Here is a 54,596-nt window from a genome sequence, read left to right on the forward strand (position 1 = left end):
CGCAGGCAGCGAGGCTGGCCCTGCCTGCAGCGGCTCTCCTCGCCCCGGCAGCTCGGCTCTGGTGACGGTGTGTGCTAAAGCGTTCCCTGCCCGGAGAGGGAACGGTGCTTCAGCTCCCTTAATCTGTCAGAAACTTTAATCAGGTGTCCCCAGACATCCTAATTAATTTGTTCTGAGTGGAAATAAATGTCTCTAGACTTCCTTTGTCATTTTCAATCTCTTTTGAACTCCCATCTGTTTGCTTCATGGTCTGTGAACTAAAAAAGAAAGGGGGGAAAAACGGAAAGGAGTTGATTTGAATTTTCCTTATCGAATGCAGTTACCGTAGTTAGGCTCTGGGGATCTTGGAGAAAGGTTGCACATGCCTCTGCTGAAATATAAACAGCTGTGGGAAATGCCCTTTAACTGTAGATGTTGCATGGAAGTCATTAATAATCTGGAGTTTCATTAGGCATTGCCAGATGTTAACTCCGATGTTCTGAGAGAATAACGGGAGGTCACCATCCCGTGTGACGAGCCGTGCAGGGCTGTTCCATCCCCGGCAGTGCCTGGCGTTGGCGAGGGGAGCGTGTCACATGCTGGCTGAGCCCTGCTCCCCTTCCTCCCCCAGCCAAGGGGTCCTGGGGGGCACAAGGACCCCTGTCCCTCGTAGCACAGCGCTCGCCCTCTGGCTCAGAGCTGAGCCCTGAATGCTGCTCTGCCTTGTGCGACGGCATGGCACGAACGGGGTGCCTGGAAGGGTTGGGGATGCTCCCCTCCTCCTCCTCTTCCTCCCATGGAGGAGCACCAGTGCCCTTCATCCATGCCTGGGAGCAGTCGCTGCCCCAAACCTTGTCCGGTGCATGGGGAAGGGTCAGAGCAGGGGGCGGGAGGGGGGGTTGCAGGGCGATCCCTGACATTTCTCACTGTCTGTGAAGTCTGGAGCAGGATCCCCTCTGTTTCCAGGGCAATAGAACAACTCTTTCAGAACGGGTGCAGGACAGTGATTGTTATTTTGAAGACCTTGTTACAGAGAGATTAATTCCTGTTACTGATCTCTGTTGCAAGCCGAGCACTTAAATGCACTGGCAGGAGCTGGGCAGCGATTAATTGTCTCGGAGCTTTGATTCGAAGAAAGCAAAAACTCAACAAAGCTAATTTTAAAGAGTGGAAATACTTTTCTTGTGCAAGACAGGTGATTATTCAGCTAAAACCGGACACTTCAGAGCCAGCCAGGAGGAGCTCTTGGGAGAAACCTTTCCTGGTGCCCAGAGCAAGAAGGGCTGCCAGTGAGGTCCTGGGCTCTGTGCCCAGCTCACCCCCATGCCAGAGCCACCCAGGACACCCTGCTTGGTGCTCCCACCCGGCCCCACACCCCTGCCAGGGCGAACTGTTCCCTGGCCAGGGACCCTGTGAGATAACTCACACCGGTGATGGGCGACGGTTGGTGGGTACTGGGGAGCAGCAAACACTGCTGACGTGTGCTGCCTCTGCTCAAAAGCCTCCCCGGAGGCAGTGGGGCTGCGGGAAGTGCCGGCTGTTGCAGCTGAGATCTGGGGAAAGGCAACATGGTGCTGCAAGGCACTTGAAAAGCCAATTATACACTTTTCCCCAGGAGACTTTGTTAATACCCAGGAAAAATTGAATCTGTTCAGGTCCTGGAAGCTCAAGTTCACCTCTGATGCCATCACCACGAGTGTTTTCTGCAATAGAGATCACACATTAGAGGAGCTCCTCTGGTGACGGACACTGGCCGCCTCCGTCCCCAGCCCGTCTCTCCTGGCAACCGTGGGTGAAAATCCGGAGTCACCCCCCAGCGCCGGCCACACATGGGGCCTGGAGGTGGGGGCAGGGAACAAGGCAGGGTGGGAACAATATCCTGGCTCTGTGGGATGAAGTTCTTTTTCCTCCTCTGCTGAGAATAGAGTCAGTTATAATATGGCCAAGACACTTCAGTTGGGAAATGAGCAGGCATTATATCTAGCAGTTGATTTTCATAGATTTTTTTTGTATGGTGCATTAGCAGAGTAACAAACCCTATTACAGTTTAATAAACCTTATTTCAGAATGAACAGCCTAGTTTCAGGGCTGGCTCATGTTCAAACAAGTGGGACAGGCAGCTCAGCTGCTCACTCAAGAAGGTAGGAAGTGACCTGAAAGCAAAAAGAGAACCATAAATGGAGCAAAAAGCTCTTGCAAAGCAGGGCTGCCAAGGTCTGGGCTTTCTGGACCACTCCTCTTCCCCCAGGGGACAAGCACGGCCCCACAGCCGGAGCTGGGGCTGCCCCGGCAGGGAGCTCAGGCCAGCGGGGACGGGCAGTGTGGGATGCGGGTGTCAGCGCGGGATGCGGGCGCCAGCCCCGCAGCCGTTCCTGGGGCCAGGCAGGATCCCAGCCGGACCGCGCGGTGCCGGCACCCTTTGTGGCGGCAGGACGGGCTGCTCCTCTCTGAGCTGGGGAGATGCCGAGACACCGGGGGAGCGGTGGCCCGCGATTCCTCCGTCTCCGCGCTGCGAGGGCTCGGGCAGCACGCACCAGCTGAGCGCCTTCGCTGGGCGCGCAGGGACGGGCAACGGCTGCGGAGGCAGCTCGTGATGGAGCTGCGGAGCGGGGCTGCCCGGCTCCCTTCTGCTCGCCGTGACCTTCTGTGTCGCTTGTATTCCTGGCAAAACGAATTTACTCTCCACGTAATTATAGAAAGAAAATAGTTTTGACCTCGGTTTCATACTTTTCAGCTTAATGTGTATAATTGCTTTGCCAGCCATTTATTACTGTCAACATTTCCAGTCAGGGGCAGTGGGGAGCAGCAGAGAGAGGGCATGGGGGACGGAGAGGTTGGAGGTGTGCAATAATAAAAAGCTGTTTACAATTGCATATTAATAATATGTACTGGCCTGGACTGAAGAAACATCCCGCTGTCCTCAGGCCCCAAAGGCTCACTGGTGGGGCAGGTGAAAGCGCCGTGGAGATAAATGCGGGCAAGTGCAGGGTGCAGGAGGGCTGCCGGCGGCTGTGGCTGTGCTCCTGCAAGCCCTGGGTCCCTGGCCGCCATCCCCAAATCCCCAGCCTCCGAGAGGCACCGCCTGTGCCGACAGATTGGGCAAACCTGCAGGACAAACTCTGTGACTGGCCTGAAAACACCCCAATTTAGCAGCCAGCGGCAGCGTGCGAGACGTTTGCCGTGCTGGCAGGGACGTGTGCGCTGTCTGCGGGGAAAGGGAGCGCGTGAGAACTTAACAACTATTGCCCGGCAGTGTCCTCCCGTGAGATGTTTCTGCCCACTTGCAGAAGTACCAGGGGGTGAAACAAGCAGCAGAGCGAAGGCTGTGTTTATGCTCACGTGTGGTGGTGAGATGCTGCGTAGCAAAGCCCTTTAAGAGACGCGATGCGATTGCCCTTGGCTCTGCAAACATTATCCTGCGGAAGCGGAGGGGGTCGTGTCCTGGCTGGTGCCGTGAGCATCAGCGAAAGCTGCCCCTGCCCCAGGCAGACGGGTGCTCTGCAGCACCGGAGGCTGTGCCGGGGGGTCCGACGTGGGGCTGCAGCCCCTGCCTGCCCTTGGTCTGCCTGCTGTAGGCTCCTCTCCATACAGAGGTGCTCTAAGGCAGGTATGTCCAAGACTAATGAGTTATCGATCAGCAGATAATAGGAGTAGCTTTATTTCTAATGACTAGATTGCTTATTGATCGCACGCACATGCGGGGAAGTCCCACCCCCACAGGGTGGCAGGACCAAATGTACACCACGCGTTATCGCCAACGTACCCTTGTTTAATTAACACCATTCTGGGTATTGCCAGTGCTCACGCCTGCGAAGGCACGTGATGGGAGAGGAGCGTGTGCCCAGAACGGAGACCTGGGAGTGCCTGTAAATCCGTCTGGGTTTAAGCATCATTAGCAATGAAAGAAAAACCAACTGCTTAAGGTAATCCTGATAACTGGAGAGAAGGGAGAGAGTAAAGGGGGAACTCCCTGTGACAAACAGGCAAAGCTTGAAAATTGCCCAGTACTGCAGCAGTCGGTATCGCTGTGAACCCTGAAGGGCTGAAGTGAGAACCAGCCACGGCTCGGCGCTCTCTGCTCTTGCCAGAGTTTGCAAAGTACAACAGAGTTCTTGGTCCCGGTCCTGGTGGGCCAGGGGATTTACAAAAATCAGCCAGGTGGAAGAAACAAGGGCTAAATGCTGCCTGATAGTACAAAGCGTTATAGGGAAATAGATTTTTTCTTTTATTTTAAGTCGTTACCTCCCCTTTGTCCTTTAACCCTGAGAGACATGCAGATATCTAAGCTGTGTTGGAATTTGCATTTCAAAGTAATATATGCAAAAATAATAATACATTTCAGCCTTCACAATATTAGCAGAGTAAAACAAATTGACTCTGGGTCCTTGGCATCTATATCACACTCATCCTGCCTTTCAGTTCCCCAGCGTGGGAGGAGAAGGGAAGACTATCCTGAGCTAAACTCTGCTCTGGGACAGCCGGGGCATGTGCCCGTTTGGAGAGGTTATTCATGCGAGAGAGGCACCAGAGGCGGCGGCGGCTGGCGTGGGCTGCGGAGCGGGCAGGGGAGCCGGCGGGCTGATGAAGGGGTGCGTCAGGGGGACCCCGGCAAGTACTTGCCAAGAGGCGCCAGCTTTTCCAGCCGGATGCCTTTGCGAAATGGGGCAACGGGGCTGCGGCTGCCCAGCACATCCTGCAAACACCCAGTGGTTTCCTTCCTGCTGCCGTTGCTCTGCAAAGCGCTGGCAGCCCTGGCACGTCGGCGCAGCGGTGCGAGGCAGGGCTTGCCCACTGGTGCCTGGACCTCCCCTCCCTGGTGCCGGGTCCGTGCGTGCTCTCCCAGCCCGAGCTGTCCCTGCAGCTCCTGTCCACCCTGGCATGCCTTATTTTGGCAAATGGTGCTGAGCTGTCTTCCTGCCACCGGCGCTGTGTGTACGTGCCGTTTCCTTATCTCGGCACCCGAGAGAGGCTGCTGAGCCCTTCCTAATGGCAGCTGAATTCAGAAGAGGATATTCCCTGTTTGTCTATGGTTAAGCCTTGAAGCGTGGAGGGGAATGGCAAGAGGTGATTCACTCAGGACTGTCAGCTCAGCTCTTCCCACACCGCTGCGCGTTGCCTTATCGACAGCCTCCTGCTGGGCACAGCCAGTCCTGTACCTGCCTCCTCAGGCAGCTCGGACCCACGCAGCAAGCTCCTTCGCTGGCTTTTGCAGCCTCCTCCTCTTCTAAGCCTGGTCCTTGAAGCTGCTGCCAGCCTGAGCACCCCAAAACGGTCCTGCCTGCTTAGCAAGGACAGCTGTTTGTGTAATAGACTGCAACCTTCTGATACAAGGCAAATTAAAAATACAGAGGGCAGTCTGCAGCTAAGTTACCCTTTATATGTCTGCCTTATTGCTTGCCTCTACCCTGCCTTCTCCAACACAGCAGGGTTGTGCATCCCGGCCTGCATACAAATCCTACAGGAGGCATTTCCCAGTCTACGTGATCACATCCCCTTCAATTAATGTCCGCCCTTAGCCTAACCGGTACGCGCAGAGTAGCCTGCACGCGAGTTTCGGCCAAACGGGGCTCCGTGGCCAGACGTCAGCCTGGGGAAGAGGAGGGAGTAGCACCGACGTGAGCCCTTCCCCGCACAGCCGACTGCCGGAGGGAGCGTTGTGCCAAGCGAACGAAGCGCCCCGTGGTGCCAACTGTGCGTGTCTGGAAGCACTGCTTGGGTTGTGCTAATCACAGCTGGAACTAAGCCTCAGGAACTGGAGAAAAAGCTCTGGCACCCACAGGGCCACACGCTGCTGGTGGTCTAATAGTTCGACACGGATCAGACCCGCCGAGATGCACACAAGCTGCGCAGAGTGCATCGCTGGCAAGCCTTATCAGCGCTGAGTTCATTCAGAAAAAATACAGTTCAGTCACTCACGTTCAGTGTAGAGTAAACCTTACACCCAGTGTTTAATAATTCAAGAGCTGAGAAAAATAATTATAAATATTTAAAGCCTCTGGAGCTGTGATGCTTTTGGAATGGTGGTAGCACTGCGCCCCTTTGCTTTGCCAATGCTTCCTTCCCCTTCGCCAACCCGCCCTCCAAACATGGCTTTTAGCTCTTACGACAACAGGAGGCATTGCTGCAACTGGCCCTGTGGACCTGGGAAGCATTTTCCTTTTGCCTTAAGAAACTGAATTACATCTGGAATGGTTTGAGACCTGAAGGTTTCAGCAAGGATAACGGGGTTTCATTCTGCGGAATGCAAGCTGTACGTAAATGGTGCCTTTCCTCTGTTGTAACTCTTAGGGCCACAGACTGGGACCCTTGGGCTCTGCTCTTTCCTTTCCCATGGATCCGCTGCGCAGTGCACTTCACCAAATCTGCTCTGTCTGCGGCGTGTAGGAATTCCCAGGCACTTGTGAAGAGCCGCCGGCCACAGGCTCCGTCCCTCCTGCCTCCTCGGGGCTTGCCCTGTGTGAGGCTGAGCTGCCCGCGATCAGGAGAGGGCAGGGAGCCGGGACAGCCCCTGCGGGGAGGCAGTGGATCCACACCCCCACCCGTGCTAAACCTCACTACAATCATTTTTTGTCACTGTCTTAACAGTGACATGCAGCGGCAGCATCATGCAGTGGTGGTTTAGGAGAACAATATCATGGCAAACAAGAACACCATGAGCTACTACCAAGAAGATACCAACAAGACAAGAATGTTCAGTTATTTTACATTGTAAAACAGACAAAAAGTTCTCTACCCTTTAAAGGACGCTGAGCTGCTCCTACACTGCCCTTTCCAGCAGGGCCCAGGGGAACCATAACATGGAAAAACTGCTCCTCCAGGTGAAGTTCACTGTGTGGGTGCAGGCCTGCCTTTCCCAGGTCTCAGATATGGTTGTACCAAATGTACACAAGCTTCAGGAAAATAACAGCTTTGGTACAAAGAGTCACCAACACTCAGCTGCACCGGGAGGTGGGAATCTCCTGTCCTTGCCCTTCAGGCTCTGGCCTGAGCAAGCATCAGCGTGGCTGTGAATGCTCCCACTCGTTCTGCTGCCGTCCCCGTGGCTGGCGGCGCGGTCAGACCCCGATGCGCGCACCTCAGGGGTGCAGCAGGGGCTTGGTGAGTACCACTGGGAACAGAGGCGGACCCGGGCAGGGCTATGGAAGGTTGGAGAGAAAGGCAGCGGAACAGGCGGCGCTGCTCAGGACTTCAGCCGTGACTTGACCTTCATCACTTTAACTCCTTCAGCCGTCTTTGACAAGCGGGATTGATTGGGCTCGCGCGGTGAAGCAGGAACTCCCGGGCTGGCATTTCTAAGGAACTCGCGGCTGAACAAGTGCTGACGGCAGCCCGGCTCGGAGGAGCGCCGCCCGCCTCCGCCTGAGCTCCCCGCAGCGATGCGCGACCCGGCCCGCGGCCTCCGCCAGCCCTCCCGCGGCCCCAGCGGGCGCCGGCTGTGCACGGGCAGCAGAGCGGGGCAGCCCGGGCGGGCGCGGGCAGGAGGGGTGAATCCTCTTCTGCGGTGTGGGCTGTGTGAGGATAAACGGGGACAAAATTGCCGCTTAGTCAGAATTCCCCCTGCATCTACATCGAAAGTCTCTCATGTCCTCATTTAATGGATGACTATGGTCACATCAGTGCAAACCCTGAAATGTCAGTGATTCCTGAAAATTTTGCCATCCTCTGGTGAAAGACAAGCCCGAGCTATTGACTGGAAAGCACGGAGAAGAGGACCCAAGGTGAATTTGGACACAGAGGAAATTTACTGGCTTTAAGATGGGAAGATAACTCTGCTAAAAGGGTACGGCACAAAGTGAGATTGTGGGGCCCGAAACCTTTGCTCAAGCAACAACAAATTGCGGTTCGGTAGGAAAAAGTTTCTTCCTCTCACCAGATCTGATTGCATAATCCAATTAAAAGCAGCGTGTTTTCTCCTTTCTGATTAGCACTAGCCAGCCAGCATGCAAATGCCACCAGCCCCACACTTCATCATTTCCCAGTCTAATTACTGGTGAAGAAGGCTGGGGATGAGCAACAAAATTGAGTGTGTTATTGACTGCTGCGCTCTTCGCCTGCTCCACATACAGGACAAAGATTAGACATTAATCCTCCGGGCACTGGAGGTCTCCTCCAGCTTGTCACCAAATCAAATATCGCTCATATAACTTATTTAACTTGACATTTGGTTACAGCAGCCGTGCAAAAGTGTCCAGCTAACGCAGGGGTTTTGTTTTTCTTGCCAACAGAGCTGGTTTTGGTGCAATGAGCTTTCCCAAGGACAAAGGAGTCGAGGAGCCAAGACCAGCGGGAAGCGGGACTCGGGAGGGTGGCAAAGAGGGAGAATACTCCCCAAGCCATGGCATCTTAAGTCCCCGCTGACCGGCATGTCCGGGGCACATCTGCAGCCCCTCTGGCGCGTGTGCGGTCCAGGGTCGTGCCCTGCACCCAGCCCTCACCAGCCCAGCCCTCGGCTGGGTGCGATGCTCAGCCTCGGCTCTTCAGGCTGCCTTAATCCCCGTTCAGAGGCAGGAGCTCTCTGTGCCCCTGCTGCTCTCCGAAATGCCCCCTGCCTCCCTCCTGCCTGCTCCTGCTGGGGCTAAGCGTGGATTAGCAGGGATCTTCCCTCTTGCTTGGGAGGATTAAATGTGTTATCCCCCTGCAGTCATTATGGATTCAGCTTATGCTTTTCATTGTAAAAAGCAGCTTTCATTTTTGAAATGTCTCTTTTTCAGCCCTTCAGAGAGGGGTTCAGTGCATGCCCTGGGGGAAGCCAGAACCTCTGGAAACCACCTTCTCTCCGCCCCAACACCAGCAAGGGTTTGGGGTGAGGATGGCCTGATCCTGCCCGTGAGGCCACCTTCTGCACAGCACCGCTCTGCTGCAGGGCCGTGCCCCAGCCAGAGCCCCACCGTGGCTCGTAGGCACCAGCCAGGCCGACGAGCAGCCGTAGCATCCAGTGCCGCCCACTACCACAAAAAGAAGCCTTTCCCTCCTTTGTAAAGGCTTTGGAGGTGGCAGGTTGCAGAAGGGAGCCGCGAGGTGGTGGAACTCAGTGTCTCCATGAGCTCTGTGTGCCGGGGGTACCCTGACAGGATACCTGGGCACGTACCAAAGGCATTGATTTTTACTCCCCAGGACCAGGCTGGGAGCTGTGCATTAACTGCTGATAAGCGTCTATAAATAGAGGGGAAGTGATTTTCCCTGTGGCTTCTGCTCTGCAGCTGCACGGCCCAGCGGGCAGCGCGCAGCACCGTCCCTGCCTGCCCTGCCTCGGTGCCTGCCTGCTCCTGGCAGGACGGGCCACCAGGGCAGAAGCAATGCACCTTAATGAGCAGGGGAGGGGGAGGGAAGCGGTGGTGGAGCTTGGCAGGCATATTCCTGACTGCACAATTAGCAATGAACAACTCCCTAATGATTGTTATAAAGTTTTAAACCAGCTAATGGGTCCTGGGAAGAAGAAGTTCATTGAAAGTACAAAGCATAAAAGAGCAAACACAAGCTGTGGCATTTGAAATGAGAAGGCAGGAACCAGTCTCTCTGCAAGTGATTATGGAATTATAGCGCTGCCGCAGTTATCCGTTAGCCAGGGATGTGCTGGGAATGCAAAGCCGCGGCAGCGCGTACGGCTTCCCAGCGCGGGGGGCTGCCTCGTGCCGGGGGGTGACAGCGCCGGCGAGGAGGGGGGCTGCCCACGGGGGCAGGTTCCTGCCAGGCAGACCTGACGCCCCAGGGGGCCAAACCTCCCAGACCTACAGGGGTGCCCTGGGGGGTGCTCTGTGCCTGGGGACGGTGACAAGGGGATGCCGTCCCCGCAGGGCTGGTGCTCGCCTCGTTTGGGGCACGGCTGCTCAGAGAGCAGCACGGCGCTGCCTGCCCTACTCCCCGGCACTGAAGCAGCACCTCTCTCCTCAGCCCAGTGCAGAAGCCGGTGTCACTTCGGCCCACAAATGTTCTCTGGAGTCTGCAGTTTCTGCCGCTCCCGTCACAAGCCATCACCTCGCGCACTGCCAAATCACAGCCTGCTATGCCGTGTCCGTATGAGCAGCTTCTTGACCTTTCTTTCCTTCTCAGGCTTCAGGCATGTGTCTTCACCTGCAGACTGGCACCCACACAACCGCACTCCGTCTCCCCACAAGGCTGTAGCCCTGATCTGGTGAGGAAACGTGGCAAAACCCAGTGGTCCGGCAGCCTTGGGGATGGGGGCTGGAGTGGGTTCCTACCTCACCTCCACTTGCCAGACGGCACAAGGAGTGGGGTGAGAGATGCTCAGTGGTACCTGCAGAAGCCTCCCGGACCCTGCCTTGCCCCGTGCCCGCAGCAGCTGGGGGGCTGGGGTCGCTCCATGGGGCAAGGGAGACGTGGCAATAACCCAGCGTGTGCCAAACCTGCTGGAGGGCTGAAGCAGGGAAGAAGGTTTAAGTGCTTTCATTAGATTAATGTGCTGTGGTATTTTAAATTAGGAAATATTAACGTGGAAATAATAGGTATGTGCATGGGTTATTTTTCATTCCCCTCAGCAGGCCGTAAGAAAAGAGTGGGCTGAGGGAGAGCTGCTGTCAGAGGAGTTTCCACTGCCCCGGGTAAATCCTCCCTCGAGGCCTCGGGGCGAGAGCCGGTGGGTGGGCGGCCAGGGGAGCCAGGCAGAGGTGGAGGCACACGCTGGCACTGGCGGGGCTCTGGGTGGGACACTAGAGTTGGGGGCCAGTGCCTAAGCCATCACTCCTGCAGCTTAGGAGCCTTCCTGACAGCCTCTGCCTGCCCACAGAGATTCCCTTGCCCCTTGGCAGAGGGTCTCTGGCTGCCCCGGGATCCCGGGCAGCCCCCCCAACACCCTGCCCACCTGCGGGACCGCTGCCGAAGTTCACACTTTCCTCTTCTATTTATGACTTTCATTCCACTTTCTGCTGACTCTCTGATGGCACCGTTCCAATTTAATTAAGTAAATAAATAAAGTGATTAATTTAGATGCATGGACTCTTCTGTGTGAGCCCTGCCAGCACTCCTGGCTGCAGTCTGGGCAGGAGATGCCCCTCTCCAGCCCACCCCACTGTCTCCCCCAGGTCCCCCCCAGTATCAGGCTGTCTCTCCCATGGGCTCAGCACGGAGCTGGACCCACGGAGACCCATGTGCTCCCATGGCGTGGCCAGGACCAGAGCGGGTTCAGGACATCCCTCACGTGAGTGGCCGTCCAGCATCCCAGGCTCCAACAGCAGGTGGAGAAGCTGGACTGGGAGGACAGGAGCAAATAAAGCCAGTTTGTGTCTTTGCAGATACAAAAAAGACTAAGCAGCATTTTTCCACTTAGCTTTGATGCAGAGCATTTCTTTAATACAATTTAGAGGACAATGTGGAATAACTCTGTTAGTATCTAATTATCTTTGCTATTGACCCAGCACTCCCAAATAGTTCGGCGCAATATGGGATTTTTCCCTTAATGTGTTATTTCCAAGTAGCCATGAAATTGCACAGGATTACAAACTTCCCCACTTTGATGGAAACTCCTCGTACTTGGAAGGTTTCTGTGGGGAATAGAGACAAAATGCTTCAGAGTGTCAGTGAATTAGGAAGAACATTCCTTAGCCCAAAGGGTAAATTCGTTTATTGCCTGCCTGTCATGGGGCTGAAGAGGATGGTCTCTGCAAAGAGCACAAACAGCCCAGGAGTATGGCAAGATATCAGTCTCTGAGGTGCAGGAAAAGAGATAAAGCAGGTATATGGAGATAAAGCTAATTAAATTGAGATTCATGGCTACAAAGACAGACTAAAGAAGGTGCCTTATCTGGTGATTAGGGCAGAGGAGAGGGAATGAGGACACCTGGCTTCTAATCTCAAGCCTCCCCTTAATGCGTTACGCAGCCTAGGGCAAGTCACTTAATTCCCATTTTTGCCATTTAACCCCGCACTAAGATAAACCCATGCTCTGCAGCATTTCTGAAGCTTGGAAATATTTGGAAATGCTTTGAGATCCCACATCATTCTACAAGCAGTGGACAGCCATGACCACTAAGTCCAGCTGTAAGCACATCCCCGTGTGCCCTCGTCCCCCGGCAGCAAACAGGAGCCTCCGCCTCCCGCTCCACCAGTTCTCTGCAGTGAAGAGGTTTGGATGTGATGGCTGAGACATCTTGCGTTTCTGCACATCCTCGTGCTCTTTCGGCAGCAGAACTCTCAGCTGTGATTGGCAGCTGTGATTTCATCCCAGGGAAGGATAGAGAGGGGAATATCCTTTGCAGCTGGGGACAGGCAGCGCGGAGCAAACCCAGACGATGCTCAGTGCAGGCTCAGGCTCATCAGCAGGATTCCAGGGAAAGATGCTGTAATATTTATGATATTAAACAAACCCGGGGCCCACAGCTAGCGGTAAAGGTAGCAAAAAGATCAATACGATGGCTAACGAATACAGAAGGGCAATTTAATTGGGTGTTTTGTTTGATAAATTATTTGTAAAGCTAAACACACAATGAAAGCATTGCAGGCCTGCCTGCTTGGGAGGTAAATGAGTCAGCCGGCACAAATTGAGCCCAGATGATTAATGGTCATAGGCACCATTGTTTGCTAAACTGACAAGTCACTAGGAGTAAAAACAAAGCTGGAATATTTTTAATTGGGTTTTATTTATGGCTTCCTGTTTGGAACTGGTTTGGGAGCAGGTCTTTCTTTGGGCCGGGGACTCGGCGCGCCAGGCCGAGATCAGAGGCGTCGGCGCTGCAGCACATGGCGCGGGGCTCAGCGCCCCGGGGAAGCTGCCTCTCGCATGGGATGCGCCGGGGCACGCGCAGCATCCCCCCGCCCGCGGCACCCCCTCCGCCGCAGCGCCGCGAGGGCAGAGCCCCTTCCCCCGACCCGGCCTGACGGAGGAACAGGACAAGGTCTGCCCCTGCAAAGCTTAAAATGAAAGTATTATGACAGATTAAGTGAACCTATGTCCCAGTGAGCTTTATGCTCATACAGCTGGATTAGTGCATAACGAACAACAATATGGATTTACATTTCAAATTAACTTTGGAAAAAGTATAGTAGTCTGTTGATTGCCTAAAATACGTAACAGTTCTTTGGTCTCACACTTAAGCCCATAAAAATGCTGCAGTTACTAAAAAACAGCTACTTTGGGAATCTGAGCCCCACATAAGCCAATTAAATTTAAATACTGACACCATTTCCTTACAACTTTTCCTATTATTTAAAAATTACTCCCATGCAGTTCACCTGACTGGCATTTGAACGGTGGCCGCAGAGACGCCGGGGTTGGACGGCGTGTGACAGGCAGCCTCATGCTCCCGCACATGGACAGTGCGCGGATAGAGTGATGTTGATTTAGCAAATGATTTTTTAAAAATGCACAAGATTCTTTCTCAGTAAGGGCTAGGCAGAAGACTAGAGATGGCAGCTTTCTCCACCCTGCTTTGCTTATGTCCTGAGCTAGGACAGGCCTCCCTGCTCTGAACCTTAGCCTGTTATTCTAAGCCTTATTTATGTAGATTGATCATGAAAGTGCATGCGATGATGGTGGAGAACTTGTAGGCATAAGCAACACAGCTGCATTTTCTTTCCTCCTCTCTTTCCCGCAGCAGCCACACCTCTGCATCACAAATCCGTTACTTGGAGTTGAATCTCCATCACCTTCGGCTGCTATTTCTTCTTCACCCTCCTCCTTTCTTCCCCACGAGCCTCTCGTCCTCATACACGCCAGCGGGGTGCTCTTCAGACACGACCGCACTTTACCGCTTCCCTGGGCACAGGGTCCAGGCCGTTGTGGTCCCGAGCACATCAAGTTGGGACAGAAAAGCAGTTTTACGTGAGCGCCTGCTGCAGCTACGGGAAGGAGGTCAGCCTGGGACCCGGTAATTGCAGCCAAAGAGTTTGGAACTAATGGAAGAAGTGACGAGGTCTCACAATGACCGAGCCTGAATAGAGTAGTTTCTGGCACACTTTCAAATTGATTTTAAATATGAACTCCCTTTAATCCTCCCTATCTCATTCCCTACATTGCTGATTCTTCATCAAACAGTTTAAATTAATTTGAGCCTGCCGTTCTCTGCCCTGTTATCTTTTCCCCCCTCATTTATGAATTTTAAATCAACTTGTTAACAACCTACTTAGTTGCATAATTTTGCTATAATAATCCATGGCCCTGGCCGATTGCATATTAATTTTGGAGATAACACGCTCTCCAGCTGATGGCACGGCAAGCTCACGGCTGGGCTCTCACTGCCGGTGGCGGCCACAGTGCCAGGAAAATGCCTTTGTACAGACCAGTAGCCCAGTGGCCAACGGGACTTAGGCTAGTGGAGCTTTGCCTCCTGCTCCTGCGGGCTGCTCTCCAGCCCAGCCCATTCCCCACCACGCTGGGGGCTGCAGCTCCCCGCACGGCCGGCGCAGGGGGGGACCGCGGCTTGGCGCTGCGCAGGGACACCAGGGCATGGGATGTCTCCATTGCGGGGCAGGCAGCCGTGCATCCCTTCTCCTCCGAGCTGGCACACATTATCTCTATTCATCCTCACAGCCCAGGGGCTCTAGAGCAAGCTGTGATGCAGACAAATACTGTTTCCAAGATGGAAATGGAAGATACAATGTATAAATCATTTCCTAAGGGTTATGATAATGGCTTATTGACTAATAGGAGAGGGTAGAGAAAACATGGGAAGCACTGGAGGTCATAAATCCTGTAAATTAGGTAACCCTGTGTGTGCCAAATGATGCGAGCTGTGTGCTCAGGTCTCGCGTGGCAGTGGCAGGATTTCCTGCCTTGCTGAAATTTTAATTCTCACCAGCATCAGGGCCGGGCACAGCACAGCCATCCCCGTCCTGCGGTACGGGGCTCTCGCCCCGAGCTCCCGAGGAACAGCAATGTCAAGTGCCGTGAGTTCTTCCCTCGGTTCTGCAGGTGAAGGTCACTTCAATGAGATGCTCAGAGGAGCCCTCGCTCTCAGCTCCTCTGCTTTCTGTCCCGGTGAGGTTTAATTCCCCTCCACTCCCACGCTTTGCTTTCATTCCTCCTTTCTTGTCCCTCTTAAGTCATTGAAAGCAGCACTTCTTTATTTGACCATGCTGTGCATTAATCCTACTTGTTCTACTTCCATGGAGACACGCTGAGAGTGCTGGTACTTATTTTTCCTGCTTTTTGTTGTTTGGGGTTTTTTTTAAATTTCATGGCTAAAGAAAAGCTGTCCATCACCTCTAACAACAACAAATTAGCCAGAGGACTGCAATAAGTAGTGTGCTCCAGCGGGCAAGTGTTTTACCTTACTATAGCATGTACCCTCCCTTTTTGAAGACCCGGAGGCTCTCGGCTGCCTGTGACAGCGCGCGACCAGCATCGCCGGCCCCAGCCCTCGCCCCGGGGGCTGCCCCGGCCCACCCTGCCCCGCCGGAGCTGCTGCTCAGCGCCAGGGCCTCGGTGGTTCCCGGCTCTGCGGCCCCCGGGGCCACCAGCGCGGCCGGGGAAGCGGCGCCCGGTGCGGGGCGTCCCGCAGCCTGCGCCAGCCGCACAGTGCCCTCTTGCGACTCCGCCGGGCAGGGCTGCGGGCAGCGGCGAGGGAGAGGAGCGGGGGTCGCCTTGGCCCGGCCCCCGCTGCCGGGGGCTCCCCCGGCCAGCCCCCCCGGGGAGAAGGGGAGGCTGAGACAGGAGTTAGAGCAAAGTGGGGACGAAGGGACCGAGGCAGGGGCTGAGCTCCCGCGTGCCCCGGCCGGCCCCCGCCCGGCCCCCGGCTCCATCCATCCAGCAGCACCCACCTGGACAGTCGACACAGCCAACGACACCTTTTCCTTTCCCCCGCCGAGCTGAAAAGCAGGTGGCCAATGCAGGAACTGTTCGCTTTGCCATTAACGTGGCGATGACATCAAGGAGCAGTTTCGGGGGGAGCGTGTCTTGTGTCCTTGTTACCTCTTACCCCGGCGCTGCGGAGATGCTCCTCTGCCCACCCGCGCAGTGCCCTGCCCGTCAGGGGCACCAACCAGCCCCAGGCACCGTCCTCGGGCTCCCTCGATAATTAGCACTAACAGGCTTCCCGGGGTGCGGAGCGACGGGCAGGAGATACGCCGGTGACGAAGGGAGCAGAGATGCAGGGCGGTAGGTCGAGCGTTGGGGCAGGGTGACGGCCGCGATGGGCTCTGCACCCACAGCCGTGGCGGGAACATCCGCGGGCTGGCAGCCGGGGTGCGCAGCTGTCCCAAACTGCTGCTGGTCTCCCACGCAGCCGCCTCATAAATGCACGAGCACGTGTTTCCCACGAATGAGCAGCTCTTCAGCCCCTGGCGCAAGTGCCCAGAGGGGACAGGTCTGCCGCTGCTTCCAGGCGATACCCCCAGCCCGCTCGGTCCATCCCGCTGCTTTCCCTGGTCATGGGATGGGGGAATGGGGCCCTTCACCCCGCTGCACCCTTCGGGCTGCACTCGGGGAAGCTGTGGGTGCACGGCCAGCACCCCGGCGTACCACAGGGAGAAAAGCAAGCCAGAGCCGTTCCTGCTATGGCGGTGTCCTTGCAAAACAGGGGCTTCTGACCCTGCTGGGTCATAAAATGAGGCACCATTAATGCCTGGGAGAAATGGTGCCTGGCCGCAGGGAAGGGAAGCACTATGGGCTGCAGCCACCCGCGGTGACTGTCAGTGCCTTGTCCAGGAGATTATAATGTGCATTCATAAACCATTATAAATAATTAGTAAGCTGGTATTCCAGGGTGATATCCCATAATTAAACATAATGATTTCATAGTGTTTGGCTGAGCAAGAACCAGACATTTTAAGATAATGGCTTGCTTTGCCTTTTATTTGGTGTGTAGTAGATCCCCATATGGTCTCAAAAGCAGTTATTAGCACAAGTGTATTTCATAATTGGGTTTGCTCTGACTTGTATGCTATTCATTACATACTTAAAGTCAAACCTGATAAGATCTCATTTTTAGGCCAGGACAAAACTGTAGCTTCAACTAATGGGAGCACTTACCGGTTTTGACACAAGATGTGTCACGGAGCAATGACGGCTGCCCCAGTATCTGCCGCCTGCCTCCAAAGGCTGGGGCCAAGTCGCAGCGCCCGGCGCGGGACAGCACAGACCCAGGGCTGCTGCAGGGAAGGCTTCAAAGGCCGCACCGCACCTTCGAAAGCAGCGACGGCCAAGGCTGAGCCCTGGGAAACGCGGCCACTGAGCAGCACCTCGTGCCAGTGGTGACGCCGAGTGGTCCCAGGCGCCCCGAGTGGCGGGCGGTGCCGATGGGGACCCTGGTTCCCAGCGAGGCATCGCTCCCACCTGTGTGGGCTGGGACCAGCTCTAGGTCCTGGCTGGGGCTGAGCAAATCGCCCCATTTTACTGTTCCTTCTCTTTGTGTGGGAATAAACTTGGACGAGAAGTTCCTAAATTGTTTTATAGACATTTTCAGCTGTTCCCTGAGCATCTCCGTGCAATCAGGCCAGCGCAGGCTGTTCAGAGCTGCTGGTTTCGGAGCCACAGGGCTGCGCATTTGGTGAGGATGCACTTTGGGGCGGGGACTGATGCAGTGTAAATGTGTCTGTACATCACAGTTGGGCTCAGAGCTGGGGCTGCCTGAGTGCCTTTGCTGGACTCTGGGACTGCGGCCACATGTGACTTTTCCCCCTTCAGGGTTCCAGAGGGATAGAAATGGTTTGGGACGGTGCCTGGTGTCAGGCCAGGGTTTGTGCCAGGACTTGGTGTCCTGACTGGCTTCTCAGCTGGTTCCTAAGCTTGGGGCTGATCTGATGTAGTAGAAGTTGTTCTGGGTGAAACCAAGTGTTTTATTTTAAAACGTTACTAAGGTATTAGTCCCTTACTGCTCTGCTCCCTACTCCTGCTCTGGCCCCAGCACCAGCACCAGCTGTGAAGTCCTGCACAGCCCCACAAGGGATTCCCAGCCTTGCTGGGAGCCCAGCACTGCTCTCGGCTCTGCCCAGGCTACACTCTGGCTGGCAAACAGCTCCAAGGCCTGCTGGGTGCCCCTCGGGCTGCTCCAACCACCCCGCTGCCCTGCCACGGGCACCGGTGCCAGGCTGCACGTATGTGCTGGGCAGAGCTGCGGCCCCGCAGGTGGGGATGCCTGGCGATGCTCCTGCAGCGCCCGCTGACGGTGCAGGACCAAGCTCTCCGCCAGCAGCTTTCCCTCCTGCTCCGGTGAGCTGGGGTGGATCAAGGGATTAACCTCTGGGACATCTCTGGGAAGGGGATAATCACCAGCCCGTTTGCTGCAGTCTCAGTTGAAAGCCAGGTAAATCTGCTCCCTCCATGCAGATAAAAGCAATGAAGATATCAGAGATGTGACACAACGCAGTGTGGGACTTGACTCTTCATTACTGAGTCATCCAACTGCAGAATTGATTCCATTTTCACATGGTTTATTGCAGTTCAAAGCCTGGTTAGCTTTACCGTTTCATTGTCTGCAGGCTGTGGGTGCTCCTAAGCCAGACATCAAAGGAAGGGGAGCACCCGAGGGGTCAGCGGGCGGCTTGGGCTCAGCACCCGCACGGCAGGAGCAGCTTGGGCTCTTGGCTGAGGAGCCGCTGCAACACCGCTCTGCATCCCCGCACCTCGGCCACGCCGGCAGCCGGGGATGGGGCGCGGGGGAGGTGGAGACCAGCACCGCTGGAGGAGGGATGCAGCTCACTGCCTGATGCGGAGGAGATGAAACCGAGACACTGATCTGTAATTGCAAACAATTACATTCACAAAAACAGGCTCATTCTTATGCACAACATGCAGCCTCTAATTAAATTTTAAACATGTTTCATTTTCTGTCTTTTCCCCCCTAATTTTCCATAGAAGGTAATTAGCTAGCTTTTTTCTGTGGGTATGTAGTTAATTAATACTTTGTTAATCGTGGCCAGGATCATACTGTTTTGATTTACTCAGTGTTAATCTTTTCCTAGTGCAATTACTCCCAGCTCTCGTGCCCGGGGTCGCAGGTGCGGGCAGGCTGGGTGACCGCGGCACAGCCCTGCCCGCCCCCCCAGCCCGCAGCCCCCCGCTCCCACCCGGACCCCCTGAGCGCACCGGCCTCCCCGCGCTGGGTCCCCGCCGCTGGCAGAAGCCGCCCCGTCCGCCCGCTGCGGGGGCAGGCGCCAGCACGGACCTCGGAGCCGCGGGGGCCGCCCGGGGGCGGCTCCGGCCCCCGCGGCGCGCTGGCGGGCTGCGGGGCTCGCGGGGCGCGGTGGGCGCGCTGCTGGCGGGGCGGGCCGGGGCCGCCCGGCAGCCTCCCGCCGACGGGCAGCACCCCCTGCGCTGATTTGGGCCGTGGGTTCGCCCCTTCCTTGGGCTGGCTCCCACCCACCCGGGACCGTTGCAGTGCGGTGCAGGAGCCTGGCCGGCCCCTGCCTTCAGCACCGGGTGCCTGATGCCTCCGCGAGCCCAGAGGGGCCCCCTGGCAAAGTCACCCCTCCGCTCGGGGGCTGATGGACCCCCCCACCGCCCACACGTGGGGATGGCCCCTGCTCGCTGCAGCACTGACACTTCGCCGGGTCTCGCACAAGAATTGTTTCTCCCAGTCTCCAGGGCCGTGACTGGAAATGGGTGTTTTGGCACCAAGCAACATCCATCATATGGAAAGCAGGGCCAGCAACAGGCCGTGCTCAGAGCTCCTGGAGGAGCAGGGATTTGTGCTGCACCGTGCTGGGACCAAGCCTTTGCCCTTGCTGTGGCAGACGGTGTCCTAAGGTAGCCGAGCCTGGAGCCATCCCTTGTGCGGGTCACGATGCTCTGCCCCAGCCCTAATTCTACCAGCAACCAGCTGCTCTGGCTGTAAATCGTGGTAGCTGGCTCTGCAAGCCACCAGCACAGCCCCTTCTCATGATTAATAGTAATAATTAAATTCATATCAAGGCACAGAGAAACGTCACAGTGCAGCATGGCAATAAAAGCCACTGTTGAGATGCTGACAGCCCAAGAGGGATCAGCAGGCGATGCACAGCAGCCCCAGGAGGCTCTGCTGATTTACAGCGGAGTAAATCAGCTCATCCCTGTGCACCCAGGGAAGCCAGCCTTGTGGCTCCCTCCTGCTGGGCCCAGCAGGGTCCAGGATGACCACAAGTATCTCCTCCTCCCTCTATCACACACCGGGCCACAGCTCCGGGCACAGATGGGCATTTGGCCAAAGCGCCGGTCCCAGCGGCTGCGGGCACCTCCTGGCTGCCAGTGCAGCAGCCATCAGCCAGCACCACTGAAAGCCTGCAGTGCTCAGGATGTGTCTGGGCCCATCATGAGGCTGGTGCAACCTCTTCCCACTGTGCACAGTCATGGCACACAGCACAGACAGGACCAGCCTACCCGCCATATGCCTCCAGCCAGCTTTTCGCACAAACACCTCTTCTGCCTCGCTGGCCCGGAGCCACCCCAAGCACTGTGCGGGCACCCCGGCTGCAGCGTCCCAGCTCCTGGCTGGGCAGCACCACGTGCCTCTGGACCTTGGGGCTGTTCTCCAGGCTGCACCTGAGTAACTCAAGGACACCACAATTTGCATGAAGCAGAGCAAAGGTCTCAGGTCCATCCAGAGAAAAACCCCGGCCAAAGTGCAGCAGAGATTGTCCTTGGCAGTGTTTGCAGTGAACGCAGCCCATCTGCCCCGTGGGAACCACCCCGGGGCATGCACTGCACCCTGCAGTCACCTCTCACTGCTGTGCAGCAGCCGAGCATCACTCACCTCCCCCATAATGGCTCCATGACACCAGCAAAGGGCTCTCATTAACAGAATATAAAGTGCTGTGAAAATAATTGATGATCATCTTGTAGCAATTGATTATCTGTCTCCTGTAATACTGCTTTGCTCATACATTAAGGGGCTGTTGCTTTTCCCCACAGGGGCTGGAGCAGGACGCGAAGGCTGAGCACAGCCCTCTGCCCGCTCCTGCCCACCTCCCCCACGCAGGGCTGTGGGGTCCGCGCCAACCTTGGGGCTGAACCGGGGCACGCACTGCGTGAGGGCGGGCAGAGCACACTCAGCCTGTGCTTGCGCCAGGGCCCAAGCCCAGAACCAGCCCTGTCCCGTGGGTGGCCTGAGGAGGAAGAGGAGGAGGAAGGCTTCCCCAAGGGGCATGAGTTGTTCCTGCGGGCTCCTCCTGCTCCTCAGCTACAAGCTGGGGTGTTTGGGTGATGCTGAAGGAAGCGTCTGCATCCACAGTTCATCTCAAAGCCCCTGTGGGAGCCGAGGTGGGTGCTGCGGGGCTGCGGTCATTCCCACGCACCCACCTGCAGCGAGAAGGTGGCAGCTGGCAGCGGCCACTGCGCCGCTTCTCCTTGCCCCTCTCCCAGCCAGGGTGGGCACCCGCTGCCTCCTTCACAGCTGAGCCCAGGCTCTGCACACCCAGCCAGGCAGCCCGGGCATCTTTCCCCGCTGCTCCCCTCCCTTCCCTGGCACAGCCCTCGCCTCGGCATCGCCCAGGCCAGCACCTTTGCAGGCGGCTGGGAACGGCAGCAGTTGTTTGCAGAGCACCAGCCCCGACCGCTCAGCCGGAGCTGCACACTCAGCAGAACCCAAATCTCCCAAAAAAACTGAATAAACTCCCCGGCAGAGCAGGAGCCAGGCAGGGACCCAGATCCCCTGCTCATGCTTGTCACATGAATGAGCTCTGTGGCCGGGCTCCCCCCTCGAGGGAAGGGGATTGTGCCGCATTGTGGGGAGGATTAGGCCATTTCAGGAGGCCAGGAGCATCTGTGCACGCAGGACTGCCCTTTCCCCTGCCTGCCCTGGCCCTTCACGGTACCACAGGCATCACAGCAGGAGTTTCCTGCCCCACAGAAAGGGGCAATGGGCCCAGGGCACCAGCAGGGCTGGGGTGCACTTGGGCAGCCCCCAGCGAGGTGGTGGGCAGGTGCTGGATGCTTCAAAGCCAGGGCAGAGGTGACAGCAGCTCCCCAGCTCCTGCATCCACGGAGGAGTCACCCAGTGACCTCCCCCCAAATTCCCTAAAACAGGGAAGAAAAGGAAGGAGGGCAGCCCACAGCCAGGGTCTGCCTGGCTTGCCCCCACAGCGGCGCCACACCATCGGCCAGCCGGGGCTGCTGCCAGCGGTCAGCAGCTGGCAGCGTTTCCCGGAGGGCGGCTGGAGCGACTGCCCGCTCCTCCGGGAACCCCTGAGCACCTCCCAGCCACTGCTGAGCGTTTCTGGCCAGCAACCTTAGATGCTTGGGAAAACAAACTGCACGGGAATTAACTCCCAAGTATTTCCTCAATTCTGCCTGCTATGAAGAGAATTTTATTTTGCTCCCCCCCAGGAGGAAGGAAGGCAGCCTGGCGGAGTGCGCAAAGGAAATCTGTGCAATACCTCAGGGGGGGCTGACTCCACAGCGCTGCAATCAGCGGGGGCTGGCGGCCAACGCCCGCACTGCTCGCCCGCTGCCGCCAGGACCTCTCCGCCTAGGGAGTGGGGAAGCACCGCGTCCCCACAGGCTTTCCCAGGCCCTTTGCAGAAGTATTGTCTCAGCAGCTCTTTAAGTGGTCCCCTGGGTTCAGCCCAGAGGGACGGCCCTGCAACACAAGCTCTCACAGCAGCATGTCCCTGAAGGCACCAAGGGCTGGTTTGAGCATCCCTCATCCATCACTATGGCAGAAGCCAGGGCTCCCACCAGTTGCACCATGCCCCATGGCTTATTTTAGCCTCTGTTCGACAGGTAGGTAACAGTGAGGGGCTCTGGGAGCTGAGCCCCGCTCTGGTACTTTGCAGAGCTGCAGCTACCTTTGCTCACAGAAACATGACTAAATATAGCCCTGCTCCCTCTGCGAGCTGAGCCATGAGGGAGGATCGGGGCAGAGACAGCCCCTGCCCAGCCAGGCTGCCATGGGAGGAGAGGCTTGCTGCAGGGCAGAGTCCGCACCCTGCTGCGTGCCAGCCCCGCCACGGCACGCAGCGAGGGGCCCTGTGCTCTGCCCTTACAAGCAGGGCAATTAAACGACTTACAGCCTGAGTCACTTTATAGCCTAATAAAGAGCAAGAGCAAGTTTCTCCTCCTGACCCCCACCCCCCCCACACACACACACCCTTCCTCCTTCCTCCTTCACCTGCACTTCCACAGTGGCAGACCCTAGGAGCAGCCCCACAGGAGGTCCTGCACAGGACACGGAGCCAAGACAGGACTGACGGCCAGCTCCAGACAGCACGGCACAGAGGCAAAAGGGGCACAGAGGCCAGCCTTAGAAAACAACAGGGAATTTACTACTGAAATGTTCCCAGCCAGCCAAGTCCAAGCAACAGGAAGTGATTTAAACTTTTTTTTTTTTCCTTAGAAGGGGCTGACGTCCCTTCCCAGCTGCGACAGCCTCTCCCAAGCAGTGCTGGTTACGGTAACACCTGCGTCAGCACCACGGCCCCGGGCAGGCAGGAGAGCCCCTGCCCCAGGGGAGGCTGGGGCTGAGGATTTCTCACTGCAGAGGACGGAGGCTCCTCTCAGCACAGCCACGGGCAGTGCTTGGTGGCCCCCACCACCACGGCCCCCTGCCCAGAGCAGCCCAGTGACCTGCCTGCAGGGAGACCCGGCCCCAGGGGAGCAGAGCTGGGCTGGCAGCTTGTCCATACCTACAAGAACAGGGATGCTGGGGGCAGCTCCTCAGGGCTGATTTATCGCGATGTGAGCCCATTACTGCAGCTACAACAGACACGCCATTCATGAAAACAGTTACTTGGCTTTGCAGTATCACAGCTCAGCACTGTACAACAAAATCCTTTTGTACAAAATACTCCGTTGGCTTTATCAAGTTACTCTACAGCACGAAAACACCCTGGCCTGCTTTCTCTGAGATTTGGGCCAAAATGAAGCCCAAAGCAGCCCTGCAGCTGAGGGAGCACGAGGAGAGCGGCCGCAGCACAGGGCCTGCCCCTGCCAGGGGCTCTGGGGACCCCAGGGCAGCTCAGGCACGAGGACCTTCATTCACCCCCTCGTTCGGTTTCAGCCCCGCAGGCACAAGGCCCCTTGGCTGCGCACCACGGTGGCCCCGCTTGGCTCAGAGGGAGGCAGTGGGGACAGACAGACAGCAGGAAAGTCTGCCTATCACTCATGAAACAGATGTCTAAGTGCACATCCACCCCCCTTGCAATAAAGGGGGATCTTAGGGCTTTCACAGGCATCCTGCAAAGATAGGCAGGGGAACAGAAACATTTCCAAAACCTGAGTGCATGGGGGGACTTGGCTGTGGCCAGCCCAAACCCCAACCAAAGCCTCCTCTGGCAGCTGAGGAGGTGAGGGGAGGCAGGGAAGGGGCATCTCAATGGGAGCAGCTTCCACAGTCGGTGGGACCCGCTCAGCGGCAGCCTTGGGGTGCTGGAGCAGCAGGTAGAGAGCCAGGCTCTGCCACAGCCCCACTGTCATGATCTGCTGCTGGGTTGAACAATTTGGCAGAGGTTAAACCCCCTTGCTTTCCAACCACCTCACCTCAGGTAGCTCTGGGTGGTTGGGGGCAGCTGGGCTTAACTTCTGATTGACTCAAGTGTTTTATCATGCCTAGGCTTCTTTTACATTCTCAGAAGCAGAATTAAGACCCAAAACGGAGTCAAGTGCCAAGTCACTTTATCTGGCCAAAAACAGGTATGCAAGAGAACCGGAGAGAGAAAAAGTGAGAGAGTTGTGATAGCTACCACCACAGATCTGTGGCATCCCTTCGGTCCGATGTATCTGAATCCAGTGGGAGAATGTTCCTTTCTTTCTTCCTTCCCTTCCTGCGGGTCTCTGCCAGTTTCACCCTTTATAGCGTTGTTCTCAGAACTGTTTTGCATACCCATGCCCCCCATTCGGCAATGGGGACGCAGGCCCAGTACCATCACTATAGGGTCCGAGCCCCCCATGTGTGGTCAGTCAACCCTGGGCCCAGGCACATGCGCAGAGGCCCAGGGCTATGAGGCCACAGGATTCATATGTGTTCCTGTCCAGTCAAAGTGTCCTGGTTGCCATCGTGATGAGGTTTTGGTGGTTAAATTGTCCTGCTCTGTTGCTGTGGGGGTTAAACTGTCCTGCCAATGTTGAGACAAGTGTCTAGTCCCTTACACCCACTCACCCCCCCCCAATGCTGACCCAAAATACATGTCGCCTGGCACACAGAAGTGTGATTCTAGGAAAGAAGTTCAACATTTGATGGGTAAATTGTAAAAAAAACCCCAAGTTTATTTGAAAAACAAACACATGAACAAACAAACCAACCCCTCAGCTTCTTACATTATTTCTGATCAACATTTACCAGAACTTGAGAGCCATTAACGTGCTCCACGTATGTTGAGATATTTTCCAGCACTAAAAAATAAAAAATAAATACGTACAAATTCTTTCCTCCCCCCACATGTCCTAGATGTGAGTGGTTAGGCATCCACCACCTTAAGATCTCAGTTGAACAGAAGCAAGTAGAAGAGGTTTCTCTAAGAGATAAGAGCGAAAGCAGAAGGCCTGTCTCAGGGATGTACCATCTCCACTGGCCCCACCACTCTGTCCAGGGTCAGGCGCCCGGAACACCCGTCTGGGTGGGACTGATCAGCGCAGGGATGCTCTGGTGGAAACCCGCCCTGCGAGGGCACCGAGCACCCTGACCCAGCACCGCCAGCCAAGCCCCGCATGCGCGTCCGTTTCACATCACCCAGCGTCCGTCTGAGAAGAGGCGCCACTAGGGCAGAGTTGGGGGGCAGGGGGGACCCCAACCCTCCCCACGGAGGGCTCAGCTGCAGGGGCCGGGCGCACGGGGGCTGCCACAGCCCCAGAGCGGGCAACGTTGCCCAACCTGAACCACAGCCATCTTTCTCCAACCCAAATATCCCATGAGAACACAACTACAAAAGAGGGATTTTAAAGAACTACAGTAGCTAAAGTGTTTTCAAAACATACCTAAAGACCACCTACAGAGCCAGGAGGCACCCGGCACAGGAGCCAAAGACCACCCTGCCCCGTGCCCGGATCTCCCCTCTGTGGAGGGCCTGCGGTAAGAAGCATGTGAAGCAGTATTCATCCGGGGCGAGCCCTGAAGCCCATCGTGCTTCAACAAATCCAGTATCCTGCTTTTTATGGCTTTTTAACAACAAAACTCCCCAAAACACACACAAACACTCCCCCTCCCCACCCCGAGCAGAATACAGAGCTAAAGCACGGCTTAGAGTTAAGGCTTGTCCAGATTCAGCTAGATATGAAGACTGTAAGGCACATATTAGTACATTCATGTTACTGTTAAAAAGCCAGAGTATAAAAAGCCCCCCTGCCCCCGACACACGAGGATACTGCGTGTGTAGCCCTGTTACCTTTGTTGAACACAGAAAGGCAACTCAGAGCCCAGTTAAAAATGAACACCTGGTTTAAACACTTCTCACGGCCGCCCAGCGCCAGCGGAGCACTGTCCCAGCCGCCGCACAAGGGCAGCGGCACTTCCCCCGACACTCCGGGATTGAGAGCAGTCCCTCACATGTGGCTCTCCTCCTCTTTGACACCATCCTCCGCGCTCTTCTGAGGCGAGGGGGCCACATCGTTGTTTGCTTCTTTCTGCTTCTCTGCCTCATCGATGTTGGTCTCCTCCTCCTTCCCTTCATTCCTTGCCTTCTCCTCCGCCTTCTGCTCCTTTGCCACCAGGCGGTAGTTGATGCCCATCCCGATGAAGAGGTAGATCCCAGAGACGATGAGGATAACCCCGCAGGCCCAGTATGTGTACTTGTAGTCGCCGTACATGTCGTTGAGCTTCCCTGAGGGACAGAGATGGGACAGCTTAGCAAGACAGCCCCAGAACCGCTCCAGGTTGTGGAGATGTTCCCAAGAGCAGCCCAAGCCCATCACCCTCAGCTTCAAGCCTTTATTCCTCCAGCCCCTGCTCCCCCACCCTGCACCAGGGGCTCAGCCCTCACTTTCTCGGCCATCCCTCAAATGCTGGGGTGGCCTCGGAGCCAGTGCTCGCCCCCCCTTGCCACTGCCCCAGTGCAGAGGGCTGCCCACAGCTCAGGGGGACCCCACCACCACTCAGCAAGGACAGGCAGGGCTACCCAGGCACAGCACACCCTACCTAGCAGAGGGGGTCCCAGAAGCACAGGGCAGCACTCCACAATGGTCACCAGGCCGACAGCGCTGGAGAACCGCTGTGCTCCCACCAGGTCCATCAGGGTCTCAAACAGGACTGAGCTCAGCCAGCCGAAGGCAAAGCCAAAGAAGCCGGCATAAATACAGAAGCCAGCATAGGTAGTGGACATGGGGGCCAAGAGGTGGCACACCCCGTTGTAAATCACAGAGATGGCAAAGAAATACTGGACTCTGGGTCTGATCCACTTGGTGTTTGCCACCAGTCCCATGGAAGGTCTGGCCACCATGTCTACGAAGGCCAGGATGGAGAGCAGGAAGGCTGCAGACTCGTTAGCAATCTTCTTGCTCTTTGCATAATTGCTGAGGAAGACCAAGGGTGTGAACAGCCCAAAGAACATGATCACATTGCCTGACAAATAGAGCAGGAAGCCCCTGTGCGTGAACAGGGACAAGTCCAAGAACTTGTTGATTGTCTGGAAAAGTGTGCTCTTCTGTTCCTTGGTCTTCCCGCCGATGAGGTCTGTGCTGGTGTCACCGTCGTCCTTTTTCACTGCCTTCCCAGCTTCCTGCAGCACCTCCTTGGTGGCCTCTTTCTTCAGCTGATCCGGCTTGGGGCCTATGGGCCGCATCAGGGATCCAGCAACGCAGCAGTTCAGCAAGAGACCGCCAAGGATGAGGAAGCTGCCGCGCCAGCCAAATATGCCGAAGAAGAGCTGGTTCACGGGCGCCAGGGTGGAGAGGAACACGGGGCTGCCTGCCATTGCCAGCCCGTTAGCCAGGGGACGCTTCTTGTAGAAGTACTTGCCAATCATGGTTAAAGCTGGGTTCAAGTTAAACGCGAGTCCAAGGCCTGAAGGAGAGGAGAGACAAGGGGCTCAGAGCTCAACCACCCCCCACAAGCCAGCAGCGCTGGCAGAAGGGCTGGTGGGATGAGCAAGAGAGCAGGGTTTCACGGCTCATTTTGGCTGCATTAACCTCCCGAGAGGAAGGCGCCAGGGCAGCAGCCAAGCCGTGCGCGGGCATTCGGGAGCTGGAATGGGAGAACCACCCTGGCTCACGACAAACCTTGTCGACTGGAGGGGCGCAACAGATACTCTATTCTTGGTACCAAATACCAGTCCTGTGTTCAGTCACTAGTACGGCCTCCCCACGTTACGTCGCTGCGGCCATCTCTTATTTGAATATGTAACAGGAACCAGGATTTATGCAAATTCATCACAGACTTTCCCTAATAATTACTGGGTTTAAGTTGCTCTTCTTGCTGCCTCAGGCAAGGCCTTACCTCTGTTGCAGCCCCATCAGGGCAGAGCCATCACTTACCCCCTACGACCCCAACGCAGAAGTAGAGCTCCTCCACTGTGTTGCAGAAAGAGGCTGCAATCAACCCGCACCCGGAGAGGCAGCCACCAGCAATCATGATGGGCCGGCTGCCGTATTTATTCACCAGGATGCTGCTGATGGGACCTAGGGAGTTGAAGGAGATATGCCCAGAGATGTGTTATCTTTGCACAAGAGACAAGACAGATGCACGCAAGTACACAAGTGGTTTATGGTCACAGGCTTCCAGCTTTTACACAGTGACTCTTCACCCAGCAAGGGAACTGGGGTAAGGGGAAAGGACAGGATGATCAGAGACAACTGAAGATAAGAGTGGCATTTGCTTAGAGCACACGCAGGACCCCAGCCGGAGGAGCGAGCCTCCAGCCAGCACCGACACGCTGCGGCTTCTGCCCAGTGCCAGAGGCTGTTTATGGCTGCAGAAGCCTGTGACTTCCCCAAGGAAGCTGCTGGGGCACCAGCCGCCCCCAGGGTTTGGGACAGGGTGAAGCCACCTGCCCCACAGTGTTCTGCTCCGGGGGCCCTGCCCACAGCCACACGCCGGCCCACCATGGGCTGGGGTCTCAGCAGCAAAGCAAGCATGCAGCGACTGCCCATCTCCAGCAAGAGCTTTCTGATGGAGACCGGACAAAGCTGCAAAGAAACAAGTTTCTATGGGTGCAAGCGAAGCTCCCCAAGGGCTCAGAGGAGAAGCAACACTGTGCTGTCCCAGGGGGGAAGGAGTGCTTCTGCTTTCACTGTTACCCCCTACGGTAGGAAGAGCCCAATTGCTCTGCACGCCTGCTCTTTAAGTGCTTCATTATCAGAAGCTTTAATCCAAAGCAAACAGCGATTAGATACTGCGAAGCATGCTCTACAGATACTAAAATGTATATTTAAATAAACTGAATGAACATCCATTGAATATTAACAGACCTAGTTTTGCCATTAACAGATAGCAAGGTTGTCAACATGTTATTCATGGTCCTCAGACGCTACTTGACCTTTTTGCCCAGTTTAAACAAAGCCCAGGGAAGGCTACAGAAGCCGTGCTGCCGCAGCGGCTGCCCCCAGCCCCGCAGCATCCCGCTCGCCGCAGCGCGTGTGCTGCCTACATGCCAGCCAGAGCAGCCTGTGCCGGCGGCTCCCGCCTGACACCACGGGCGGTCGGGAACCAGCCACGGCCTCAGTCCCATGGGAGGCAGAGCAGCAGCACCTGGGGGCTGCCACATCACCCAAGCCCCACATGCTTCCCCACAGAGAGCTCAGTACTTTGCAAAACCTGTACCTTGAACTCAAACATGATGCCCCGGGACAGAGTCTAAAGGCAGCAGCGGCCTTTCCTCCAGGAAATGCAGCCCAGGCTCCAGGGCAGCTAGCAGGAAGCCCCTGGACGGACAGCACCATGTACCCTGGTGGCAATTTCAGCACACCCCCCCCTTTTTTTAGTGAAAGAAAAAAAGAATTCACACCCATTCCTGTTTTAGATTCACATGAAGCATTTCTGACCAAATGTTAGCTGATCTATTTTGATTATTCATGATGTGAATAAAAAAAAGTTTAAGTAATGGAACCAGAGTCCTCCGCAGCCCTAATGTGGAGCTGAGAAAGGGGCATCTGAGATCATTACACCCACATACCCTGATGACTGCACAGGGCGGCTGCAGGACGTGCTGCTCCACCACCCTCAGCCCTGCCCAGGACAGGAGCTACCCCAGCTCTGCAGGGGACCGTCAGCCCCAGGACATTTGGCCAGAGCATGAGCTACTTTTTTTGCCCCCGGACAAGTACACAGCTCCCCCAGCAAGGTGCCCTGTGGGGTGGAGAGAAGTGGATGCACACTGCGACCACTCCAGCACAATTCAGACCCGCAAAGCATCTAGGGTCACGCTGCAGGAACAAGCGAGTGGGGCAGCAGCGTGTTCCCGTGCTCCAGCAGCCAGGGGAGGCACCTGGGCAGGTCTGGGGTACCTTCAGCACCCCTGCCACCGGCTTACAGGCAAGCGGTTCAAGACTGGCAAGCTTCTGGGATTTAACAGCAACAGTTCAAGGGGAGCAGAAAAGACAGTGTCAGCATGGAGGGAGAGGGACAAGGGGACAACCCCAGGACTGGAGGAGGGCGCTCTGACCCCAGCTGCCAGGCAGCCTTGGGCTGTGCCACCCCCAGGGCACCCAGAGGAACCAGCTCTGAGCTATTAGAGAGGAGGAATGGCCCAGATTGAGTCTCATTAAGGCAGTTACAAGGTTTACAAGCTTGTTATAACATCGGAGCAGGGAAATGTGCCGGTCGCTTCGCTAGCTGAGCGAGGACAAAGCAGAGCCTGTTCCCCCCAAGGAGAAGCCTCGTGCTTAGCCGGGTGCTGACGTCAGCTCCTTTCGATGCACAAACGCAACGAGGACACGGGCAGCTCGCCAGCTGGGGATGGCGGTGGTACAAGCTCCAATTTGCCTCTGAAGTGGACACAACAGCAGGCTCCCTAAAAGAGTTTCTTTCAGCCGAGCAACCCAGTGCAGAGCTGCGTTTGCAGGCAGGTACAAGACACCGGGGTCTGGAGAGCGGCGAGGCGAGGGCCAGGAGCGCATCACCCCGCAGGGAGCGCTCTGCCTGCTCCTCGCCGGTTAAAGACGAGCATAAAGCACACAGCTTGGGGATTAAAAGACTGCAAGAAACAGTTTCTGAAGGATGGGGGAGGGGAACTGCTTCAGTTTAAGTAGTTTTGCTTTATTCTGCTCATGCCTCTGTACTCCCAGTGCACTCTGCCACCCTCAAACAGCACAAGCTGCCTACGGCACTGCTCAGCACCAGCGAGGAAGAACAGGCAGCACCAGGTTTCAGTGCAGCCCAGAGCAGGCATGAGCCACTGGAGCTGACCAGAAACTGGGGACAGATCCCTAGATACAGACACTGTTTGCTGGACTAATAAATAAAAAAAATTGATGCCTATCTAAAAGAAAGACCCGGGGAGCAGGGCTCCTACGCATGGCACAGCAGCTCCCCGTCCTTCGGGTGGGTGCTGGAAGCAGACACAGCATCCACGGGGCACTGTTAACAAGGACAAGGGCAGAATTACACAAGTCGTAATTCCCCGGAAAGATTTTACTTACAGCTTTGCAGAGAAGGACGGATTAACCCGGTTTTTGCATTCTGGGCATTAAATAGAACTTTTTGAGCAATCTCCTTCAAGCAAACCCACTAAGGTAAGTTTTGCTCTCACGTAAGGAGAGAATTACAGCTTTTCGCAAAAGTTTTGGCTGCTGTCACTACAGCAAGGTGCAAATCATCAGGCGCAGCAGGAAAGATGCATCCAGCACTGCAATGCACAAGCACATGTACTGCAGCCTCCAGTCCACTTACCTCCTGCATACATGACAGCCAGCATGATGGAAGAGATCCATGAGACTTTGCTGCTGGATGCATTGAAGATGACCTCAATCTCTTTGAAGAACACTGTGATGGATTTGGGGAAGGCATAGGAAAACCCAATGGAGATGAAGGCTCCGATGACCACGGCCCATCCCCATCCTCCTTCAGGAGGAGTGTATCCCACAGGGCCTCCGATGGCTGGTGGCATCTTGAACTGAGTTGGCGATGACTCAGCTGGGGTTCAAAGATCTGCAAAGGACAAAGTATTGCCTCAGCTGAAAGCAGACGGCTGCATCCCTGCTCCCTGGCATGCAACGGCACTGCTCGAGCCCCGCTCGCAAGGCTGGCACAGCACCAGTGCCCCCAACCACCTCCAGGAGAGCTGATCTGAGGGTCGAGCACTTGGGGCTCCCCAGCACACTGGTCACATGAGGCCGTCCCAAAACACATGCTCAGATTGCGGCTGGCCTTTAAGAGCCCTGGCCAGCAGGTATTTATAAGCAACAAATTTAAGACATGATATCCTGTCCTAAGCTGAAAAGGGCAGGCAGTGCCCTTGCCAGCAGCAGCCAGGGCACAGCAGTGAAGCGGGCAGGGCTATGAGCAGCACGGGGCTGGACCTGCGGAGGGTTGAGCAGGGCAGCGGCTGGTCTGGTCGGGGCTCGCCTGCCTGGGGCAGACAGAGACCCCGCAGCTTCTCCAGTCGTGCGATCCCAGCACCGCCGCAGCACACCGCCACATCCCGGGAAGCCCCGGGCCAGCCAGAGCAGGAGCAGCACACTCAGGTCATTAAATGCAGACACACCAGTGGAAGTAAGTCCACACGCATGAGCCAAGACACTTCCAATTCCGTGAAGAACAAGTAGGCAGGCAGGTGTCACAGCACTCCCCCAGCTCGGCCAGCCCTGAAGGTCACGGGCGGTGGCTAAACTTAGCCTGAGCAGTGACTGGGGAAGGCTCCCACACGCTGCCAGCGCTGCCCGGAGAGGGGAGGTGGGTCCCCCAGAGCTGCCCCGGCAGAGCCCAGCTCTGTGGGGGCTTGGCCCCCGCAGGACACCCCCAACCCAGCTGTGGCCAACCCCTCCTCCCCCACTGAAAAAGCTACGGCAAGCTTCACGAAAACACCCAAGCGTAAAAACAATTCACCTTAAAAGCTCAAAACCAGAAAGGATTAGAAAAGAAAATAAATGGGGAAATGTCATCCAGGCTTGCTGAAGCATGGCATCCCCTTAGAGAGGCCAAGCCGGGAGAGGCCGTTCGGAGCGATGTGGAGACCAGCGGCGCGGGGCTGCTCATGCCTCCCTGTGCTGCAGCAGCTGCACAGCTGGATCACACCCTGGTTACTCAAAAAGCAAGGCTGCTTCAGGCAGCAGAGGAGCACAAGCTGTCCCACGGAGGAAACGCAACCAGAACAGCTGCTCACAAATGTGGTTTACAATATGCAAAGCAACAGGAATTGCTACAGTCCCCAAAACTCCTGTGCACCCCCACAGATTTTAGAAGACACTGTCTGACACCCTGTGGCCCCCCACAGCCTTGCAGCCTGAGCCACACACACACACCCCCCCCCCCCATACTAAGCACCATCAGCCAAGGTGGGGGCGGGGGGGACACTGGGCTCCTTGGCCAGAGCCCACACCTCAGCCCACAGTTCTCTGCTCCGCTGCTCAGGTTTCCACTTGAAGAAAAAAAACACTTTCTAGCAGGAGAGCCTTCTGCAGAGCTCCCCTGGGTCACACCAGGCACAGCAACAACTCCAAAGCAGCATGCTGGCTCAGAGAGGTGCAACCACCTATTAATAGCCCGCATCCATTCAGGCTCACAGCGATTACCATCTCATCCACGGCTGCCGACATGCCAGCCAGCATCTACCTGGCACATCCCCTCGTGCCCTCGGCACGCCGCACGCTACCGTGGGCACCACCCGCCTTGTTTTCGCTTGCCCTGTGTCGCTTCGGTGCGCACCTGAGGCGGGGATCCAGGGGTCCCGGCTGAAGCGCAGCCGGTGGCCCTGAGCTGCGGCGAGCCCCCGCTCCCACCTGGCACCAGAGGCACAGACGGCCAAGTTACCTGATACAGCACCGGGTTTGCCAGGGCCACCCGACACCCAGACGCGCTCAGGTGATGCCTCGGACCCACGCGGGGCAAGACGAAGCAAAGCACGGGAGGCCGGTTTCTGTAAGCTGCTAAGATTGGTTTAGCCTGACCCAGACACCGATTTTTGCTGGCAGGGCATTTTCCTGCATCCCAGCCCCTGTGACACATGACCATCATGAGCAGATCCGAGTCACCCTGCTGCTCCAACAAAGGAATCATTTACAAGACGCTGCCCCGGGCACGTCCGCGGCTGAACTATGCCCAGGAGCCGGAGGAGCCGATTTCCTCTCTCGGACCACCGGAGACCACAGCCATCGCGAGCAGCCCGCTCGGCACCGGGCCGAGCCCACACCGGCGGGGTCCGGCTGCAGGCAGGCCCCCGCGGCCGAGCCCGGAGCCAGCACACACCCACCGCACCAGCAGCCGGGAAGCAAAGTGCCAGGCTCCGCAGAGGCTCGCCACATACCTCTGGCCTCTCACTATGTGGAGCAGCCCAGCTGCCTGTCATGCTCTTTCTGAAAAGCTGGTAGGAACACTGGGTTTTGCTTATCGTCATTTCCCCACACAGGCTGCAAAATGGAGTTTCCAGCCACCTCTTGCTTTGAGTCATACTGAGCTTTCACAGCATTCAATGAACTTTAAAGCATCATCTAATTACACTGATTTGTCTGAAACATTTTTAAAAGATGAGACTACCAGGTGTTGGCAATAAAAACTACCAGCAAGGAATATAATCTACTTGTTAGCACTAATTAAAACTACTAGCAATTAAAGCTATCCAAAGCAAAAGCTGGGGGGTGCTGATGAGGTATTGGGGATTTTTCCCTTTTGCTCCTGAGACACACACAGGTTTAATTCTTCCACCACTCCTGAAGAGCTCAACTGCACCGAAATTACTGTGGCTTGGTTTATGTATTTGTTCTTCCCCTGCAAGCAGCATTCCTCCTCCTGCGGGTGCTCAGGTGGCATCTCTAGAAAATAAAAGACTTTTGGTGGGTTAGACATAACCTCTCTTGCATTGCTGAGGCACAGCGAACAAAGTGAAGTGAACAAAGTTTGAGACCATGAAGCAGGATTCCCAAAGCCTGACGCCAGAGGGTTTACATGATGACTTCTGCATGCCACAACATTTTTCCCCTGACTCACTGAAAATCCTTATTAAGAAAGACCAGTTTTAGAAAGCTCTTCCTTCAACCGCATTGAGGCTTCTTGCCGATTTCCTCCTTGCCCCCACACAGAAGTAGTCTCAAACAGGAGAGGAAAAAAAAAGAAGCACATGTAAGGCAGCCAGTTCAATTGGAAAGCTTCCCCCCCTTTGCAAGAGGGAAAAAACCCCGCCCAGAACATAGTTATGACATTTACAGCTCTGTTTTGGAAGAGCTGCAACATGTAAGACGTGTTTGGAAATCAAATTCACAGCTGCCAGGCAGCCAGCTACAGTTTGCCCTATTAGGGAATAAAATAACCATATTTGCAGTAATTAAGACTGATGAGACCAAGTAATGACTGCAAGTATCACATCTGCTCCCCATAAATGTCTTGACTAATCCACAGGAATGGGTAGCCTACAGCAACCCTCCTCTGCACAGCAATGGCAAGAGCACAAGTTGAGGCTACTTAGGCAACGAGGACTGTATCATCTCAAAACAAATCCTGCAAAAGACTAAAACCCTGTATCTCCTAGGTACTATGCACAAGCACTGTCATCCCTTCTCCGGAGGGGCCTGGAACAGGAAAATTTCAAGACTTTTAGTTACATAATGCGGCAAATTGCTGTGCTTTTAAAAGCCATGGATTGGCAGGACTCCAGAGTGGAGAGACAGAGGCTCACATTTATAAAGCACTGCAAATGCCGCAAAATATTTCTGGAGCAAACCCTTTATGAAAGTGTCCTCACACCGCTCCTTTCCAGGGTCAGAGGAAGAGGGACGCACGCAGGGGGCTGTTACCCAGGCACCAGGCACCTCTGCCTCCCCCCGCACATCCCTCCAGCTCAAGGCTTTCCTGCTCCAGGCGTACACTCACCTGGCATTTGCTGTCATGTGAGCTTGCAAAACTTTTCCCACGGAGCAGGGCACTCGGAGCGGCCGGCAGAGCTGAGGCTGGAGAAGGGCAGGCAGCAGAGCCCGAGCTTCTGCTCCCGCAGCCCGTCGCCACCCCAGAGCCCACGCAGGCTGAGGCTCACCCAGCACCTTGGCACGCTCAAAGTCCATGGTGGCTCGTCCCGGCACTGCTGCAGGCAGGCTGCGTCCGCTCCCGGCCATCTGCTCCCCCTGCGCTCTCCCAGCTCCAGAGAAGAAGGCGGCAATGCCTGGAGTGGGATCTGAGCAGCAGCAAGATGCCCAGGAACATCCCTGCTGTATGGCAGCCATTTGGGCTCCTCATCCTTTGTCAGCTGGACCCAGCCTCCAGCCAGCAAACATCAACACTGAAACGCCCGGGCCAGGCAGGATGGGCACAGAGCCGCCCCTTGCCAGCAGCACCAGACCACGAGGGGACTCCCACCTCGAGTCCCCACCAGAGGGGATGGATTTGGGAGGGGGATGCTGCTCCCCAGGAGCCTGGCGAGCGCTCACTCCCACCAGCCCCATCCCAGAGCTTTACCCAAATGAGAGCCTGAAACATCTACTCCTCCTCACCCCAGCCTCCCAAACTCAGCTCGCAGCAACGGGCTCTTTCAGTGCTCAACACAGGGTGGGATAGCATGGGGCCATAAACACCCCCATGGGACAACTGCCCGCGTGGGGAGCCTGCAGACCTCGAGCATCCCTTCTTGTCCCTGAAACTAAACTGAGACCTCATACTTACTGCTGGGGAAAGAGAGGTGCTGGCAGTTGCCAGCTATTTAGAGCCAGTAACACTCTATAGCTTCAAATTTGGCCTTTTTCCGGCCAGAAGCAAGATGAAATAGAGATTGTTATGAGCTAATGAGACACCACTTTCACTAGTTTTAAGCGGGTTTACAGCATTAAGCATGGAGCTGTAATTCCAGCAAGCTCCATAGCTGGGGTTTAACCTGGCGGCACATGGCCTACGTGACTCCCCAGCGCTTGCAAGGGCTCTGCACCAAGACAATAGTCGATTGAGGTCCTGCTCAGCCGCAGCATTTGCTCACGGGGTGAGACGAGGTCAGCAGCACGGGCAGGGTTTGCTCAAGGCCAGCAGCCCGCACGGGCGAGCTCAAGGTTTTTGCCAGAAGCGGCCCGGCCCGCTCAGCGCCTCTCCCCACCGGGGACGGCCAGCGCACCCTCAGACGTGCCCCGCTCTGCCAGCCCGGTGAGCTAACCTGGGCACGCAGACAGGCAGACGCCACGGGGCACGGCGGCCGCGCTGGCAGAGGCAGCGCCGGCAGCTGCCCTCCTCCAGCTCCCAGCTGCACCCCGCCGCGAGCCCCAGCCTGCAGAGGCACGGAGCGGCCCACTCACCCCGCCGGCGGCCGGCACTCCCCGGGCAGGGCCAGAGGCCCCCCCCGGACACCCGCCATGGGTCTCTCCAGTGGACGGAGCCCCCAGCAACCGCAGCACGGCTCCCGGCACAGCAGCCGCGGTGCACGGGCCGTGAAAGGCCGCGAGCCGCCTTTGCGGGACATTGCGATGGTTTGCCAGGAGCTCTGGGGGGAACAACCAACCAAAGATGGACAGCTATTTCTGCCCGCCAGACGTACTCCCTCCCTGGGCTGCCGTGCCCAGTTATTAGCACCAGTGAAGCTCAGCCTGTCTGAACAAAGACCAAGCATCTTACTGGTATGAGAAAGTGTGAAGTCAAGCTTAAGCAAGCTATCAACAAGGCCAAGGCAAAAAGCATGGATTATTTCTATATCAGAGCCCAGCCATGGCCATGGCTGCCCTGGAGCCCTCTGACCAAAAACCCTGTGGGCAGGCGCAGAGGGGTTCACAAGCATGTTAGAAGAACATTATGTGAAGCTGCTCTTCTGGGCATCCTCTGGGCTTCAACCCCAGGCACAGCACCCAAAGCCCCCTCTCTAACCAGCCCCACAAGAGGACGGCTCATCCCCAGGCAGCAGGGGCTAATGGCTGCCCACCCTGCGCCAACAGGCTGGTCTCACTGCCAGTGCTTCATCCCGGGGAGCTGCAGGGCTGTGGAAAGGCTCAGCTTTGCTGGGGAGTTTCACAAGCACAGCTGAAGGTACTCACCCAAAAGGCACAAGCTTAAAAAGTACAGCCCTTTACAGTAAAGGGTACCATCCCTCCAGGTCAGAGGCGCTGGGATGGAGAGCAAAGGCACTGCTGGCGATGCAGCCCCAGGCTCTGATCATGGCCCTGTCCCTAGAGGAAGGGCTTCCCACAGCACCGGTGGTCAGCCCCCCCGCCTCAGGAGGGGATGGGGGGCTCTCAGCCCCTATGCAGGGTTTCACAGTCCCACCTCAAGCACAAGCCATGCTCTGCCAGGGAGCAGGGCGATCCACCCCGCACCAGCAGTGCTCTGCAACGCTCCCAGGACACCCCGTGCCAGCCAGGAAATCCTCAGAATGAGAAAAATGTGGTACCGAATAGCATCGGCATTCTTTCATTAGACACCTGCCCTGCCGGCCAGGGACAGGCCGCTTCAGGGTACAGCAGGGTAGCAGGAGGCTGCAAAACCCCAGAATGCCACAGTCAAAACATAACTGCTGCTCTCTCCCCTAAGAGCAAGGGTCTGAGCTGTCTTCGCTCCCAGTCACAGCCACGTTATCACTTCATTAAAGCCCTCAAACCAGGGCCGAGGCAGTACGGGGTGATGGGAGACATCAGTGACACGCCAGTGCACTCAGGTGACTGCTGTTTCAGGAGTTAACTACAGCCCCACACGAATTTTCTCTGGCTACAGTACAACTACACTGCAGCAGCTTTAAGGGCACATTTGCAAGTGAGTCATACAGACAGCGCTGGTGAGAGGCTCCCACTTTCTTGGAGTCGTTGTTATAGGCTGATTCCACAGGCGGAAATCAGGAAAAGCCATAAAAGCGCAACAATGAGATTAGCGTTATAGCGCTTAATGGGATGCAACTCGCCTCCCCTAGCCTACGTGCAGCTTTTCAACTCCTCATAAAGGATATATAAAATAATAGCGTGCAAGTCACTGGATATTTTCCACCTCAGCTGCCAGATAAATCAGCCCAATTCTGTGAGATACTGAGCCAACAGAAATCACACCCAACCATTTACATGTTTTTCAGGAACCACCTCCTGGAAGGTGAGGATGTTTCATGCCTTCCAGGGCCAGGACCAGGCACAGTCACACCTGTGACTTTGGGGCAGCGAGGTTTGCGGTACACTAGCAAACACTTGTTTGTAATCAAGAGCTCCATCACCCCAGTGATTAATCTGAGATTGAGAAAGCCCATTCTCACAAAGCCACAGAACAGGAGCTCTGGGGGTTTCTCTACTCCTGGAGCCCCGAGTCTGCCCCCCACCCCAGCACACACCAGCCGTTCCATGCACTGGCCCATTTCTCAGCCCTGCTCCTTTCCTTCTAGACACAGCCAAAAAAAACTCAGAGGAAAAACACCCAGGAGAAATCAGTCAGCACTAAATTACCTCACTTAGCATGAAAATAGGATGCTTGTGCACCACAAAAAGACTTGAGGCTCACAGAAAAGCACAAAACCAGCATCATAAGATTTCAGGTTTCTTGTGATGCAACTAAAAAGCCCTTTTTTTTTTTTTTTACGAGAAGAAGCTGGAAGCCTGAGAACATCAGTAACCCTTGTGCAAACTGCCCAACCTCACGGGGCAAACTGGGAGCCCCACAGAAGGGCTGCGCAGCACTTGGGCAAGTCTCTGTCACAGGGAAGGACACAAATCCCACCTCTCCCACCGCAGCTACAGGTTATCCACCATTTCCTTGTGATTCACCAGTTCACACTCATCCCCTTGCCCCAGGTCAACTTCCAACCCCGCAAACATCGCCTACCCTTTTGGCACGTGTTCGCACATCCCTTGCCCACGGGACCCTGGCCCGAGCCAGGATGCCCACCCTAGGCGAAGCACCCGGCAGCTCGTCTGCTGGGATCCGCTCACCCTCCACAGGAGCCCGCTTGGCTCCCCGAGCATCTCGTCCCAGCACAAACGAACACCTGCCGCAAGCCACCGGGCTTAGGGCAGAGCGGTGCCCGGGACCCCAGCCCGCAGCGAGCTCCCGCTGCGGGGCGGGGAAGCGCTCTGCAGGAGCCGTCAGCTCTGCCGGCCCCTCGGTGCCCATGCGAGGGCTGCCAGCGGGCTCCAACGGCCCCAGCTTCCCGCTGCCCATCGCCGCGGGGCCTGGCCGGCGGGGTGGCAGCCTGCAGACCCGCCCGAGGGCGGGTGGGCGCCTCGGCACCCCTGCGCGGCTCCCGGGGACCGGGGTGGGGGCGGCCTCCCCCCCGAGCAGTGCCAAAACGCCGTCGAAGGTGCCGCTCCCGGGGCTTCAGCGGGCTCCTCCTGCAAACCCCGGCCCCACCAGCAGATCACGACGCTGGAGGGACTCGAGCAACTCGCCCACCCCAGTGGGTTCAAGCGCCCGAGGCCCAGCTCCCGGGGAAACCCCCGCGGGCCCGGGAGAGCATCCGCGCACGGCCGCGCCGTCCCCAGGCAGGGGCGGGGGGGCTCCAGCGGCGCCCGGCGGGACGGGGAAGGGGGGCGCCCACCCCCGCCGCAGGACATGCTTCCCACGTGGCCCCCGGGTACCTGGGCCGGAGCAGCCTCCCCGGAGCTCCCCGGCCCTTATCGGCTGCCAGAGACCCGGTTTAATCACTTTTTCCCCTGCGCCCCACCACTATCGGACACCCGCAACGCGGCGCGGGCGGACCCCCCCGCGCAGCCCCCAGAACGACGCTGCCGGGCCGGGACGAGACTCACCGGGAGCGGCCGCGGCGGGGGGACGAAGAGCCCAGCGGGGCCGGGCTCCCCGCAGCCCACGCGGCCCCCCCCGGCCCTGAAACCGGCGGGGACCCCCGAGACCACCAGCCGCCCCCCAGGGCCCGGGCCCCGCCAAGGGAGGTCACTGGGACAAGGGCGCGGTGGGGGGGAGGAGGGGGGGGGGGAGGCTCAACCCCCGGTGACTCCTCATGCACACGCGGCCGCTCCGGGGAGGACTTGCGTGGGACCCTCGCCCACGCGGCCGTCCCGGAGCAGTAACAAAACCGGGGTTCGGGGGCGCCGGAGGGCCCGGAGCGGGGCGCCCGGCACGGCCAAACGCGGCGCCCGCCCCGCCGGCGGGGAGCTCCGCGGCCCGGCGTGGCGCCGGCTGCGCCCACGCGCGACCGGCCGCGGCTGGAGAGCCGAGACCGGACGCCAGCACGGCCCCGCCGCGGCCCCGCACGCCCAGTACCCCCCGCGCCGGGCCGGGAGCGGCGGCCCCGGGCTGCGCGGAGCCGCGGAGTGCGGGGACTCCCGGGGCCCGATCCCGTCCCGCCACGTGGGCCGCCGCCGCGGCGGACCCTACCTGCGCGTGCCGCCGCCAGCCGAGTACCGCCGCCCCCGCCCCCGCCGTTATAAGGGCGGAGGGGCCGCGCCGCGCCGCGGAGGGCGGGGAGGGGGTCGGGCCGCCACCGAGCGCCGCCCCCCGCCGCGCCACGTGCGCGCCACGGCGGCCCCCGCCGCCCGTGAGCCCCGGCACGTACCGCCCGCACCGCCCCGCACCGCCGGGCCGGCGGCGGGAAAGCGCGGCGGGCCCCCCCCCCCCCCTCCCCGGCGGCCCCCGCGGGTGGCGGCCCCCGCGCGCGGTCTCGGGCTGGCGGCGGCGGCGGGCGGGAGGCCGGGCCGGGTGCGGCCGGCGCTTTGCGCGGCGCAGCATCGCCTTGGGGATTTTTCTGCGTTTGTCCCGCCAGAGCGACTCCGTGCGGGTGTTCCACCCGTGGGTGGCCGCCCGAGGAGGGCCCCCCCGCCCGCGTCCTGCCACCCCGCTGGGCCGGGGTCACCTCCCCACGCCTCCCTGCTCCGCGGGGTCCTCGCCCGGCCGCGCTCCCTTCGGGTGGACAACGCTGCCAAGTGTCTTTATTAAAACCCATCAGCTCTTCTGCTGCCTGACTACGGTGCTTTACGTGGTCACCGCAAAACCTGTGACTGTTGCTAGCCTGCTTTTCCACGAAGGCAGCGTGTGCTGCCTTGTGGGGGATGTTTGTGGTGTATCCGTGATTATTTCGGTGGGAGTAAACCCCGTGCAGCCCCTGCTACAGGCAGCCACTGCTCAGTGCCCCGAGCAGCCGGGCGCCGAGGCCTGAGGATAAGCTGGATGCTGTTGGCGTTGCCCTCGCGGTTCAGTTTTGCAGGAGAAAGTGGGCCCGGGCTCGGCGTGCCCAGCGCCTCGGCGAGCGGAAGAGGCCCTTGCTGAAACCGTGTCGTATCCCAAGCAGAGCTCCTCACCCTCTGGATGCAAAACTGCCTGTGGCACCCACGCATGGAGTACTCGTCATTCCCCACGCACCAAACGCTGCGCAAAGGGGCGATTGCCTGTGAATGTTCTTGAGCTGCTCTCTCCCGCAGCCTAATGACGCTAATTGTCTTCTGGGTTGCATGTCTGATGCTCTAATTTGTTTTAGAGCCGAAAGAAGTGTGATGTAGTTCAACTTGGAGCCAAGAGAGGGAAAGAACGGAAAAAGCAGTGACACTCCACAGATGGAGACCGGAGCAGCTGCAGAGATGCGAGCCCTTCCATATCAAAGGAAACCACTGCTCCTCGCCGTCGCAGCGAGCGTGTTTATGGGTGTGCTCTGTGCATGTCAAGGCACTTAATGGACCAGGTGCGCTCGATAAACAGAAGACCAGGGACTACAACAAACTCATTCACCCACTTCTGAGGCAAGGCACTGCAAACCAAAGAGCGAGCGAGTGGGTGGGAGGTTTTCTTGATACGTCTACTTCTGTGTGACTTACAGGGAGAGGTCTGCGCTCTGTTTTGCTTAGACAACAAGATGAATAATAATTTAAAAGGGCAATTTTGGATCAAACTCAAAGTTCCCTTAGCCTTGCCATTCTTTAACATCCTAACTCAGATGAAGTGCTCTGCGCTGCCAGGGCCCGGTGCCGCCGGCTGTAGGCGGGAAGTGCTGCGGGGGGATCCCGGCCGGGACGCAGGCTTCCAGTTTCCTTTGAGGAGACCCAGCGCTGCTGGGATGAATGAAGCCGTACGACAGCCAGAGAGCATGTCCTTTCTCTGGTGTGCTGCATGATGCCCCGAGCATGGCCGTGTTCTAGAGAAATGCAGAAAACGAGAGGCCAGGGATGGCAGAGCTCAGGTGAGCAGGGAGCTGCCGGCGCAGCGATGGCCTGGAGTTGCAGGGGAGCAGCTCCAGGCCAGTGCTGCTGCTGCTGTTTTTCCATCTTGTGGAAGCTGGAGAGGAGTCCTTCCAGTTCTGTGCTGCTGCATTTTTTTCTTCCTTTAAAAGGCGCGTTTAATATTAATCCCATCAGGAATTTTTTTTCTTGTGAGGAAAACAGGATATTGTTTCAGGATATTGGGCAACAAAGCTGTCCTTGAAAAGCAACCCTAAGCAGCCGTGCAGTCTTGCTACTGGCTGCCTTTGCTGTGGGCATTAACCCAGTTTAAAGTCTTCCAGAGTGCAAGAGAGGCCACAGCAGAGCAACCCAAGTTCAGGTTTTCTGTGTCCCGCTGTAAACACTAAGGACCTGTAGTAATCTTAAAATATAATCACTAGCTCTGATTCCTCTTGGAATTAATGTCTCTAGCAGGTGTATAAGTCTAGCCCTCTCTTCTGTCATGAATACGCATGTCCTGCTTGATAAGAGGTAACATGAGTCCAAATCCAGGAATTACTGGAAATCACTTGGGAAAATCTGTTCTTTTGAGATATCCATCCTAGTTTCCTGACTAGGCTTTGGAAAAAGGTTTTCTGAACAAAAGTTCAGACTAACATTTCACTTTAACTGAGCTTCCAGGCTTTGAGTTTACTCATCACAGCAACCCGGTGACAATGGATGGGGAAGAGAAGGCGTCGGAACACCGTCCTCAGCGAACACGCAGGTTCTGCCTCTGTCGGATGATAAAGGCACAACATTGTTCAGGGGTGTGTTGGTGTAACGGCCTCTGTCATTGTTTAGAATATAATCTGTTTTAGGAAGAAGGTGTTTGCTGATAAGATGTTCAAAATGGCCACTAACAGGCCATAGAAAACCTTTGCAGTTGTGGTCGTCTTTACGCTCATTTAGGCCAACGCTTCTCACCCATTTGGGCTCCTTTCGCTGCTCTGGCCTCCACCTGCCGTCAGGCTCACACACACATCCCCCGGGGGCCAGACCACCCCTTCGCAAGGTCCTGTCTCGGCAAAGTGGTCCCGAGTGCCCTGGGTGCAGGTGCTAGTGACCGCGTCAGAGACCTGCATCTGCTGCGCGCCGGCGTAACCAGTTGAGGTTTTTCTTACACTCACTCAGCACGCTAATTGCACCCAATACACGTTACCCAACGGTAGCGGAGCTAATTCCTTATCAAAATCAGTTGTAGGGGCACCATGTGACCGGTGAGAGGTGAGACAAATACAGTGATTTGGGGCGTGAGATGACATGTGGCCAGCGGAAAGGGGATGGTCTCACATAGTGTCTCCCAGGAGCCCTGACCGAAGGGTGGCTGCAGCTGCCACGTGAGCCCTGGGGGAAGTGGGAGCCAAGGAGGACGGCGTGGGGTGCCAGCACTCAGGGGCACGTGGCAGCAGGTAAGCTTGTTGCTAGATGGGAAGAGGGTAACTGTGCCCTGTGGGGAACTTTGCCTGCTTCATGTGCTTTGGCCCAGCTTTTCTGTGTCCTGCCTAGGAAAGACAAGGCTGCGCTGTGCCGCCTGCCTGGCTCCAGCCCGCATCCCCACAGCTGTCACACCTGATCACTGCCGGGAGAAGGATGCTCTCCTTGGCAAGCTTGCCTAGAAATAAGGGATCCTTGACCTCATGGAGACCTAAGAGATATCACACAGACTCTGTGGTCCTCCCTTGAGCCTTGCACTGTGTCTCTTCCTCATCTTCTGGGGTGAGTGCTCTCGGGCTCCTTTCCGTGGGCCCCTCGTGCTGCAGCGAACACCACCATGTCGCCTTTTGCTAAGGAACTTATCTGGCACAAGAAATAGTATCTCTCTTCCTTCTCCCTTGCCATCCCTGGAGCCAGAGGAAAGTGATGCTGTTCGACGTATTTTCTAGTGCTAATTTGCTGCTCTGTGAGGACTCAGGAGGGTCTCTGCTCGCTCTTCAGGGAGTGTGGGGGCTGCCATCCTTCCCTGCAGATTGCCATCCCATATGTTCCCAGCGCAGTGACTCTTTCCTTCCACACTCTCCTTCCTCGCTTCCCGAGCGCTGGCTGCCTGACAAGCACATCTTGGCAGCGCCGGTCCTCCGCTCTAGTAAGCCACCCCTCCCATAGGGTCTATAGCAGGTGCTGCCAGCACCCCCGCAGGGCAGGGGAAGGGGCTGAGGTTTCCCCTGGCAGGAGGGGTTCAGTCCCCTGCAGGGAGGCAAATCTCACCCCAGGGAGCGACTTCGCCTTTGCAAGAGTGCAGAACGCTGGGATGGGGCATCACCATGTGCTGTAGGTGACACAGAGGCCCCATCCTCAGGATGATGCTGGTGGATGAACACCCAGCTGCAGCCCAGCCACACTGCTGTCCTCTTGGAGCTGGGGCCACCCAAACCAGTCTGACCAGAACGAGATCCTGTTCTGCTACATACACCGAATGCTGGGCTCATCTTCCTCAAAAAGCTTTCTGGCAGACCTGGGGACCCCTGAGGAAAGAGGCAGGGGTACCAGGTCAGGTCACAGCAGTGGGTGTACTTCTCACTGGGGCCAGCTCTCCCATGGGATCACCACTGTCCCAGAACATGCTGTTTTAATGAGTCTATTCCTGTTCTGGGGTGGGAAGGAAAAGGTGGGGGCTTTGCAAATAATTTAACCATACCCTGCACCAAATAACTTGTCAGTAACACTGCCTCACCTGCATTTTACTCTCCCTTGTATCCCTGCCCAGAAAGCCTGCTTCTGGCTTGTTTCATAGCCTGCCTTGTGCGATCCCCAGCTCTCAGAGGCTGCTGGCATTCATGGCCATGTCTCCTGGTCTTCAAACAGGCTGCAGTGCCTCTCTCTCCGCACGATGCATCTTGAGGATCGGTTTCCACTGCTGATGGGTTTGGTGACCGGGCTGCTTCTGGGTGGATGGCACGTTCACTGATCTCAGGGTAGCATCACCACAGGGATAAGGTGGAGCTCGAGGCTGCTCTCCAGTTCTGGTCCTGCTTTGCAGCGCCTGTAGCAGCTGTTTCCTTGGGATGTTGCACAAAGCCCGGCTCCTCTCTGTAGTACATGAAATTTTTGGTCCTGCGTCATCTTGGGGGAGCTTGGGTCAGTCTCAGAGGTCTGAAAACGAAGGGAGAGGACTACAGGCAGCTGAGAGCCAAGAGGTTTGCAGGCGGCTTGCCTTCCTCCAGGCACAAGGCTTGCCCAGCTGTCTCTGACGTCTGTGGAAATGCCTCTCGGCCCCCGGGTGCGTTGCTCCCACCGCCCAGTTGCACAGGGTTGCCCACAGTGCTGGGGCAGCTATTCCTGCTGCCTCCAGTGACCGCCAGCCCCCAGCGCTCCCCGGCTCCGGTGGGGGTCCCTGGGGAGGCCCAGTGCACTCAGTGCTTTGGCACGTGAGTGTGCGGAGGCCGGGGAGCCGCGGGGAAGGGCAGCAGGGCCAGCAGACCCTGGCGCTCTGCCAAGTGCCGCTTATGGAGGAGGAGGAGGAGGAGGAGGCTGAAGCAGAGGGTGAGCACTGGCCAGGGCGAGTGCCATGGAGCTGGGTGTGAAGCGCTGCACTCCCAAACCCCACGGATGGCCTCAGTCACTGTCAGGCCATTCCTGGCTGATAAGCAGGGCTGAGCGCTCCCGCCCTGCAGCACGCAGTGGATGTCTTGCCTGGTGCGCTCCCCTTCTGAGCCGCGACGTGGCTGAGGACTGCCGCCGAGACGTCATGGCTGCGCGAGTTCCCAGGAAAGCAGCAAGCGCTGAGCCAAACGCCTGCCGAGAACAGACAAAACACAACTCTCAGTATTTGTTCTGAAACCTGCCCAGTATTGCTTTGGCCTCGATGAGACTGCAGGATTATTTTCCTTAAGTATTTTTAAACCTGGAGCCTGGCAAGTACCAGAGGGCTTGGATTTCCTGGCTTGAGCGCATAGGTCGTGGACGGCATGGGGCCCGCTCCTGCCGCTCCACCTGGGAAGCCCTGACTGCCAGCATGTGGCTGAACCAGGACCACCGAGCTGGCAGGTGCTTGGGAAGGCATCCATCTGCGGAGCGGGCCGTGCGTGCTGCCCGGGGGCTCCGTGCGTGCAGCCCCCCAGGGCTGAGCGCCCGCCTGCCCTCAGGGGAGGCACTGAGAGCCCTCCCGTGCAGAGCCCCATGCCGCAGGCACTGCCCAGCCCGGGCTGCTCTGTGTCTGGCCGACCATCAGGAAGGGCAGAAGCTGCAGCAACGAGGTCAGGGGCGTGCTCGCTTTCTCCTGCACCAGTAAGAGGGGTGCAGAGCCCTCGGGTGAGCTCCTGACGGTTCAGACTGGGTGTCCAAGCAGGAGCAAGTCTGGAGCTGCCTTTTTGTGTGTGGAGTGAGCATGACTCCACTCATGGGGCTGCGGGGAGACAGGGAAGATATTAGTCTGTGTGTCTGTCCCCTGGCAGCCCTGCCCAGGTGCCCCCACCCAGCACCCCTCTCCGAGCTGGCAGCGGCTGGAGAGAAGAGCTAGCTCAATGCCTGAAAGTTCCCCCGAAATAACCCCGCCAGAGCCCATCGTGTGGCAAAAAGGGAGAGAAAGGCAGCGCCCGCGGCAGGCAGTGCCGGCAGTGCCCCAGCCGGAGCAGCCGCCTGCCCCCTGCTCTGCAGGCACTGCTCCCCTGGCAGCCTCCCAGGCACCGCACCGAGGGGTGCCCCAGGGCACCCTGGCGCTGAGCGCTGCTGTGCTCTCTGTCCCCGAGATCAGCAGGCACAGGGGACAGTAAAGCACTGTTCGGAGTAGCCACGAGGCTGCTCTAATGCAGGTGCATTTTTTAAATACCCTACCATTCACCCACAGCCCCGCAGGCTTGGAGGCGGGCACAGGTGAAGGGAAAGTGAATGCAGCACTCTGCGTGCCGGCAATTTCTTCATGGCTGGGTTTATTGGTGCTGCTGGCTCAGTCTTTCCCGTGCTGGCAGGACCCGGCAGCAGGACGGCCGTGGTTTGCTGAATGGGAATTCAGGCACCGGTGAGCACACGACCTATTGTGTGCACGTGTAAATACACATTTGTGCTGCTTGTTCCAAAACCCCACTTGTTCTGTTCCCAAAGAGCCAGCGCTGACAATGTCAGGAAAGCCTCTGTCCCCCTGGCTTTGTTTGACCGTGCTTGTTTGAAGGAAAGATTCCCGGAGAGGAGCTTGCAGCCACTGCAAGCCCTGGCACGGACTTGCTCTTGACAAGGAGCAGCCCCCAGGTGTGGGCAGAGGCAGGGGAGCCGACGGGCTCTGCTCCTTCCCAGGGCCCAGCTCAGCATCGTTGCCAGCCCTGGGAAGGTGGGAGCAGGGAGCAGTGCCCATGGCTGGTGGAGCGGGGAGAGGATGTGCTGGGGCCCCGGGCGTGGGCCAGAGCTCATCCCAAAGACCCTCTTGAGAGCAAGCTCTTTCTGAAGTGGGTCAGGTCCCTCCCCTGCACAAACACAGGCCTAAGTCCGGCACCACCAAAGTACACTGAAAGCTGGAGGCAGTCCTGGCCCCAGTACAGGGTTTTGGGACTTTGCCTTTTGCTGCCACAGAGGCCGGGATTTCATGCCCTGCCAGCAGCAAGGGCTGGAGCGGGATGCGGGCGGCTTTTCCCAGCGAAGCAGCTGCTGCTTCATCAGGGACCTGCCTGTTGCTGCACCCTCCTCCCACCTCTGCCCCGCCGGGGTGCTCTGCCCGCTCTGCCCGCTCTGCCCGCAGCCTCTCCCGCTCTGCAGGTCCCACTCCTCTGTCTCCTCTTCACCCTCACAAAGTGCCCTTGGTGTTTGTGCTGCGCAGCCGGTCCGAGGGAGGTGGTGCTGTTGGTAGCGGTGAGCAGCAAGAAAACTGTTGTGGGGAAGAAAACACATTTACAGACCCCAAGCCCTGCCTTCCAAGCCCACGTTACCGGGGATAAGGTTTGCATAAATACTGCAAAGCATCTGTCAAAACTAGCTCTCACTGGCAAAATCAGTTCTGCTTTCTTCATGTGCTTTTTGTGTTTGCTTTACACAAACTCTGGTGGCTGAGCTGTACAGGCAGGAGAAGTTGCATAAAGCAATTTAATGAGTCTTACATACAAGCCAGAACTGCTTCCTCACCCGGGCAGGTGCCCCATGAAATGTCTTTTGACCTACCTACACGCCACGGCGGCACAACAGCCCATGGCAGGAACGCCGGCATAGGCACGGGGCGCGTGCACGCTCCGTCTCCAAAGAGCCTCAGAAGATCCTTGCAACAACCGCAGTTACCATCTAAACAAATCCCAGATCTTCCATAAACAGAGAACAGGGTTAAATGTGCCTAATAAGCTGCTCATTCTGAATTATCATCCCTGCTCTAATGGTAGCTGATAAGCTAGTCTTTTGTGGGACAACAAACATTTCTGTTATTCCCCAAGCCCAGCTTCGGGATAATTAAAGCCAGCCCTTGTTTTTAAGCAGGAGGTCATGCTCCATCTTAGGATAAAGGTGCTGCTACCCTTTCCCTGCTTTACAGGCTTAAAAGAACAAAATGTAACAAGTGATACAAAAAGCCAGAGAAAATTAGAGTAGGAGCAGCTAAAGACAAATCAAACATGCTGGCATGAAGCTCCCTTCACATGTGTGTTTAGCAGATAATTTGTTATCGTCCCAGTCCAAAGTTAACCTGCGGGAAAGCTGCTGTGGGAGAGTTGGCTGCATCTGCAATGTTTTAGATTTCAATGTTTCAGCTGGGTGCAAACAAACAAAAAAATGCTACAAAAGCTTGTTTTTGATTAAACCTGTTGCTGCCGGGTACAAATACTTATTTTCTGGGTGGAAGTTCATTGGGGCACAAGCACCAAAGGTCGTTAATCCCCGGTAAAACACAGACTTTGTGCCCAGTGCCATGGCTCAGACAGCAGCAGGTCTCGTGGGGCCTGGCAACGCTGCCCCACAGTTTCTACCTCCGCATCCCAAAGCAGAGGGACAAGGGAGGAGGAGGAGGAGGATGCCGCGGTTTCCTGCTGCTCTTCGCAGCCCCAGGCTCAGGGGATCCAGGTACCGGCCCCCGGTGGGCTGGGGTCTCGCACCACCCCACTGGCCGGGCGGCCGCCCTCCCCTCCCGGCAGCACTCCCGAGCCCCCCATGCAGCTCCCGGCGCCCCAGCGCAGGGGCGGTCTCCATCATCTCCATCTCCTTGGGGCTGCGAGGCCACAGCAGGAAGCTGCGGTCACAGCTGTTTTTCTGCCCTAGCTCATCTGCTATTCTTACACACCTCAGGGGCTGAGCCGTATTTTCACTGCCTCAGAGACAGGATTCGCCTCCGTTACGCCTCAGAAAAGCGGCTGGCTGTGTTGCAGGGAGCGGAGGAGGAGGCGTGCGGTCTGGGCTTAAAGGAGGCATTTGTCACGGGGCCAAGCAGCAGTCACAGACCCTGCTCCCAGGTCCCTCTGCCTCCCGGGGATGCCCTGACTCTGCTCTCCCGGGGTATCTTGGGCTCAGCTCTCCTGGGATGGGTGCTTGCCCTCTCCGGGTCTGGGCTCTGCCAAAACCAGCCTGCACAGGGGGAGCCCAACGCCGGGGGCACGCGGTGGGCAGCGCGGTCCCAAGCGCTGCGTGCCGGCTGGGCGATGCTGCGTGCCAGGCTGCGCAGCTGCCTCTCCCCTCTGCCTGGGGGGGGCCGTCCCTGGGGTGAGACCCCAGCCCCGGTGCTGCCGGGGGCAGGAATGGCCATGCTATCATGTGCCAAGCCCCCTCACAGCCCCGCGGGCTCGGCGCCCCAGCGTCTCAGGTACCTTGGGTAGCACCAGGTCCCAAATGGCCCCAGCCACCCTTGGCTAACCGACCCCCCCCCCGCCACCTGGTTTCAGACCAAGCTTCAGCAAAGCGACATCCCGGGCAGGTCCTCATGTGTCACCAGCCACGGGCACACCAGGGCTGCGTGTGCACATGGCTGCGTAATGCTGTAACAAGATTACCCTGTGACATGATGGCTATGAAATAATCCACAGTATCATTCAGTAAATCCCGGGATCCAATTACCCTTCCACATGACACCCCTTCCTGGGCCCGGGGAGGCTGGGGGCTGCAGTCCCGTGCCCTGCCCCTCCAGCAGCCGCCCCCTCGGCTCCTCCACTCCCCTGCACCTCTCTGCCTCGGTGTCATTTAAGATTAGCAAAGTTTGCATTGCCCTGCAGGAGCCCCGACCCTCTGCCAGGCTCTGTTGTGTTTTCTCACCGTGCTCCCCAGCACCGCGCTGACCTCCCTGCCCGGCCGGCCCTGCGCTCCCTCGCCGCGCTGGCAGCACCGGACCTGGCTGAGCTGGTGTTCAGCTGGCTCAGGCGGCGATGCCAGCCTGCCTGGAACCAGGAGGGAGCTGGCCTGGCTGGCTGGGAGGTCTGCAGGGTGCTGGAGAGGTGAGCAACGCCACCCTGCTGAACTTGGCCGTGTGGAGAGCCCCGGCACACACCCTGCCTCCCACAGCACCACAGTTGTTTGCAAACAGTTTTCCAGGGCATTTTCCTTGTCCCAGCAGCTGCTCCCTGCAGTCAGCGTATCCCTTTCTGTGAGAATAAAGCTCGGGGCATGGGTACACCAGCACTCCCCGGCCCCGGCAGCGGTGCCAGGGCACGCATGATGCCCCGCAGCCAGCTTGGCGCGCTCCGCTGCAGGCGCCACCGTTGCTCCTGGCCCTGGCAGGTGTTCAGACACCAGCGCTGCTGCCAAACCAGGCAGGGAGTGTGGCCAGCTGCAAATTTCAGCTTCATTTTTGGAGCCTTTGAATCACTGGCCAGCTGCCAGGTTTGTTATTTGTTAGTCTAAGTATTTTTTTCCCAAGTGAATTTCAAGCTGGTGAGAAGAGCCGGGCAGAGGGAACCTGGCAGGGGACCCTCGGCATCCTCAGTGCCAGGGGAGAAGAGGCAAGGGCAGGATGCTGTGGCATGTTCCACCCTGCCCAAGGGACCCCAGGTAGCAGGGCAGCGGGCTGCAGTGGTGCCGGCAGAGCCCTCACACCAGGAAACCTTGAATTTCACCTCAGCTGAGGAGGGACTACAGGCGAAACTCCCACGCACGAGGCAGAGTTCATGGCTCAGCCTGTCTGGAGCAGGGTCTGCTCCTCTGCAGACCCCTAACACTACACAGGCCTCGGTGAGGTGTCAGAGGCTTGTGACCCCAGGCATGGAGCACCAGGGTGAGCAGGGGATTCGTAACACCCGTTTCTGTCTGAAAAATCCCAGGGTCCTGCCTGGGCCAGGGCTGGGGCTGAGGTCTGTGCCCCACTGGGTCAGCTCACCTGGATGCTGGAGCCCACGAAGGCACATCCTGGCCCTGCACGCAGACCCCACGCTGCCCAGCCACGGTGCCTGCGAGCTGCCCCGGCAGGCAGCTGCCCCGGCCTCCCGGCCTCTGCGAGCGGAGTCAGCGGGGATCAGGAAACAAAACAAAACAGGGGCAATTTGCAGGGGAAGAAATTGCTTTTGCACGTTGGAAACCTGAGCCTCAGATCTATTTCCCTCCAGAGAAGGGAAACAAAAGCTCTGTGAGGGAATGAGGGAAGGGGCAGGCGGCTGTCTCTGAGGGCAGGGGAGGAGAGGGGCCAGGACAGAGGATGGCAGGGAGCTGTGGGACCAGGGACGGGGCCGCAGCTGGGAGGCAAGAGGCAGCTGCAGGGAGCCTGTGGGCTCTGGCAGGAGCAGGGTGCAGGCGACTAGAGCGTGTGCTGTTGTGCCGCCGGCACTTCCCAGCTCCCTGCCGCCTTCCCTGCCATTGTTTGGCAGCCCCAGGGGTGAGGCACGGTGTGGAGACTGGCTGCCCTTCCTCCCTGCCTCCCGCCTGCCCTTGCACTGTGGCTCCCGCACCACCACCTTCCAGGCGATGCCCAGCTGTCAGGCTGTGTCCCACCGGCTCCCCAGCGACGCGGGGGCCGGGGCACCCTCCCCTCCTGCCTGCCCCGACACCCAGCCGCAGTGGGGAACTGCAACTGGCTCATGCCAGGACGGGGCAGCAGTGACCAGCACCTCCCCAGGAGCCAGCCCAAGGCCAGGGATGGGGCCAGGGTCCGGCCCCACACAGACAGGGATGCTCGCAGCAGTCAGAGGCAAGGGGCTCTGGCGATCCCCTGGTGCCCCATTGGCCTCGCATTTAGATGGATAAAGCCTCCATGATCCCACCCGCAGGCAAAGCCATTTCTGTCACATTACTTCATTCCCCTGACATTAACGTGGTGGATTTTGTAAGGAGACCTTTCCACAGAGCTGTCTGAGTGTTTTTCCTGTGGCTCAGCAGCTGCCGCTCACTGGCCACCGCAGCCGTGGCATTGTGACTCTCAAAAAGGCAAACCAAACCCATCTGATGGTCGCGCCTCACATGTTGCAAGGCTGCTCCTGCCGAAGGAGCAGGAAAGATATCGGTACCCCAGCACATGGTGCAGTGGCCTGCAGTTCTCTTCTGGGGGGACAGTCCAGATCCCAGGAGGTGACTCCCTGTTCAGGGACCCCGCCAGCACCCCCAGCACAGAGCCAGCGGCTCACGGGCCAGGCAGCCTCACACGCAGCACGGGTACTGGGCAGAGGGGTACACGGGAGCCCCCAGTGCCATACCTCCAAGTCCCAGACAAGCCTGAAAGATTAATGACCTTTTTTTCAGTGCTTGCTGCAGGCAGAGCCGTCACTGCAAACCAGAGGGCTCATGCTCCAGGGCTTAGTTCAGATAAGGGTCTGGTATGAGAATGAGCTCCCCTGGTGAGGTGCAATTTGGAGAACTTGAATGGGGGCTCCAAAACTGGTTGCAAAGAAAGAGATTAAGATCAGTATTTGTCCTTTTTTTTCCTTTTTCCTTCCTACTGGAGCAAAAATATTCCTGTTTATTGCTATAAACCCTCGGGGGGCTGTATGGTAAACTCCCATCGGGAATTACTGTCTCAAGAGATCAGAGATCCCGAGAACATCCCCTTGCCAAATTTACAGTAACAGTTAGCTCTGATCAGCCTTGTTTATCTCTCCCTGCAGTGGTATTTGGGAAACTAGCACAGGTCAAACATGGGACAGTTCCCTCATTGTTACCAGATATCCAAAATCTCCCTTCAGGCCACACTGAATCCCTCATGGCGTGGACACCTCCCTCACGCCTTCTCCTGGAGCCTGGCTCTGCGCTCCTGCATGCCTGGGCCCGGTGAGCAAATGTGCTGCTCCTGCTCAAACGGCGCTGCCGGGAAAGGGCTGGGTGAGGAGGAGCCCCGGCTGCTCCCAGTGCAGGCTGCCGCGCTCGGCCCCCGTCATCCCAACCTCGGGGCAGCTCCTGCAGCCACCGGCAACCTCGGCCCGGGGCTGCTCGGCGGAGCCGCAGGACCCAGCACGCAGCGAGCGCCGGCACCGACCGCAGCCCCCAGCCACTCGGCCCCTGCCTGCCCCCGAGAGCGGGGACGGCTGCGACGCCTGTGCACTCACACCCTCCCTACTGTATATTCTTCCTAAGAAAATAAAGCATCACTGTCCTATTAATTATGTGAGTTATGGAGCAATATTTTTCCCAGAGTCACCTACTGGTTCACATATTCGTTTTCCAGGCAGCTTAGCCAGTAGCCTGGCAACACGGTGACCTTATGCTCTGCTCAGCTTTGAGCGTTTTATTAGCCACACTGGACTCTCTCCACCGCTCCATATTGCTGAGCCCCTCATTAGTACAATTAATAAGCCGCTTCTGTCAATTCAATCAAATGCCAGGCTCGACAGCAGGAGAAAGCTTTGGCAGA

The 54,596-nt window shown here is 57.4% G+C and overlaps 1 protein-coding gene across 1 annotated transcript; it reads right to left on the reverse strand.

The window, feature by feature from the left end:
• Nucleotides 1–25,020: 25,020 nt before the first annotated feature.
• Nucleotides 25,021–41,227, reverse strand: SLC16A1 (solute carrier family 16 member 1). Its single transcript, XM_064472228.1, has 5 exons — nt 41,124–41,227; nt 31,596–31,853; nt 28,244–28,387; nt 26,910–27,773; nt 25,021–26,595 (listed from the first exon to the last, which is right to left on the reverse strand). Exons 2-5 carry the CDS (start codon nt 31,810–31,812, stop codon nt 26,318–26,320), a joined length of 1,503 nt encoding a protein of 500 aa, XP_064328298.1. The 5' UTR covers nt 31,813–31,853; nt 41,124–41,227; the 3' UTR covers nt 25,021–26,317.
• Nucleotides 41,228–54,596: the final 13,369 nt, after the last annotated feature.

Source organism: Phalacrocorax carbo, chromosome 23 (genome assembly GCF_963921805.1).
Source record: "Phalacrocorax carbo chromosome 23, bPhaCar2.1, whole genome shotgun sequence".
Taxonomy (NCBI): Eukaryota; Metazoa; Chordata; class Aves; order Suliformes; family Phalacrocoracidae; genus Phalacrocorax; species Phalacrocorax carbo.

Bases quoted from the DNA above. Each gene is read 5' to 3' on its own strand.
- SLC16A1 (XM_064472228.1), bottom strand. From the start codon at position 31,812: ATGCCACCAGCCATCGGAGGCCCTGTGGGATACACTCCTCCTGAAGGA. The intron at 28,388-31,595 runs GTAAGTGGACTG...TCAACTCCCTAG, and splicing joins GGCTGTCATGTATGCAGGAG to GTCCCATCAGCAGCATCCTG. The intron at 27,774-28,243 runs GTAAGTGATGGC...CCTCTCCTTCAG, and splicing joins CTGCGTTGGGGTCGTAGGGG to GCCTTGGACTCGCGTTTAAC.